Source organism: Actinia tenebrosa, unplaced genomic scaffold (genome assembly GCF_029948245.1).
Source record: "Actinia tenebrosa isolate PJP-AT-01 unplaced genomic scaffold, QUT_ActTen_1.0 PGA_scaffold2__45_contigs__length_23673736, whole genome shotgun sequence".
In the NCBI taxonomy this organism is placed as follows: Eukaryota; Metazoa; Cnidaria; class Anthozoa; order Actiniaria; family Actiniidae; genus Actinia; species Actinia tenebrosa.
In genome coordinates this window covers 19,623,613-19,682,122 of record NW_028292579.1, presented here as the reverse complement: position 1 = coordinate 19,682,122, position 58,510 = coordinate 19,623,613, and the positions used below count along the sequence as shown (strand labels likewise).

The window sequence follows — 58,510 nt, the reverse complement described above, 5'->3', positions numbered from 1 at the left end:
AATGGAAAAACATCCTATAGCTATATCTTCGGGTATTTCCCTGCTACTTATTACAGTAGCTCCGAATGATCATATCGCATACTGACATGACACGTGACATTAACTGTCCAATCATGACACTTCATTAAAGGTCAACAAACCTAGTTTTACTTTACTTATGATATAATTTTTCAATAGTCAAATAAGGCTAGCTCTTGGTTCTGTACTGATCGACTTTGTGTTTTCTCGATTGGACATGAATGTTTGAGGAAGAAACATGGAGTCAGAGCTTTAGCTTTACAGCAGCAGAGGAGTTAGTGCATACCGGAGCACGCTTCAAACGTCTAAGCCGTGTTACGTTTGCAAATTATAATATTTCGCTTTATTTCCGGGCGATATTAAAATGGCGAGTCAAAAGAAAGATTTGCAAACTGGGCTTAGTGAGGAAACCCTCTGATAGAGAAACCGTTGCTAAGGCAGTTAGAAAGCTCGTCTAGTGATGAAGAGGACAAATCATCCGGGATTTCAAGCCTGGGATGGAGAACAAGAAATCTTTGGCAGCGTCAAAAAAAGACCAAATCAGTGCAAAACAGGTAACACTTTTAGTACGTCGCAATTTAATACTTCGTAATTTTCTCCTCTTTTGAGCTCTTTTCACTTAAAAGAAAGCTTATTTCTCGATCATCGTAAGGAAGTATTTTTGAACAAGTGTAAGCACATTCCTAAACAGCGTTGATCACCAGGAAGTAATCTAAAAAGCAAGTTAATTACATAAAAACATTGGCAATTAATCGGTCAATTTATATACTTTAATTATCTAATTTTTAAACAAACACCTTCTTTAGTTTTTAAAAGTAGAAAAAAGATTTGAAAGAAAGTTTTTCAAAGTCTTAATTCTAAGATTTATATTAGGTAATAAATTGATAATGCCCTGCATGCGCTCGAAGGTTTTATATCTAAGTTATTACTAGACAAGAATATGTTCGTATATATGGTTACGGTTTTGTATAGCTTTGTATATTGTAAATTGTCACGTCTTTGTGTTAATAAAGTATTTATTGGAAAAAAGTAATAAGATAAATAAAATATATGAAAAATTAAAATATATGGTTAAGGTTAAGTTGTCAAGGTCAAACAACTTCCTTTGACATTTTCGATTATATTTTATCACTAAATGTCTTCATAAAATACTTAAATTAAAAACAAGCAATATATTTGAGTTAAATTTATGTGAACAAACTCTTACATAATATTTTTGTTTAGCTTTTACCTTCTAATAATGATAATCTTAATGATGACGCGTTGTGACGGTTTAATTAACTCTCAGTTTTGTGCATAAAGTGCATACGACACGAAAACAATTTAATGTTGAAAATGTTTAGTTTATTGGCATTAATAAAAATATCACGGTTAAATTTGTTTCAACAACGTATTTCTCTAGAAATTCAAGGAAATTTAGCACAAGTTGTGACTTAACTCAAGATTTCGTTTAAAACATCCACTGATACAGTACATATAGCGCGACTTTGCAGAAGGAAACAAGCTAAAGCGTGTTTATTCGAGATAGTTACCACTACTGTAATGACGTACATTCTAAAATTAGTTCATAATAAAAAGTGTTTTTTATCGGTGAATTCAAATTTGTTCTTTACTAAAACCAATGTTTTTTTTTGGCTATTTAATATTTGCAGCTAGTTTTGGTAAGTCTTCCTAAATTATCGAATTGTTTTTCTATCGTAATATCAGAAACTTTGAAACGTCAAGAACAGGTCCAATCCAGACACTAACAGCAGTAGTATAGGGAATGGGGGTTCTAACGCAGTGACCACACGAGGATTTCCCGTTTAAAGTCACTAACCCGTGTTTGCGTAGCCCTCATTCCCTATGAGACCCCCAGGATTACCCGTGGGGGTAACAGCGCACTCGAAATATGTTAGTTTACGCCAGGATTACCCGTGAGGGCAACAGCGCACCTTAGTATAGGGAATGGGGGTTCCAGCGCGATCTCAACACGGGGTAAGACCCGCGTCAAAAATCCACCTACGGACGACCCCCACTCCAAGTGTGGTTGAGGGCAACAGCGCACTTAAATATATTAGTCTATATATGGAGTGCGAAGAATGTAAGAGAACTTTTAAGAAAGAAGCGGATTTGAAAAAGCATTTGAAAATGAAGACGAAGTGTATGAGCAGTTATGATTGTGGATGTGGTAAGAAGTTTGAGACTAAGGTTAAATTGTTTTGGCATTGTCAGGACTGTGAGTACGACTACGACGACCTAAAAAGTGCTTGGTATTAGGTATAAAATATTTCCTATTATATAGATGGAATCCCAAAGCAACTTCAGCACGGTGTCAATACCCGGTAACGGTGAGATTGACGTTAGACAGTTTTGGCGTCAGTCAGAAAGGAAGGTTAAAAGGACTCTCCGAAAAGGTATAGAAGAATTAGGAGCCCTGAAAGCGAGCATAATGGTAGAAGTAAGTTTGTCAAAAGACGAGGTAATGACGACAGCAATGTTGCGATCAAAGTCGTTAGTGATATTAGAATCCACGAATCTGGATAGGTCACTCAGTGAAGCCTTAGAAGCAATAATGGAGTCGCTGTCTAACTACACGAAAGAAGGATCGGGTTGGACAGTAGAGGAGGTTGAAGGAATAGAGATAAGTATGGCCAGGTACGTACCCATACGAGGGGGGAGTTACGTACCGCTACCAACGTGGGTAGAAAGGAAGAAGGCTATTGTAAACGTGAAGAATGAAGACAATCGATGCTTTATGTGGGCAATCAGGTCTGCACTGTATCCAGCAGAGAAGGATCCCTGTAGGACAAGTAAGTATCCCACAGATGATTTAGAGTGGGATGGTGTGGAATTTCCCATGCAGTTGATAGACATCCCCATATTTGAGGAAATAAACGATCTAGCAATTAACGTTTACGGAGTCAGAGAGCAGACGATAGTACCGTTAGTTCTGTCAAAAAGTAAAGGAGAGCGCGTACATTTATTCTACCACGGCGGACACTACTCATGGGTTAAACACATTAGCAGACTATTCTACAGACATACTAAGCACAAAGGCAAAAAGTACTTCTGCGACTGCTGCTTGCTGTCATTTACATCCTTAAATACCCTAAAGAAACACGATGAGATCTGCCGCGGAGTCGAAGAAGTGGCGCAACGGATCCAGATACCCACCAACAAAGAGCTTTCATACGCAGACCATCAAAAGCAGATGCAGGTGCCTTACGTGATATATGCAGACTTTGAAGCGTTGATAACTAAGGAAGAGCAGAAAAGTGGTGCCACGAATAAGGTGGGATTACACGAGATCTGCTCCTTTGGTTACATAGTAGTCAGATCAGATGGTAAGGCCAACCCTCCTGTGATTTACCGAGGTAAGAACGCAGCTAATGAGTTTCTAGAAGCATTGCGAGAAGAGGAGGAAGAGATAAGAGAACAATTAAGACGCCCAAAGAAGATGGAATTTACCAAAGAGAACCAGGAGGCTTTTAACAAGGCAAAAAAATGCCACATTTGTCAACCTACGCTTCTTCAGTTTGGAAGACGAGCCAAGAAAGCGTGGGATGAAGATGGAAAGTATCTAGGAGAAGCTCATTTTAAATGCGGGAAGTATGCTAAGAAAGGTGAGAAGCCGGGAAAGCCCTCCACGCACTGCATTCACTGCCACAAAGCATTTGTTGAGGATTTCTATGTGGATAAGGTTAGGGATCACTGCCACATCACTGGTAAATACAGAGGAGCGGCTCATTGGAAATGCAATATAAACTTCAAAGTAAATCCAGACATGGAGATTCCGGTGTTCTTTCACAACCTCCGCGGTTACGACTCCCATTTGCTACTACAAGGAACAGACGGCTCCGACGTCAAATGCATACCCAACAACAAAGAGCGCTACATGTCCGTAACTGTGGGTAAGCTAAAGTTCTTAGATTCGCAGCAGTTTATGGCGGACTCCTTAGCAAACCTCGTAAAGTATAACACCAACTTTCCCATTTCCAGTCAATATGGCGCGGAAAGGAAAGGAGTCTACCCATACGAATACATGGATTCCTGGGATCGATTCAAAGAGTCCCTACCACCCAAAGATCGCTTCTACAGCACCCTAAACGAGTCCGGTATAAAGGATGAGGAGTACCAGCATGCGTTAGACGTGTGGGAAAAGTACTCCTGTGAGAACATGGGGGACTACCACGACATCTACCTAAGGTCTGACGTAGTGCTGCTTGCAGATGTTTTCCAAAGCTTCAGAAAGATGGCTATGGAATATTACGGATTGGATCCCGCTAATTTCTACACGGCTCCTGGGCTCAGCTGGAGTGCTTTGTTAAAGAAGACAAATGCGCAGTTGGATCTCCTAACGGAGTACGACATGTATCGGTTTATGGAAGACGGTATTCGTGGCGGCGTATGCGGACCCAGCCGACGTTACGCCCGCGCAAACAACCCCTTAGTAGAGCACGACCCAGAGAAACCAACCACATACATTTACTACCTGGATGCGAATAACCTTTATGGTTGGGCAATGTCACAGTACCTACCTGTGAGAGACTTCGAATGGGATCCAGTGAAGCCGATAGACTTCTACATGCAGGTAGGAAAGGAGGAAGACAAGGGTTACGTCTTAGAAGTGGATCTGGAGTACCCAGAGCGCCTGCACGACGAACACAATGAGTTCCCCTTAGCACCAGAAGCGATAGAGATACCATTTAAGCAGCTAAGTCCACTGCAAAAGCAAATGTGCCCTGGTTACAAACCGTACAGGAAACTAACTATGAACCTGATGGATAAGAAGAAGTATGTGGTACATTACCGCAACCTGCAGTTCTACGTGCGACACGGAATGCGCGTAGAGAAGATCCACAGAGTCCTAAAATTCACGCAGGAACCCTGGATGCGCCCCTACATTGACTTTAACACGCAAAAGCGTACCGCAGCGAAAAATGACTTCGAGAAAAACCTCTTCAAACTGATGAACAACAGCGTGTTCGGAAAGACAATGGAGAACATCCGCAAGCGCGTAAGCGTAAAAATAGTCAGCACCAAAGAGGAAGCAGAAGCATACGTGTCACAGCCAGGCTTCGTTAGATACGTAGAAATGCTGAACTTCTACGTGATTCACATGAAAAGGGCAAACCTCTTACTAAACAAGCCCGTTTACACAGGCTTTACGGTGCTGGATCTATCGAAGCTGCTTATGTACGAGTTCTACTACGATAAGCTTAAGCCAAAGTACGGAGACCGCTGTCGCCTCCTGTACACAGACACCGACTCCCTAATTCTAGAAGTGCAAACGGAAGACGTTTACAAAGACTGCCTCCCCGACATAGACGAGTACGACACCAGCGGTTACCCGAAGGAGCACTTCCTTTACTCTGCGAAGAATAAGAAGGTAATTGGGAAGATGAAAGACGAAATGTTAGGAAAACCCATAGTAGAGTACGTGGGTCTGAAACCAAAGATGTACAGCGTGCTAAAGTTAGACGGCGTAGAAAAGAAAGCTAAAGGCGTAAAAAAGTACGTGGTTAAGAAGGACATTACGCACGAGTCCTACCTCAACGTATTACAAACACGCAAGGAACAGCGGCATAAGATGAACAGCCTGCGCAGCTATGGTCATCAGATACATAACGTCACGCAGGAGAAGGTGTCACTGTCTGCATTTGACGGTAAGCGATGGATGTGTGATGACGGAGTGCATACGATAGCATTCGGACATCACACGATAAGCAGTTCTTCCATGACGAACCCACGTGTGGGGCCATCGTGAAGATAATACAAGATGGGCTGACCCTTCTTAGCTATTACGCTTCGGATCTGGTAAGTTTCCAAAGACCAATTAGGATCCGTAGCTCTTTTGGATCCTCCTTCTAATTCACCCGGTCCGTAGAGATATCGGACCGTGACATTACCTAATTTTTTTTCATGGGGGAAGACCGCCCTTGAACTTCTGACGTAGGACTTGTGTTCCACGTGTTTCTTTTTTATAGCATCCTTGGGTTTCATTCCCGTAGCCCTGGCCGCCTCGTTGTTCAAAGCCGCGACGACCTGGGGGAGCCGCTGTGTACATTCCCTGTTGCGCTTCGAGGGATCTTCCAGCTCTTTCCAATACTGGTACCCAAAGAGACGCTCGGCCAGGGTCTTATTGAATCTTTCGACGATGCTCTGACCCCTGTGATACTCTGCCTCGGCTCTCCTAATTTTAGTGCTGTGGTCTTTCAGGGTCTTAGTAACCACGCCCATAAACTCTGTCCCCGCATCCACTTGCAGCAGCTTGGGCCATTTCAAGACGCGCTTATAAATCCTACCTAGGGCTTCTGCGACTTCCCCAGAATCCTTGCTGGTTATGGGTTCGGCGTCCTTGTATCTGCTTGCGATATCAATTACGGTCAAAGCGTACCTATAGGTCTTTCTTCTCACCTTCTCGTGCGGCAAGAAAAGCAAATCCGCCTGATGAACTTCATTGGGGGTATTTACGGTAAAGCTGGGCCTGGGAATGTACTTGGGCACGGGAAGATAAACCTGCCAGAGGGTTTGTTCTTTTAACCAGTTCTTAGCCGTTTCTTCTGATACCCTGGCCGCGGTCGCGAGTTTCTTGATGGCTGACGCTCCTTTCCAATAGCCCTCAGGTCCATAGTAAATCCTTTTAAGTTTGTCCTCTACGCGGCCCATTATATAAATTTGATTCAAGCGAAGGATAGGACAAGATTGATCTTTCGCCCGTTGAAATCCACCGTCTTTCCGTCCACTTTAATGGTGATGTTTATGCTTTCTACCAAATTAGACAAGTCATAGCTCAAAGAAATGGGGGTGTATTCTACTGGGTCAAATGGATTACCTTTGGGCAGAAACTTGGACATAAGAGAAGACTTTTCTCCATTGTTGTAACTATGGACCAAGTCGCAATAGACTTCGTAAGAGGATGCGACTTTCCATTTCACAGGTATGGCTGTGTTGGTAATTTCCTTGCCTGAGACACCTAGTAAAGATCCTAATGCATCAGTTTTTCCTAGGGTTACTGAGAAATTGTTAGGAAGATTATGTTTGAAGGTCATTTCGTGCGGCAATCCCGTGGTGAGAGTATAACCGCGCTTGGCGAGCTCCTTAGCAAGGGTGATTGGTGTGTAATGTCCATCGGGCAGCATTACGCCTTGGTAATTGTTAGACCCCTTATGCACGGTGACCATACCATTGACTAGATTATACCAAGAATTGTACAAAGAACAACTAACCAGCCGAACCTTATGGGCTTTGATGGGGGGATTCAGATAAGTGGTAAAGTTATTTTTATCGCTTTCCAAAAAGACGATCATATATTACAGGGGACAAGTCCCCTTCGTTAGAGCAGATACGCCAAAGCTACGCCTCCCGCCAGCCCTGCGACTCCTACGAAGACCAACTCATTGTCTTTTTGTTTCTTAGAAGGCTGATAGTAATTCTTAAACTGAGGCCTTTTTAACCCCGTTAATGCCGCGGGGTGTGCTTGCGCATAGAGCTTAAAGGCGTAGTCCGTGTTTTCGAAGTTCTTATCCGCCTGCATCTTGTCTTGGTAGTTCTTATCCAACCAATCCCTGTAAGCTTGTCTTTTTTCATTCCAAGCTGCCACGTCTCGCTGATATTTCTCCAGCGCTAAGTCGTGTCTCTTCCTTTCGGCGGCTAAATCTCCGCTTTTGTCGCCTCTGACTAATCTATCCAAATACTGACCACCATAATTAGCTCCAGTGAATGCTAAAGCTGCAATAACTCCACCTGCGACCACGCTAGCCATTTATACATTAGGAATGTACTTTTCCTTCTGTAGGTAATTCTTTGCCATGATAGCCCCGCCTACGGCAACGGTCATTTTGGCAAAATTAGCGAAGCTCTTGCTTGGGTCTTCAGTAAAGTCTTCTTTGAGCACTTTCTTACCTACCCAACCAATACCCGCAACCATGGAAGTAATGATAGCTGCTTCTTCAACAGTTTTCAATAACGCGGTTGACATTATATTACAGAGCGAGAAGGTTATTACTCCATTTCAGGGATCTTACTTTTTCTAACAGCCGGCTCCACAGGTGCGTGATATGTTGGTGGTTCTACCTTTTTCGTAGCCCGCCATTGTAAGTAAAGGCTGCCTGCTGCTATAGCAACTCCTAACGCGCCAATGACGTACCCAGGATTAATGAAGGATTCCTCTTCTTTTTCCTCCACCTTTTCTTCTTTTTTGGCTTTGTTCTTTTTATTCATCTCCGCGAGCTTCTTCCCCGCGGCAACTCTGCCTGGAGATTTAGCCTTGGTAATCTTTTGCTCCTCTTGGGGCTGCTCTACCTTCGACTCTGGTTCACTCATTTATATCTAAGGACTTGAAGGACTTGATAAGTACTTGAGAATGACTTAAGTAAGTACTTAAGGACGACTTGACTAAGTACTTGAGGCGACTTGATCAGGTACCTCAGCAAGTGCTGCCTGGAAGACCTTTTCGACTTCTCTGTCCTTTTTGAAGTCCTTCCAAGACATCGTAAGTTCCTTCAAGTCAACGTGCTGAGCTACGTGAAGTGCCGCAGAGGCGACTGCCATTAACTTACCGCACTTCAAAGACAACCACCCGCAGGTTATCTTAAGTTCTTGGGCGATGACATAGTCATCACTAATGTCCTTCCGTAGTTGCTCCACGTCGTCTATGGGCAGCGCAAGTCCGAGAAGCTTGGTGGCCAGCTTAATGGCTGAGTCTGCTACGGCGTCCGTGGTCTTACTTGCAAGGGCGGCCTCGTACCTCTTATGGAACTTCTTAACCTCCTCTTCTGACAACTTATTAACCTGCTCATGGGTAAGTTCCTTGCCTATCATTTCTTTGCACTTCCCAGATGACACAAGGATGTTAAGTTGTTCCTTGAGGTTGCTTTCATCTAGCTGCGTGGGGACTTCATCTAAGAGCTGCTCAATGTCCATATATGTTAATGGAATACGGAAACCTCAAAGAGAAGATCATTTTGGAATGTTGGTGCGTTTTTAAATGCCGCATGTATTCGTGTAACTGTTCCTTGGATATCTCACCGCCGTAGTCGCTTAAGATGGTTTCCAGGTCAGACTTACTTGGAGTATAAAATACTACGAGAGAGCCTATGTTTACCCTGAAGGGCTTAGAGACACTGGTAAGCTGCTGGGAAAGCAACCAAACGCTGATATTGTCATGCCTACCACTGAAGGCGAGTTTAACGAGCTCGGAAGTGCGTCTTTTTACGTCGTCCCCGCAGGCGATGTCATCCAGTATAAGGAGGGTTTGCGTATCTTTAGGGAATTGCTTATGCCAGAACTTCAAATGGCTGGATAACTCGTTAGGGTCTAAGATATCTACGAAGAAGTCGTCATCTTTCACTCCTATGCCCGTCCAGGTGCGGTTATTCACGTAGGTGGGGCATAATAGCACGATATAGTCGAAGCGGTATCTAAAGGGTCCCAATAGCTGCTCCACGACGAACTGCGTTTTGCCGCAGCCGGTGGGTCCTACTATCAGGGCATTGCAGGGAATATGGTTCGGATCCATTATATATACGATGGACCCAGTGGACGCAGTAAGAAGGATTGCCACCGACGCAAAAGATAAAAGAGACACCATAGAAATGCAAAGGGAGGAGATCGATCGGTTAAAGGAGCGCGTGCAGGAATTGTACGATGAAATGTGCGGTCTGAAGCGTGCAGAACGGTTTGGCGCGCTGATAACGATGGCAACGTGGGCTAAAGAAAGCGTTAAGGACTTTATGCGATATCCCCTGTAGAATGTCGACGTTTAGGTTAAATCTTTGTTAAGTATATGCTATTTAAAAAGTGTCTTAGAATGTTGACAATAAGGTTAAATCTTTGTTAAGGATGCCTGGAAACTATTTAAAAAGTGTCTTAGAATGTTTACAATAAGGTTAAATCTTTGTTAAGTCGCCCATAAGCTATTCCAAAAAATGCCTCAGAATGTTGACAATAAGGTTAAATCTTTGTTAAGTATGCGTGGAAACTATTTCAAAGAGTGTCTGAGAATGTTGACGTTTAGGTTAAATCTTTGTTAAGGATGTTAAATGGAGGTTAAGATATTGTTAAGTATATATGGACTGCTTGTTGTGTAAGAAGGTGTTCAGCACCAAACAAAGACTTCAATACCACGTTCGTCGCGGCGTTTGTACAAAGAAACCCCTTAGCCGCGCTTGTAAGGATTGCGGTAAGGAATTCAGCACCGTTCAAAAGATGCAACAACATCAGGATAAACGCATTTGTGGGCTTTGTAAGGACTGTAATAAGGAATTCCACAACCCCTTCGAAATGCAGCAGCATCTGAAAAGGGGCGTCTGTAATCGAACCAGACAGTGTAGTTTCTGTAATAAGATACTTAGTAGTCGTCAACGTTTACAGACGCACCGGAGAACGCATGATTATAGGTTTCTCTCCCGCGCTTACGACTTGGAAGGCGTGGATTGCTACCAATGTGCGGATTTGATGTGTCGCTGCCCGCATAAAGAGGATTACTTAAGGAATCGCATAGATTACCATAAGAAGATAGTCCGTACTTTCCCCTCTTTTGAACGCGCCGAAGGCGTTCCGTGGACTAAAAGGGAGTATTGGAGGCAGGAGTGCGATCGTTGTGGTTGTGTTAGAGAAGAGGAACATATCTTCAACTGTCTTAACAAAGATTTAACCTAAACGTCAACATTCTGAGACACTCTTTGAAATAGTTTCCGGGGTGTCTTAACAAAGATTTAACCTTATTGTTAACATTCTGAGACACTCTTTGAAATAGTTTCCACACATACTTAACAAAGATTTAACCTTATTGTTAACATTCTGAGACACTTTTGAAATAGCATTTCTTGGGGCCTTTAATAGTAAGGTAGGGTTTGCGCAAAGAGTCTCAAATCCCATCCTTATTTTTATTCATTATTATTAAGGATAATGAATAATAATAAATAAAAATAAGGACCCCTTTTAAAGGTATATGCTAGCCTACGCAGCTGCCTTTCTGGGAGGCATTCTAATTACCCTTTCAATATATGGACTGTATTACTTGCGAACTACCTGCCGACTGCATTACCCCTCGTAAGCCGCGTAAAAAATACACCTGCCTTCATTGTGACAGGGTATTCTCCGAAGGATCCTTTGTGGGGCATTGGTGCTCCGCGGATCCTAAAGCGCAGCGGACTTTAGCAGACGCGCTTAACTACAAAGAGGAGATGGAGTGACTCTTCTTTCAATGTCAAACTTCCATCGGCCATTTACCTTACCATAGCTGCGTAAGTGGGTGAATTCCTCGCCCTGAATTACGTACCGCACGCAATCCGGCGCCCAAAGGGAATATTCCTTGCCTTCTAAGTCTTTGAGGACTAACCGTAAACGGTCGATGTCTTCGAAGACGACGTAATTTTTTATTTCGTATGCTTTATCGCAAATCAGGTCACGCCAGTGTATTTGGTTGACGATCATTATATCTATGAAATATTCTAAGGTGCGTCTTTAGCGTCTCGGGGCTCTTAAAGCGTTTTATACACCATTTACAAGGAATGCGGATGCCGTCCACGTAGTTATCTATGGCACGACAGACAACGTCGTAATCGTCGGACACCATGGTTCGGAAATTATTCATGTCGTACTGCGAAATTAAGTTAGACTGGTCTGCGGACAGGACGCCGTTTCCCTTGGGGGTCTTTAATTCTATGCAAAAGCCATTAAACTCCTTATGGGCGTTGGAGATTAGTAGATCTGGCTGACCGCGTTTGTAACCTTTTTTCCAACATGTTATGCGCTTGCTGGCGGAGTCCTGTAGTTCGCCTAAGCCGGGGGTTAGGATGACGAGGGGGTGAAACCGGCGTATGTAATCGACGACTTTGAAATGCAGGTCAGATTCATTCTCTATTTTGAAGACTTTCTTATTCGGGGTGTCAAACCGCCTTTCTATTTCATACTTACCTGTCTTTCTCAACGCAGGCAGGACATCTTCCAAGACCCAATCCTGGAATGTCTCTGCCGTTGGCATCTTAGAGCTAAATATCAACTGATACAACCCAGATTCGGTTACGTACAGGGAATTAGGCTGTGAATACGAGGGGAGGCGATTCACCTCCACTCTAAGTTCGCTAAGCTTTACCTTATACTTTTCACGAACATGCACCTTAATTGCATCTTTTGGGCGTTCGTAACCCAACGCCAGCGCCACTTCCTTTGCTTTGAAGTATAGTTTATCGCCTTGCACTATGCATTGCAGTTTGGTTTCGTTGTTTTCGAATACGCGAAGCATATTATACGTAAGGAATATTTTATTTTTAGAATGGCTGAGGCAACGAAGTCCTTAATAGGCAACGCTCTTTAGCTGATTCATTTCTACGCTCAGTTGCGCGTCAGACACGACGAAGACGTAGCAGTTTATCTTATCGCCGTCGCCCGCACTGGCGTTCTTGGTGCGTCTGATCTCCAATGTTATGCCATCCTGCGTATTTACTAAACGTAAACCCTGACCATGTAGGTCTTCGTCGTTAATGGTGCGCATATCAATCCACAGCGCGTACTTATCCTTAAAGAATTCCTCGGGGCTAATTTGGTCGCCAAACTTGCGCATGGCCTCTCTGTACACGTCTGCGGGCTTTATCCCCTGGGAGTAAACCTTGTTTGGGACTCCGTTGATATTCACGCCCACGTTAGTAATGTTAGGGTTGTGAAAGGCTTCGGAGTCGCGCTTACCGGCCTCGTAGGGCTTAGCAAACACCAACATTAACCCCATGAGACTTTTTCGGGGGAGGTTAATGCTTTGGTTGATAACCTCATCCGTCTTATCCAAGAAGCTAAACGTCTTATACATTACTACGTGGTCGTATAAGAATGCCTTCCCGGAGCTGTATTCCATGCCAGCGCTACGGGCCAGCTCTTCGCTGTATACCGTTTCGTACTGTAGCTCTAAGTTGGTAACGGAATAGGGGGTTGTCGTGGTAAGCGCAGTGCTTAGCCCACCAATGATGTTATTAGCATCTGCTAAAGTTACTTCAAACTGTAGCTCGGATAACTGTCTTGGGTAATACACACCGTGATTCGTGATTACTTCAAAGTCCAGTGGTATGACATACTTGCTACCATAGGCGGTCTTTATTCGCTTTGCGTCTGCCACTGCGGTTTCTCCGCTGCCGTCAGTAGGTTGCGTTTTCGTAGGTGTGCGGACCTTACGTAGAATGACACTACCAATTCCTTGTTCTATCCTTTGCGCGCGGTCAAATGCTGTTAACCATAAGTCTTTGTACGTGGTATACAGATCGTACCTATTTAAGTCCAGCAAGGATTCCCCGGCGAACTTTACGCGCATCTTAGAAACAATGTTGCGGCCCACGTTGTTAACGATAATCCTTTCATCTGTGGGGCTTGACTGCACCGCTAAGTCGAACCTTAAAGCCAGGGTGCCGGGTACTAAGACTAGGTTATCTGTTAGGCGGGGTACGCCTACGTACAGGGTTTCCCCCGGCTTTGCGCTAGAAGGTGTGAATGTAACCCGGTGAAAGGTGCGTTCTGCCTTTAGTCCACCAACCTGCTTAGGTAATACGTTGGGGTTTAACTTTGAGCTTATCATATATAATGGCAGTAGAAGGAACGGATTTTGACCCCACCACCGAAGAAGGTCAAGTCGACATTAACGATGAAGAATACGATACGTTAATCCCAAATGACGACGTGTCCCGCGAGTATATTTGGGATAGGCTTCGAAATAGGTTCGGAAGTAGGGCCCGCGAGGCCTGGCGTTCCTTAAAGGACAAGTGGCAATCGAGGAACCCAGGGAGATCTATTCCAGAATATTTAGAATTGCAAAACTTGGATTCCACGGACCTAAGAACCGAAATGCTAAGGGGGCTTTTAGACGACGTAAGGGAGAAATTTCCAAATGTGGACTTGGCCCGCCTTAATTTCCAAACCGGGGATAAGGGGCAAATTCAAATCCAGCATCAAGGAAGGGATACGTGGTATAATCTCTACCAAAGGACAGACTCCAACAAGCTCGCCAGTAATCTCCCAAAAGAAATCCAAGACGCATTAGGGAAACCTAATTTGATGGAAAGACTAAGAGAAAACGATGAAAACACCAGCGAAGCCTTTGAAAAGTTCAAGACCCTAATGCAGCGGCAACAAAAAGGCATCGAAGCGATAAGGGAAGTTGAAGAACTAAAGGAGACAATGGAGGAAAGGGAGGCAGATTACATGAGACAAAACCGACTACTCCTCGATGCTCAAAAAAGAGAACTTGACGACAAAAACCAAAGAATGATAGAAATGAGAGAACAAACAGACAAAGCCCTGCGCGATAGGAACCAAGCCCAAAAAGCCTTCGAGCTCGCCCTGCAAGACCTGGACATAAGCAAGGAAGAAGCTAAGAACTTACGTACCACCATAGCTGGCTCTTTAGAGGAACGGCGGCAGTTGGTTGCCGAAATTAACACTAAGGAAGAACAAATCCGGCAAAGAGATCAGGCTATTGAAGACCTGGAGGGACAAATAGAGCGGCAGCAGGAAATAATCAATGACCAGACTCGCCCCGAAGAGGAAAGGGAGGCTGCCCAAAAGGAAGTAGAAACCCTTCAGGAGAGAGTTGCAGAATTGCGGGCTCAAAAGGAAAACCTGGAAAAAGAGCTGGGGCTTACCACCAAGGAAAAGGTAAAAAGAGATCTGGTGAAGTATGGTATTCCGCTGGCATTTGCGGTCGCTATTAGCACCATAGTAGGAGTTATCCTATCCACGCTTAAGGCTACGGGCGCGGGCGTAAAGAAATTAGGTAATGGGCTGACGGACTTGGGAAAAAAGATGGCAGCTGGTCTTCCTGGGCTGCTGGGTTCGGTTGTTTCCTTGGCACTTAGGGCCGGCGGTGAACTGTTGAAGTTCGTGGGGAATAACATTTGGATCTTGGTCGTCGCTATTGGAGTGGTACTCCTGAAGAAGATGAAGGGTTAATCTTATCCTTGTGTATTACTGGTGGCTTATCGTCGTCGGGCGCCCGAGGCGTCCTCGACTGGGGATAAGTAAAGATAGTATTCGCGCCGCCTTGATAATGCGGAACTAGCGGTATGGCGGTCATAGTGCTAATGGTCTTATGATTCCAGGCCGCATCAGTCGGGGGGTTCGCCTTTACTGTGGCGGCATTTATCCGAAGGTAGGCAACGCGGTTGGGGAGAACTTGTAACTTCGCATATTGGCAATTGACTATCATGTGAAAACTTACTGGTGTTAAGTCTTCTACAGTCGGTGGTGGGGGTTCCGACGAGAAATGAACTGGGTTCCTATTATTATCTTTTTTTCTGTAGGGTAGTAATGGATGGTCATTCTCATCGACAATCCTAAACCCGGCTTTACACGAATACGCCGTCGAAATACTAATAGTACACATGATTAATCCCAGACCCCCAACCTTCACCCACAGCCCGGTGTCATACCATTGCTGTTCTAAGTAGTCCTTCTCCTCCAGGTAATGAAGGAACCAATCCTCCTTCGCGTGTGGGTTCATATATTTAAAGACTAATCACCGTAAGAGTGCTAATGGTCTTATGATTATAAATAGTATCCCTTTGATTTTCTATGCTATTTACCGTAACCTTTCCCGTATCGTCTACTCTTATCTGCAGCTTTACCTTCCCATGGCAATCGGCGACCATGTGGAAAGTCCAAACGGAAAGATTCTCGGCGCTGGTTGTGGTGGGCTCTACGGAGAAATGCACAGGCTCCCTGTTGTTTGTCTTATTTCTCATAGGCTGCAGTACGCCATTCTCATCCAGGAACCTAAAGCCGACGTTGGCATGGCTGCTCGTACCAATGCAAATACTACAAAGGATTAACTTCTTTCCTGAGTAGTTCAAGTCTACAGACATGCCCGTGACATCAACCCAAGGTGCCTGGGTGTATTTTTTCTCGCCTGTGTAAGTCGTATAAACACAATCTACTCCAGCTACGTAGGGGTTGTTCATCGCCATATATAATAGCTCAGACCAATGCTTGCAGCTGCTAAGCCGGCTTTTAGTAAGTCATGGTCATATTCCTCGGTAACCTTCTTTACTGGTTTCTTTGGTTCGGGTTTTCCTACATGCGCCTTCTTCGATGGTTTTTCTACCTCTTTTTTTGGTTTCTCTACGAAGTGAGTAATGCCCTTGGTCATGTCAGAGTTCACGTCATTCACCCCAAACTTCATATCCTTAGTAGCTCGCTGCAGCTTGTTGTTATAACCCACAACGGAATTGGTGTTAATAACCAAATTACTTGGCATTAACCAACAACCAGGCGACAAAGCGTAATCCAGTCGCACTTTAGACTGCTGCACCGCTAATTGATATCTCTGCACCGATTTAGATATGTCATTTTCTATTATTGCAGACTCAAATAAAGTTAGGAATTCTTGTTGCGTTTCCTGTGAAGCGCCTTGGGATCCAACAATGGGGTTGCGGGTATTTACCTGCGCTCCCAGGATGCAGTACACGAATGCTTCAATGCTACGGTTAATCCTGGCTAGGTTCCTTAAACCTTTTCCTTTCATTAACACAAATGGATCCCAAGTGCCGGGGTAGTTCGTTTGAATCCTGGTAATTAATGAATTATTACCCTTATCACCGCCCATATCACCGAACTCTAACTCATTACTTGGGTATTCCTGATGCCCGTAGTCAGCCGGCTTCTCACCATTGGCACCCCAAACGTAAACTATACCCAGCCCATGCGTCTTACCCTCCTTATAACGAAAGTCTTTTTGCTGTGGTTTGAACTCATTAATTAACCTTTCCAGGGCTGCGGCGTCATATCGGTTATTCATTGGATTAAATGCTCCATCTCCTGGTAGGGGTGCGTTAAGCTCCTTCAACAACCTCCTCACCGTAAAGGCAACGTGAAACCGCATAAATGAAATGTGAAACATGTCCGCGGCAACACCACAACCTTTAGTGGCAGCCCAAATAGCAAAGTCTAACTGTAAATGCCGACACGGACGAATAATACGACGACTTTATCGCACGTGAACGGGCTTACGAGTAATTGAGGAGATTTCGGGAATAATTTTACGGACAGCACTTGACGACGAATTGAAGTTTATTACAATCCAAGAACTTGTCTTAAAATAACAGTCCCGCTTGCCGAGGTTAAGATATAGGTTATTGCTCCAACAAAGATAACTAAAAAACTACTCTAAACTCTTTGATCACGAATAGATGTGTTCTCGTCGACTTCATACACTAATACTAACGCTAAGTGGAATTGAGACGTGTTGTAACTAAGTGAAACGTTAAGGATATGACGTAACTAATAATAGATACAAAAATAAAGTGTTCGTGGGCGGGGCTGATAAGCCTTCCTTTACATGGCTCCCCTGAAATGTTTACATTTCACAATAGGGACATGCAATGTTCATTGTTCATAACGTTCTGACTAAACTATCTACGGGTACTTATCATATGGCTCCTCGACGGGGAATTACCCGGTCTCAGCGTTCTAGTTACAGTCTTGTTTAAGGAGAACTACCAGTTTCTGGACAGGACGTTCCAAGCATCGAGGTTGGCTGATCCGCTTTCCTTTGCTGTCACGATCCCTTTCAGCGAGGGACACCTTTGCTGAGCGTACTCGTCCGTCATGACTCCGGTTAACGCACATAACACGACCTAGTAACCATGAACTGCGGGGCAGGTTTTCGTCTTTGATGATGACGATGTCGTTAACTTGCATTTCGCGACGGGGCCTTGTCCATTTTTGACGTGTTTGGAGTGAGAGGAGAAATTCTTTTCTCCACCTACTCCAGAACTCGTTGGCCAGGTGCTGGACACGCCTCCACCACTTTCTTGAATACTGATCTGCAGGCTGATACACACCAGGTGGGGCCATGAGTACTTTGGTCTTCATGGTCAGTAGTTGGCTTGGCGATAAGGGCTCGAGGGAGTCTGGATCATTCAAATTGTCCACTGTTAATGGTCGACAATTAACAATCGCTTCTACCTCGCACATGAAAGTCCGAAGTGACTCGTCATTCAGTTGCTCACTGTTGGCTTGTAGGATGGCTGATAACACGTTGCGAACCGTCCGTATCTGCCGCTCCCATACACCGCCCATGTGGCTTGCTGCAGGGATGTTCATCTTGAAGGTGAACCAGTCGCAGTTGTTCTTCATGAGCTGCTCTTTGACCTTTGACTGGTCCATTTCTGCTAGGGCTGCTGCGAGTTCGCGTCGTGCTCCCATGAAGTTAGTTCCTTGGTCGCATCTCAGCATTCTGACTGGACCTCTACGGCTTACGAATCGTCGGAAAGCATTGATAAAGGAATCGGTTTCCAGGGTGTTAGCTACTTCAAGGTGGACTGCTCTGGATGCAAGACACGTGAATAGAACGCCGTATCTTTTCATTTCTTTGCGCTTTTCCTTGATGATAAAGGGACCGAAATAGTCCACAGCACAGTTGGTGAATGGTGGTGCTGGCTCTAGACGATCTTCGGGAAGATCGGCCATCTTTTGCTCTTGTACTTTAGCTCGGAGTCTGTTGCACATTACGCAGTTTTCGATTGCGGTAGCAACAACTCTTGAGCCACCAACTACCCAGTATCCATTTGCACGGATCTCGCTCAGAGTAAGGTTGCGACCCTGATGCTTGACTTGGTTATGGAAATGACGTACGATTAGTGTGGTCACGTGGCTTCGACCAGGAAGAATGACTGGAAATTTAACCTTGTCTGTTAGACTTGAATGTCGGAGGCGTCCTCCGACACGCAGCAATCCATGAGAGTCGATAAACGGGTCTAGCTTGCGAAGTGGGCCTTGCGAGTTTGATTGTTTTGAATCTTGAGCATCTTTACTTTATTTCAGTTGTGTTATTTCATCGTTGAAATGGTTTGCTTGAACTGCCTTTATAATCTGGATTTCTGTCACCTCTAGGTCACTGACATTCACCTCAGTAGGCTTTATGTCCGATTGTCTCCCTTTCACTGCGTTGCGGAGCCTTTGAATAAACTTTATGCACAGGGCCATTACTCGCTTAACACGAAACCAGCTGGAATGGCGTTGAGCATCATCTTCGAGAGTAGTTACTGACTTTGCTGGTTCTGTTGACGTGGTTGCTACGCTTGCTGATTTCTTGATCTCTGGATCATTTTCTTGTAGATCATATGGTTGTGAGGTTGGTGCTTCTTGCTCTTCATCAGTTTTCCACAGAAAGGCTGGTCCTGACAACCATTTCGAATCTTTGAGCTGATCTGCACGTAGGCCTCTAGACCTTCATCTGCTGGGTTATTCTTGGTGTCGACGTACATCCATTGGTCCACCGAGGACTTGTCTTGGATTTCTTGCACACGGTTAGCTACGAATATATGAAACCGTCTGACTGCATTTGCAATGTAACCGAGAACAACTTTACTATCGGTCCAGAAAACTTCCTTTGTTATTTCGATGTCTAGCTCGCGCCTTAACTGTTCACTCACACGAACCGATACGACAGCTGCGGTCAGCTCTAGACGAGGGACCGTTAACTTCTTTAAGGGGGTGACTCGTGCCTTTCCCGCCAAGAAAGAACAATGGACTCTACCAGAGTTGTTGACTAGTCTGAGGTAGCTGCACTGACTGTAGCCTTTGAAGCTTGCATCGGAGAAGTGGTGCAGTTCTGCCTTGATTACTTCACCGAAGTCTTCTGGTTTGTAGCAGCGTGGTATTGTAAAACTTTCCAGATGTGGAAGTTGAGATCTCCATTTACGCCATCTATCGACCATGTCGTCAGGAATTGGATCATCCCAACCGATGTCGAGACGGCATAGGTCTTGTAGTAGCGACTTGCCTTCTAACACAACTGGGGCGAGAAAGCCTAGAGGATCGTAAATGGAACTCACTGTAGAGAGGATGCCGCGCCTTGTGGATGGACGATCTTTCAAGGAGATTACGAACTTGAATGCGTCTGATTTTGTACACCACTGCACCCCAAGTGCACGTTCCATCGTTTTTTGATTCAGCTCTAAGTCCTTCACATCTTTTGCTCTGTCAGACTCAGGGATTTTTTCAAGCAAGGCTTTGCTATTCGATGTGAACTTGTGAAGGTTGAATCCACCGCGTTTGCACATCTCCTTTACGTCGCTCACGAGTTCAAACGCTTTGTCTACTGATGGTACCGATTTCAAGCCGTCATCAACGTAGAAGTTACGGCGCACGAACTCTGCTGCTTCTGTTCCGAGGCTGCCTTCGTTGTCATCAGCTGTGGTCTTGAGGGCAAAGTTCGCACAACCTGGTGACGAGGTCGCGCCGAACAGGTGCACTGTCATCCGATACTCCTTAGGCTCACGAGAAGTATCGCCATTCTCCCACCACAAGAACCGCAGCAGATCTCTGCAACTCTCTGGGACCTTTACTTGATAGAACATTGCTTCGATGTCGCACATTATTGCAACGGTTTCTTGTCGAAATCTGTATAGGACACCCGTCAAGCTGTTCGTCAGATCAGGCCCTTGCAGCAGGTGGTTGTTCAGTGACTCTCCTTCATAGCAAGCCGAGCAATCGAAAACTACCCTGAGTTTGTCAGGCTTCTTTGGGTGGTATACTCCATGGTGGGGAATATACCACACTTTCTGCGAGTTGCTTTCGTTGGTTTCAGGTGCTAACTCAGCGTAGCCCTTATCTAGCATGGAATTCATGAATTCTATGTAGCGTGAGCGGTATAACTCATCAGCTGCGAATCGTTTCTTGAGGGACTTCAAGCGAACGTAGGCCATCGAACGGTTATTTGGCAGTACGAACTTATCATCCTTGGTAGGTAACGGCATTTCATAGTGACCATCGGGAAGGTAGTTAATGCCGTTTTCGACGATATTAAGGAACTTCCTATCTTCCTGAGAGAGTGAGACGCTCGTTTGCTCTCTCTCGCAAAAGTCGAGTTCAAACATTGCTCTAATGTCACATGCGTTGAGTATTTCTTTAGTTTGCGGTTTCGTAGCAAATTTGACGCTTCGACGTGAGGATGCATTAGCTGTAGTGACGACGTGATGACAGGTGAATGTATCGTCCTTCAAGGTATGTTGAAGCTCCGGGGTTGCTGGTCCTAGTACTCCCCATCCCAACAGAGTCTTGATTGCGTAAGGATCATCCTCCCCTCCTAAAATGACATCTCGTGGTTTCAGAGCCTTAGGACAATTACATCCGATCAATACTCCTACTTCCATGTTTCTTTGTAGGGGGAGAAGATGATGTTTTATTGCCTTTAGGTGCGGCCAATTGTCCGCTGACTCTGGGGTAGCTATTTGGTTGGTGGACGATGGTATGGACTCTCTCGTATATGCCTTGGGCAACTCTATTGCACTTCCATTGTTGTCAAAGGGTTTTGCTATCAGACCTTCGATTTTCTTGACTGGTATGTCTTGCTTACCGTGCATTGTATTCAGTCGTAGAGTAATCTCAGGACCGTCGACTTCTAACTGCTTCAAGATAGATGTCTTTACAAATGTGGAATCACTACCATCGTCGAGGAGAGCGTAGACCTTAACTTCAACTCCTGGATTACTACTATGACTAAGCACAATAGGCACGATGAGGGAGGTTGTCGTTCCTTCACTAACTGGCGTAGGATCACAGACGTTTGCGTTTGTGTTCGCCTCTTCTCCAGCTGGTTCGGATGAATCATTTTCAGTGGTCGTTGCCGCGATGTTGTTCACCTTGCGTCTGGGTCTAGGCTTTGGTTTTGGCTTGACACCATGTAGTGGGGTCGGGTGTGGCTTTCCGCACTCGTCACATTGCAGTCTGTTCTTGCAAGAAGACGACAAATGTCCAGGCTTTAGACATCCAAAGCAAAGTGCCTTCGATATGATGACGTTCCTTTTTTCAACTTCGGACATACCTTTGAACGACTCGCATCTTTCCAGGGAGTGGCCTTTGTCGCACGCTGGGCATGAGGATGTACTCCTTTGTTGACTTGATGATGTGGTTGTTGCGAAACTGCTTGAGAGAGGGCGAGAGGGTAGTTCCCTTCTTTGCTTGGGCCTAGATTCTCTATCTGCATTCCTTTTTCGTTCTCGTCTTAAGGCGTCGGGTGAAAAGATCGGATCGTTCGCCAATTCAGCTTCTGCCTTAACATATCGTACAAAGTCAGTGAATGATACTCTTTGTAATTTTGACTGAATGTCATATGCGTGACGACACCATTTAGTACCACAGTACGACGGAAGCTTTGCACTTAATCTTATAAGAGTTTGCGTACTATCTAGCTCGGCAAGAGATCCTACTATGCGCACTGCTTCTGTACAGCGAGTAAGGAAGTCTGCGAATTCCTGGAGTGCGTTGCTGTTGCCGTCTGGGATGTTTGGCCAGTTGCGCATGCGTGATTTATAGGCTTCAGCAACGTGGATCGGATTACCGAAACGTTCATCTAAAAGCTTGCGTGCTTCTTTATATGAGTTCTCACTTGTTAGCGAAAGGAACCCTTTTATTACGTCATTGGCCTTGCCTTTAGTGTACTTCTCCAGGTAGTAAAGTCGGTCCATGTCAGATGTAACTTTAGTGGAAATAATTGTGTCAAATGCCGTGACAAAGCCTGGATAATCGAAAGGATTGCCGTCGAAAGTTGGAGGCTCCTTTGTCGGTAGGTGACTTATTGTTTGCTGGTTTATTAACAAAGCGCTCAGTTCCGTTTGTTTTGTCTGCAATGAAACTATTTGTTTTAATGTTTCGCTGCCGATGCTATTATAATTCCTTTCTTGTTCCGTGGGATCAGGTATTTCCCTTTTGATCCGTGGAGTAGGGATTGGCTTGTGTGCTTGCCTGTTATTTGTGCGGTGTTCATAATCTCGTTCTGTTTTCTCTTCCGGAAGTTGAAAGCCGTCTTTCACGAATTGCGTGACGTCATCACAAAGAGCGTTTTGATCATCGATTACCATTTTCATTGCCAAATTCTCGGCTTTAACGATTGAAATTTCTCTTTCTAGCTCCAAAGCCCTTGCTTGCTTTTCCCTTTCCAAGTTTTCGATTTCGGCCTTAATTCTAGCTTCCTTTGCCGCGGCCTGCATTAACAAACAGCGTGCTGAGCCTGACGATCTAGACGTGTTGTCACTTCGTTTTGAGGATCGACTATAACTAGATCGATTGTCTAATATGTGTCTCTCTTCTAGAGATCTTATTTTCTCTGCTAATTTAATGCGACATTGATTATATTCTAGGTCGCGAACATCGAACCACGAGTAAGCGGCTCGTTTTTGTTCATCTTCTTCAATTTTGGAATGAAGACAGAAATGAGCTTGATCTAGCTCTTCCTTCAGTAGATCTAGCCTGTCTCTCTGCGCCTCGAGTGCTCTAAGGTCAACAGTCACGTCGCTAATTGAGTGATAGGTAGCCTTGATCTCTTTTGATAGATTGCGGGCGGCATTTTGTCGTTTTTGGTTGAGAGTATCGATAAGGTATACTTTTCCTTTCTCAGTCAATTTCCTGTCACGTGGTTTTGGTGGTGAAGGTGCGGTTTTACAGGTTGTACGCCCATCCGAATTCCGAGATTCTGAAGTCAATTCCTTCTCTACAAGTGAAATCTCAACATCACCAAGATCAATGAGTTTCGAAACAGTTTCTTTTTGTGACTCACTGTCGCTCATTTTGGAGATAACTAACCTCTTTTCGATTCTGTAATCTCAGCAATATTTGACGATGTTATTTTACTGTAAATGCCGACACGGACGAATAACACGACGACTTTATCGCACGTGAACGGGCTTACGAGTAATTGAGGAGATTTCGGGAATAATTTTACGGACAGCACTTGACGACGAATTGAAGTTTATTACAATCCAAGAACTTGTCTTAAAATAACAGTCCCGCTTGCCGAGGTTAAGATATAGGTTATTGCTCCAACAAAGATAACTAAAAAACTACTCTAAACTCTTTGATCACGAATAGATGTGTTCTCGTCGACTTCATACACTAATACTAACGCTAAGTGGAATTGAGACGTGTTGTAACTAAGTGAAACGTTAAGGATATGACGTAACTAATAATAGATACAAAAATAAAGTGTTCGTGGGCGGGGCTGATAAGCCTTCCTTTACACTAACTGCTGCGGCCAATACCGCATATTGGGCCCTGCTAACCATTCCCTGGCCTCTTTACCCGACGTATGCTTCAACATCGTCTCTTTAAAGATATCCCTTACTACTACGTCAAATGATTGCTGACCCACTGGAATCTTCAAATGCGTTATCAACTTATCGAAGTCGTTCATACCACCTTCAGCATCATACAATGGGTAATCTTCCGTGGTTAACAATAAGTTTCTAGGAAAATTGGGTGCTTTATGCACGGGTGCCTCCTTCGTTATTGACAAATGCTGTGCCTTTTTCCTCTCCTCATGCGGCTCCAAGTCTGTATTGCTGTACATTCTGGAGCCTTTATAGTAAATCCCATCGGGTCTCCTTTCGAACTTACTAGGGTCTGCATGCGGAAACATCTTCCTAAATGCTCTCCAGTTGGCATAATCCCGGTTGTCGTGATGTGGCTGCTCCTCAATATCATTCCCAAAAGCGTCGTACATTAGTATATATAATGGATGTTATACCATCAGCACCTCAGTTGTACCCAGATGTTCCCAATTATCACGCTACCACTAAGGATACAGGTCCTAACGAATTAAACGCGGAGAATTTCAGGCTTAATAAAGCGAACTTAATCCTGGCTTACTTGGAAGGGCAGACAAAACACTATGAAAAAGTTAGGAAGAAATACGTTAGAGCCCGGAGTACGCTACATAAGATTTCGATAACTTCAGGATCCATATCTGTTGTGTTAACGGGCTCCGGCGTTGCTACTTCGCTTACTGGACCGGGAATAATTGTTGGAGTTCCTTTGGCCGGCGTTGGGGCAGCCTGTGGTATTATATCGGCTGTTGCTACGGGCATTATGAAACAGTTGTCAAGCAAAATATCCAAGCATGACACGACAATAGCTCTGTCAAGGGCTAAAGTAAATACGATCACTGACCTTGTCTCAAAGGCTTTGCGTGGCCGTAAAATAGATGATGTAGAATTCTCGCTTATTCTGGCCGAAGAAGACAAATACGAGAAATTAAAGTCGGACATAAGGAATAAAAAAACAGTCGTAAGAGATCTTTCCGAGGAATCTCGCAAAAAGATCTACCAGGAGGCGAAAGAAGAGCTTCAAAGAAAGCTTGCTCAGTAAATATCGTGACAGGATTCTATTTACATATTGAACGTCAGTCTGGAAATTACGCGTAATCTTATGCCATAAGATTTATGCTAATTACTCATCTTATAGCATAAGATTTATGCTATTCGCTCATCTTATGCCATAAGATTTATGCTATTCGCTCATCTTATGCCATAAGATTCACTATCTTCTCGGAATCCATCCTAACAGGGGGTGGTTGGGGTCAATTTCGTAAAATATTTCGTAAATTACGTCAGGATAATAAGGAATATCCTTATCCAGCCGACAAAACATCCACTCGGCTTTTGTCATATCAGAAACCTCGGGAATAGACTTACCGGTAATTTCAGACAAAAGATAGGGAATAGCTTTGTAATATTTCCCTAGTTTTAATTTTTTCAGCGTTTTCCGTAGACTTTGCGGGGTTGGCTCTTCTAAATGGTTTATGATTTTCTTCTTTACTTCATTGTCTAAATATACCGGTCGATAACCTTGGATATGACTCATCCAGTCCCTAAAGTATTTTATTCTCTTATAAGGTGTTTTCTTACGACCTCCATTGGCGTAATATTGCTCTCTGGTAGCATTTGGTACGGCATTACGAATGTTCTTACCACACTCGTAACACTGTGCTGACGTGTCGTCTTCTATTTGCATTTTCTTACCACAACAAATATACTTATTTGGCTTAGTAGGTACAAACTTGGGTTTCAAGCACTTTACACAGAAATCATAAGCAAACTCTTTACAATCTTCGCACTCCATATATAGACTAATATATTTAAGTGCGCTGTTGCCCTCAACCACACTTGGAGTGGGGGTCGTCCGTAGGTGGATTTTTGACGCGGGTCTTACCCCGTGTTGAGATCGCGCTGGAACCCCCATTCCCTATACTAAGGTGCGCTGTTGCCCTCACGGGTAATCCTGGCGTAAACTAACATATTTCGAGTGCGCTGTTACCCCCACGGGTAATCCTGGGGGTCTCATAGGGAATGAGGGCTACGCAAACACGGGTTAGTGACTTTAAACGGGAAATCCTCGTGTGGTCACTGCGCTAGAACCCCCATTCCCTATACTACTAACAGCCGACTGACAAAGGGGAAAATCCCCTCGAATTACCTTGAGGATCAATTTTTTCCCTTTTTCGCGATGCCACTTTCTTTCAATTGTGAATCTCGATACAGTAATGTTTTGAGACTACCCTAAACTGTCCCAATGAAATATTAATGCGAATTTTCACATTAAAATCAACGCAGTGTCTAAATGCCCGGCAACCGGTCGCGGTCTAAAATGGACTAAATGCCCGGCAGTCCAAACTTTCATCAAAAAAACGAGAACTGGCTACAGTTAATGGAATTAAACTAGTCTAACTTTATTATGGTATATTAAGCGCTTCCTGTAGTCTGGACTGATTCGATAAAAGATTGTCTGTATTCGCTCGGCATAGAACACCGAGCAGTTGGTTCATGTCACTTTGAATATTTTCTCCAACACTGCCGGTCGCAATTTTCGCAAAAAATACCATAATTTGCCTACGTTAATGAAGCCAAACAAGTCTAAATTTATCGAGGAATATTAAGCGCCTCTTGTATTCTACAGAGCTTCTAATAAGGATTGTTTCGTATTACTTCGCAAAAAAATAAACGACGATGGGACAAGTAGGAAAGGGTAGGTAAAAAAGCTAGTTGTGGTAAGAAGAGCGAAAAGGTGCTAAAGGCACATGCAATAACACAATGCAATTTTATTTAACCATTAAGTCCTATATTGCTACATAGTATCATTTTAATAATCAATCATTTTATCGGAAAGTTTGGACTGCCGGGCATTTAGTGTATTTGAAACCGCGACCGGCTGCCGGGCATTTAGTGTATTTGAGACCGCGACCGGCTGCCGGGCATTTAGTGTATTATTTTGAGACCGCGACCGGCTGCCGGGCATTTAGTGTATTTGAGACCGCGACCGGCTGCCGGGCATTTAGTGTATTTGAGACCGCGACCGGCTGCCGGGCATTTAGACACCGCGTAAAATCAATTCATCTCTTTGCTGCGTTATAAGATTGATGAACTAAATTAATGCCTCACTTTTCAGTTCTTCATACTCCAGTTTAAAGTGTTATCTTTTGCTCAGTGTTAACGTAAAATTGTTAATTTATTCCAGTAAATATCTTTTTCCTCCCTAAGGTTTGAAATTCCGCGGTTTTTCTCGCTTTTTTTTCTTCTTCTTTTTTTCGTTTTATTTTGTTTTGTTTTGTTGTTGTTGTTGTTGTTGTTATTGAAAAAGGCAATAAAGACAGGGAAGAGAGACTGAAATAAAGATGACAATCAATATCTTCCGATAGGGTAGCTTTCCAGTAAACGTCCTTAAAATTCCAAAAAGGGCCATATCAAGCTTTACTCTATATGTTAGTGTCGAAATTGGAATACAGAAAGCTCGCCTTATATATAGTATGATCAATTCCATATTTGGATTGTGCGGAAAAGCGGCAAACAAAAAGGCCGTCGTTTTAAAACGAGTTCCACATGAACATTTTTGAAGAAGAAGAGAAAAGAAAAAATAAAGACAAGTAAAAAGGTGAAGGATAAGGGGACGATGGTTACTCGTGGGTCTGGCTCGCAGACAACAGACATAGGGGCACTCAATGTTTGATATATTAGCCATATTATTGAACTTTGTGCATTCTTTAGTTTTAATAATACCTTGAGCGGTATGTAGTTGTGAAGCTAGAAATATCCTCAGTAAATGCATCTGTAATTAAGGAATCTAAAGCGATAATTAACGCCAGAATTCGCAAGAAAGATATCTAAAAGTTCTATTTCCATAATATTTACTCTTCCAGGTGAGAACACACGGTTGTCGTCTGGCCTGGTAAATGAAAGTCTGACGGAGGATGATGCCACAGAAATATGTAAACTTTTTGGCCGTGACTGGCAGTCCTTAGGTAGAGAATTGAAGTTTCCCAAAACTACCCTGGATGATATTTCAGATGACAAAAGCAACCATACTAACGAAGACAAAGCCTATGCTTTGCTTATCAAGTTCATGCAACAACATGGAAGTGATGCAACCAAAGGCTGGCTGGCTAAAGCATTGTTTAAAATAAGAAGGCGAGACATTGCTGAAAACCTCATAGGTAAGATGATAGATGATATTCTGTTCGTTCTTTCGTTCTTCCATTGGTTTTTTTTTTTTTTTTTTTTGTTTTTTTTTTTCTTTTTCTATTTTTTTTTACTTTTATTTTTTATTGTTCTTTCATATGGTTCAGAGTTTATTCGTTTGTGCGTTCGTTCACTCGCTCATTGTTTGCTTGTAGTTCCTTGCTTGCTTTTGCATTCCTCCCTCCCTTCCCTCCATTCCTTCCCATCTTTGTCGTTTTGTTGTTTTAATTTGATTTGATTTGATTCATCGCTCTTCCCCTCCATCTTTGTTAACTTAGTTTGTTTGATATTTGATGTCTGCCTGTTTCTTGAAAATGTTTTGTTTATTTGTTTGTTCCCTCGTTTGCCATTGATGTATTCATACGCACTAATTCTTTGATTTTTTCCTTGCTTGCAATTTATCTCTTCATTAACGAATCATTAATGTCTAATATCAAGGCAGTGAGCATTTTACAAGTAAAACATCGCACGAACAGATGTTCTTATTAAAAGAGGAAGGAAGCCTTAAATTCACTGATGAAAATGGCCAGGTAAGTTAAGTATAAAGTAACCATCATCATCACTATGCACAACCACCACCACCACCACCATCACCACCACAACCACCACCACCACAACCACCACCACCACCACTACCACCACCACTATTACCACCACAACCACAACCATCGACCCACCGCCCAACCACACGCACCACCACTACCTACCACCACCACCACAACTCATTACGCACCCCCACACCACCACCAGACCTCACCACCACATCAAACCACCACCAACTAACACCACCATCAACCACAACCACTAACCACCACCACAACAACACATCAACCAACCAAAACCACAACCACAACAGCTACCACAACCACAACCACAACCACAACCACAACCACAACCACAAACCCATCGAACCGACAACCACAACCACAACCAACAACCACAACCACCACCACCACCTACCACCACCGAACCACCACAACACACAACCTACAACCACAACCACACCACAAACCACAACCACAACCACAACCACAACCACAACACAACCACAACCCAACTCACGAACCACAACCAACCACAAACCACAACCATACCACACCACAACCACAACCACAACACACCACAAAGCCACAACCACACTCACAACCACAACCACAACCACAACCACAACCACAACCACAACCACCACCACAACCCACAACCACAACCACACCACAACCACAACCACAACCACAACCACAACCACAACCACAACCACAACCACAACACTAGGTATGTCACTGTCACCACCACCACCTTCATCATCATCCCTATGCGCCCCTTCCTGTTCAGCAGCTCATGTTGTTAATGTCAAGGAAAATATATGATTGGTATAATTGTCGGCTTAAGGCGATTACAATTGACCCAAACCTGATTGATGATCCCCTTGCATGCAGGTTGTAAAATTCTTCACATGTCGGAACATCCAGGATGACGAGTTGTACCTTGTAAGAAAGCTGGTTGGGACGAAATACGAAGAATCCTGCAAAGCATTGAAGCAACAGGACTCTATTGCCGATTCCATCCTAAGTTCCCTTGATGTCCACGGTATCGTGGAGGAAGAAAGACAGAAAAAGGAAAACCAAAAGTTTAAAGAGGCCCAAGACAAGATAATGGAGCTCCTAAAAAAATTTCAAGAGCTAACCAAGCGCATTCAAAACCAGGAGAGAAATGAGAAAGGAGTCTTGCCACAGTTACACGAAGAAAAGACATCACTTACAGAAATGCAGAGGCTAAATACAGGCTTGCTCCAGTTAACTAGCATTGTCTCACACTTGAAGGATTCATTTCCTCTTCAGGCGCAGATGTACAGCTTTTCTCTCGGGCTGTGTGCGATACTCAAAGACTTGGAGGAAAGAGTGAAGGTTCTGAGAGGAATGGCCCCAAGGTAAATAAATAGGGGATAAATATTCAGTACTAGAGACCTCTCACTCATCACCAACGGATAAAACATTTCAATAAAAGCTGCACTTTTCTGCTTTGTTATACGTCATCCAAAAAACGTTTACTGCAATTCGCATTTTATGATAGTAATAATAAAAAAATTGCTTGCTGTGCTGTGTGCAGTTATAAGAAAGCTCTTGGGGCTTGACTCGATAAAACTCGATAACACTTTATACATGGGTCTTTAAACTTTACTAAACTGTAAAAAAACAAAAAAACAAAAAAAATCAAGATCAATGTTGAAAAGCAATCTGCTACGCATCGTGCTTCTTCTAACAATTTTCTCGTATTCTGCCAATCCGCGTGCTTCATAACAGTACACAGCTCGCATGGGTTTTCGACTTCTTATTTTCTTCAATAAATCACTGGCTTTTTTCTTTAGCGGCGAAACTGAAGGAATTGAGAAAGTGCTAAACCAATGTCAAAACCTGAGTAAGGCAATGCAAATGAAAGAAAACAGTTTTTTAAAACTCTTCAAAGCGGATAATCTTGAAGGCCAACAGGTAAGATGAAGGAATGGTGCATCTTTGTAAGGTAGAGGGGTTAGATAGAGATTTAGTCCAGCTAATAATGCAAACAACAATAATGTACTGGTCGTTTGAAATTCCCCTTTAACTAACATTATATAATTGGCCTGTGCATTCAGAGTGTATGCAGTTGGGAGGCTGGTTAGCGCGCAGGAAGCTTCCCTTTGCTTCAGTGTAGCAGCGTTCCGCGTGTATAACTGATATTGATTCTCTTTAGCGTCTTCGAGATGAGTGCTCGCCCTCTGCTCCGCAACCAAGAACGAGTGGGTATCCTGTGGATGTTCCTGAAGTTAGGGTGAGTGCTCTTATTAAACCCGTAGGTATAAACCAGTATCTACTATAATATCCTCAGGGGAGGAGGGTGTATATATAACCAGTAGCTACTTTAATATCCTCAGGGGAGGAGGGTGAGTGACATTTATTAAACCCGTAGATATAAACCAGTATCTACTATAATATCCTCAGGGGAGGAGGGTGTATATATAACCAGTAGCTACTTTAATATCCTCAGGGGAGGAGGGTGAGTGACATTTATTAAACCTGTGTATATAAACCAGTAGCTACTATAATATCCTCAGGGGAGAAGGGTGAGTGACATTTATTAAACCTGTATATTAAACCAGTAGCTACTATAATATCCTCAGGGGAGAAGGGTGAGTGACATTTATTAAACCTGTGTATATAAACCAGTAGCTACTATAATATCCTCAGGGGAGAAGGGTGAGTGACATTTATTAAACCTGTGTATATAAACCAGTAGCTACTATAATATTCTCAGGGGAGAAGGGTGAGTGACATTTGTTAAACCTGTATATATAAACCAGTAGCTACTATAATATCCTCAGGGGAGAAGGGTGAGTGACATTTATTAAACCTGTATATGTAAACCAGTAGCTATTATAATATCCTCAGGGGAGGAGGGTGAGTGACATTTATTAAACCTGTATATATAAACCAGTAGCTACTATAATATCCTCAGGGGAGGAGGATGAGTGACACATTACATTGTTTTTTCTTGACCCGAGAAACAAAGAAACTGTACGCATATGCTTTATAACACAACATCGTTCGGGGTTGGTGGACGAAATCTGCCCCACCCCCTTTCCTTGGTGGCCATTGCCTTCATGTTAATATTCCTCGCTGTTACCTTATATTACAACAGTCGCGGATCTCATTCCATAGTTTAATTACTCTAACTTGTCATTAGAAATATTCAATAAGGATATATTTCTAATGATGCCTTTTAACTATAAACTAATAGAGAGCAAGCACCCAGCCAGTCTCTGAAAGCGAATTAAGAGCATTGAGAGAGCAGGTTGCTCCCCCACCAGACCCTTTGGAGGTAAGACTCTACTAGAATGATCTATTGTCATCAGCTGAAACAAAAACCTGTCATTATTTGTTCCAAATGGTTGTCAAACACTGACCATCATGTAATTTCAACCAGAAAGAATTAATTCATTCAAAATGTTTATAGTCCCCTTAACAGTTCTCTGCGCCATCTTGAAAAGTAGCCATGCCTTTGCATCGAAGCCAGACGAACGGTGAGCTTGCAATGACAGAGACATGTGAATAATTGTCCTCCAAGGTGTTGAACAAGGTTTCTATCATTGCAAGCTCACCGTTCGTGTCGCTCAGAGGCGAAGGTAAGGCTACCTTTCAAGATGGCGCAGGGGACTGTGAAAGAGATATTTCGAAAGCTACAGGAGATAACATTAATGAGAGAATAAAGTTTTAAAAATTGATCACGAAGTTTGATGGGGTTTATGCCGGGTTGTATGGTTGTTGGTCCTAATGCAAATAGCGTGCTACTATGGCACAAGGCCGGGCGAGGTACATGAAAACTTGTCATCTAGGTCTAAATACAAAGCAACCATATGCACATAGCATTTATGCGAAGTATACACGTGTGTGGTCCCTCTTTTCTTCTTACATTCAATGACACAAAATTTGCATGTGCGGCATAACTTCAAGTACACATTGGAGAGATTGTAGATGTGCCCTGCACGGATGCCTCGTTTTCATCTCTCCCATGCCTCTCTACCTCGTCCGCCATGTTGGATTTTAACAAATTTGTCTTCCGCCCCAACCAACCATTCGACGAAGAAAACGAAATTCTATTTTGTATTAATGAAGGACAAAAGGTGTAATACATTCTATTCGTTTTTTTTTTTTTTTTTGTTCTATCTTAAAGCATGAAGAGGAGCCTTCAATTCAGTTCGTTAACAGCGAAAACGAGGATAATGCTAAGTGAAGTTGATTTATATATAAATATATATATAGTCTTCCGCGCTAACCAACCATCCGACGATGAAGGACGAAAGGAGTAATACATTAATTCTATATTCGTTTTTCGTTCTATTTTAAAGAATGAAGAGGAGTCTTCAATTCCGTACGTTAACAACGAAAACGAAGATTATGAAGTTGGTTTATATATTAATCACATCCTTTTTGTAATCACTACCAAATCCTGCAGTCTGATTGGTTCAAAGGAGTGCGATTAATTCCCAAATCGCATCCTTAGGAGTTCTTAATCGCATTCTAAAAAAATATATATTTTTTAACAATAAAATAAAACAAAAAAATTAAAACAAAAGTTTTTTTAGATGTTTTTTTTTTGTTCGCATTTAGTTCTTCTACTACATTAAACTGATTATTCTGCACTCTTTATTGTGCCTTTTTCTTATGTGTGATTACAAAAAGGATATGATTAAGTGGTAATTGAACTTCGTGTCGTGCAATTTTGGTCTGAAATCAAACTTGCAATTACAAATCACACTCCCGCTACGCGGTCGTGTGATTTTGTAATCGCGCGTTTGATTTCAGACCAAATTGCACTCCACTCAGTTGAATTACCATTATAAATCGTATATTTTTTAAATAAATTTTTATAATTTTTTAAATAACAATTTTATAAATAGTCCCCTTTAAATTCCTTGGGCCATCTTGAAATCGATGCAGAGGCACGGCACGGCTACTTTTCAAGATGGCGCAGGAAACTGTGAAGGCGACAGTTGTACTTAATTTCGATTAATTGCTTCTTTAGAAATTTTCACAATTCGAAATGCTTTTAAATTCATCAACAAATTTATAAAACGATTTCAAAAACGCGCTCGATGAGTTAATATATATTTGATATTTGCACATTATACAAAAAGCATGTGAGACATGGTTTAGTCTCAGGTTTGTTCGTCCGTGCTTCCTGTGGTGAGCTGAAAGTGTATGACTTCAATCATAAGAGAAAACAACTTCGGCAGTTCAGAGCACGTGTCAATTTCTTTGAGAATAAGATTCTTTGAGTCGGATCCATATTCAGTTATCTTGTCGGCATGCCCAACAATTAAACATAGAAATAATACTCTAGGGAATGATACGTGGTCTGAAATGCTCAAGGTATTAGTTTATTATATCTACCCTTCATCAAAAGAAGTCTATTAACGAAGGATAGAGATAGAGTACTTTTCATATGTCGCTGAAAAATCACTGCGCGAGGAACGGTCAGGGTACGTCATTTCTCATCCAATCAAAATGCTCGGAAATCGCAGAGTCGTCGTATGAAATTTGCTCTATCAAGAAGTACAATAGTCCGCTTCACAGTTCCCAGCGCCATCTGGAAAGACAGACGTGCCTTTGCATCGAAGCGAGACGATAGGTGATCTTGCAATGATAGAGACATGTGAATAATTGTCCAAGGTGTTAAAAAAGGTCTCTATCATTTCAAGCTCACAGTTCGTCTCGCTTCGATGCTAAGGCACGGCTACCTTTCAAGATAGCGCAGGGAGCTATGAAGGGGACTATTCGTTAAGAGCACATATTTGGTTTGTAAATATCAATAAATTAAAGTATGATTTATTGCAAAGGAAACGAAAGGTTTTACAGAGCGACTAATAAATATAACGGGGGCCACTTAGACGGCGAGAACCAATCAAATTGTGTAATAAAAACAATGCATTCTAACTAAGGTAGAGGAGTCAATCAGAACGCATTAGTTTTGTGGCCCGTCATGTTGGATGCGCTCGCAACCTCCAGAAAACTTTGTTGGACATGATGTTTACCCATTTAAGACCACGTGTCATTCCCTTGAGAACAACATCCTTTTTGAGCTCTATCCATGTATATATGTCTTTTCGTGAACAACCGTTAAACAAAGAAATGATACTCTAGGGAATGACACGTGGTCTGAAATGGAACACGTTATTCCTAAGCTAAAATGGGTCTATCTATTGACGACTTTTAAACTCCAGTTATGCGAGCATAGCCTCACTTCCGAGATTGGAAAACAAAAGCAGAAATTAGAATAACAAAACAAGCAAAGCCTGGAGTTTTAAGAGTCGTCAGTTCGGGACTGGTGTCCTATCTTGGCCTGCTTGTGTCTCTACGAGCTGGCCTCGGCAAGGATGAATGTTAATTTATTCAGAGAGTTAGCTGTGCGAACACACTAACCGGGACCATTTGAAGAAAGTTAGCCAAATACAAAATATAGTAAAAACTAAGGGATCAAACTTGATTCAAATTTGAACCAATCAGAAGCAAGAAAGGAAGCCTAGATATCTGAGAAAAAAACTTTTATGTAATCAGCAACCGTGGGAAAAATGATTGTGATTGGCTGAGATCAATATGATACAGATTTTGCTATCTCGTGATTGGCTAACGTTTTCATGTCTTAATTTTTGTTTTAAGTGGTCCCGGTTAATGTGTCTGCACTGTAATATATATGGAATCTATGGAAACTATTTGAGGGAAGGACGGGAAAAAATTATAAACTGGACTAGGAAAACAGGGAATGAATATCAGAAAATTAAAATGGTTCACCTTTACTGAATTTAGAATTGTAGAATTGTAAGTAAGACAATAATAAAATATCCGAACTTAAGTTATTGAGCACGATTCTGTATTATTAAACGAAACACTGGTTATAACCAGGTTTGTGAAATGTATAATTTCGTTTGAAATTTTATGCAAAATATGTTGTTATAAACATTTTATACTTCAAAAGTCAGTTTCGTTTGACTGAGTTAATTGTCAATAAATTCCCCTCCGTAGAGGATGTTAAATAGCCTCAACCTACTCAGGGTCAGGTATGTGTTGTGCGTGTTGTGGTTGCCGGAGGTGAAAGGAGGGGGTGGGGGAGGGGGGGGCGGAGGGTGGAGAGAATAAAGGCTGCAAAAGAGGCACAATGAAGAGGCTGGTATGGAGTTTGCACCTATAAACAATCATATGTCCTTTTTCAAATAGGTTCTTGAAGCCAAAGGCGATAGGAAATAGGCGATAGGGGCTACAATGTTACAATGTCATATAAAATAAAATGTAACACCTAGTATTATGATCCCCCATGTAGCAATGTTTTCTCGCATAGACCAGCATTGCTAGGGGGAAAATGGTACATTTTTGCAGAGATCGCAGTTCATTCCAAGATCCAAGAATAGCTGGAATGACTGCAGATTGTTTCTCATTAGTTTCCTCTTCAAGAACGCGGCTCCAACTACCAAAAGGTGCATACTTTATTGAGCCCTTCGTAAAATTCTTGAATGCGAGGAAATTTGGAAATTTAAAAGAAATGCCACAGATTCCATCTAGAAAAAGTCTGATTTCTTTTGTATTTTCCTCTTAGCCTCGCATCTAAGATAATATTGAAAAAGTTCAATACGAAAAGTAAAAGTGTATTTTTGTCTCACAGTTTTACTCACATTATGCAGTGCGACATGGGTATGCAAAGCCTTCTACGCAGCCGCTATTAGTGTCGTCACGCAATACGCTACTACTCCCATATCACGTGCGGCATGGGTATGCAAAGCCTTCTACGCAGCCGCTATTAGTGTCGTCACGCAACGCTACTACTCCCATATTACGTGTTACATGGGTATGATACGCCTTCTACGTAGCCGCTATTAGTGTCGTCACGCAACGCTACTAGGGCATACTGAAGGAGAAGCACAATGTTCACCTTCTTACCCGGCAGGTCCCTGGCTTGAACCCCTGTGTTTGTTGTTTTGTTTTCCATCCAGCACCCGCCAGCATTCCATTGGTATACTAGCTGTGGTTATGATGAGTGTTTCTGTGGTTATTAATGTGGGTAATGTGAGAAGGTCTTTTTTACTAGCAACCTTTTTGGAACACTTCTCCAGGCCGACCTCATGGCTGGCACTGAGGGTGGTCACTGCCAGGGTTTGTTGCGTCCTCAGTGGTTCTCTTACGTCCCCAACTTGGAGACGGGATCGCCATTTAACGTGATCCCTTCCCCCTTAAAACGAGTCAAAATGAACTCCAGAAATGAGAAGAGCACCTTAAATTTAGAGAGAGGGAGAAGTTTCAGCTCGAAATGTTGACAATAGAAGAAATGGCATTAAAAATAAAATCAAACATTTCACAAGGATTTGTACGGGAAAAGTGTTGGCTGAAATTCAATTTTATATCTAATTTTATTTCACTTGTTTCGCTTATTATGAGCTGAAACTCCGCCTCCCTTCTAATGCCGAGATGCTCTTTTCATTTCTGTTTTTAATTTGAAAAAACTGCTCGTTTTAAGGGAGGTAGGGTCCCGTGGCCTGTTGGTGCAAGTCGTCTATTGGAAACCTATTCAACCAAACACGCGGCTATGACGAAAAGAGCGCAAACAAAGAATAGTGGTAGTGTGTGATAAAAGAGTCCCAAATTTCAAAACCAATTATCAGCTTTAATACAAGTCAATAACAATCATCTTTTCTACATTCTAATGTTAAACATAACCGAAGTGTTATCGATTCCCCTGATCAAAGGTTCCAATCAATATATAATCGGCTCATTTGTTCATTACCCTTACTAGAAGGGATACCAAGGTACCAGCCCTTTGTAAAACGAACTTAACATCAATGTTGAGAAGAGCCTATCAAGACTTGTAGTTTAACTATTTTAAAAAAACAATCAATTTATAAAAATAAGCCAAAGGAACCCAGCCTTTTTTGGCTCGGGTTTCCTGTGCGTTCCACGTCGCAACACAGGAACCCCAAAGGCGGATTTAACTATAAAAAGTACCTATGGTTTCGAAAATCCCCAAACTCATATCCTTAAAGGTTGATAAAATTTGTACTCTATAACTGATCTATTAAAATAATGCTCAAGTTTTGTTTTATCATCTATAGAACATTTTCGATGTTTGTACTAAAGTGCTTTTCCCTAAAACCTTCGACCAATTTTTGTGTTACGTTAGATGCAAAGTTTTCAAGCGGCCATGTTTGTTTTCTTGGACAATATGCGCATGCGCATGTGTATTTTGGTCAGGTTATAAATGCTTTTACAATCAATCAATAATAATATTAAAACTGTTAAGAAATAAAGAAATCCAAAAGTAATGAAAAATATGAAAATAAAAAAAGGGATTCTTTTTGAATAATAAGTTTAACCGTAGATTATTCAACGCTATTAATAGCCATTCTGCGAAGACGAGGAAGAAATACTGGGCCGATTTACCATTGCAGTGCATAGTGGGATTGTTTTAGAAAATAGATTTCCAAGATGGATTCTATTTTGTCCCCCAAGACAGTCCCACAATGCACTGGGAAGGTAACTCGTCCCAGTCTTTACCTCAACCATGCGGAATGTATTTTTTGCTGGTAAAGGACTTCGACCTGCCGTCTTTGGCAATTTTTATCCGTAACAATTAATTTTGCATTTTTAAAATATAAACCATTTGCGTGCCATCTAGGATGTCATTGTTAAAAACTATAAAAATGTACTAATAATTCAATTTCTCTTGGAAATTTAAATCACGATGATATTCTTCTAGGAATTCAGCAATTTTGTTATTCCCTATTCCCAAAACCCTACTAAATTATTTTTCTAAAAAGGCGTTCACATAAGGTGGGGTGCCTTACGACGGACTCCTCCGTTTTTAGAAGGAAAACAAAATGACTTAACACTTAGTGTCAGTAGGATTACTCTACAGTAGTGTAAAGAGCCATCAATATCTACAATACTAATATGCTTAAATAATAAATACATTATATCCTACTTAGTTTAGAGTGCTACTCTAACGAAAATCGCTCAAACTTGGATTCAGCTGAAACTTCCTAAAAGGTCCAATCCTCTTTAAAGGTCCAATAATCACTGTATGAAGTGTTTTCTCGATATTCAGGACGAAAGTATGATATTTTTACGATTATTAATTGGAGTCTGTGACGTCATACACTCAACATCAAACATTGCTACATATATTTCTTTGTATATAAATCCTTAATTTATTTTATTCCTATGAAGCCCAAAGGGTGGCTAATGTGCTTATTTCACAATACTTGTGACTATAATTTATATTTTGGGGTGTTTTGGTATTTCTTTCTGCCTTTACTACTGATACTTTGATCATAAACTACAAAGAAATGTATTGAGCGATGTTCGATGTTGAGTGTATGACGTCACAGACTCCAAAAAATAAACGTAAAAATATTATACTTTCGTCCTGAATATCGAGAAAACACTTCGTACAGTGATTATTGGACCTTTAAAGAGTATTCTTAGGAAGTTTCAGCTGAATCCAAGTTTGAGCGATTTCCGTCAGAGTAGCACTTTAACATTCGTCAATAGTTTAACTTAACTTCTAATTCTACAAATTAAATATTATAAAACACACTGTTAAAACAGAAGATTTAACTTAGCATAATAAAATATTATATTAGAGCTTGCTTACATGTGATGGTGACATATTTACACCTTGAATGCAATCACGATTCAGGGTTCTCTTCTTTTGTTAAACGAAGATAATGTCTTCGGTGTCAACGTCTGAAGATTAGAAGTAAAGCACAGTTAGCATTTAGGGCCTGGTTGTACGCGGAGGGTGCATAGCAATATCCGACGATTTCAGACCATGTGTCATTCCCTAGAGTAGCATTTCTTTGTTTAACGGTTTCCAACGAAAAGACACATGAATAGGTAGATACAATTCAAACAGAGAATCTTATTCTCAAGACCATGCGTTATTCCCTAGAGTATCATTTCTTTGCTTAACGGTTGCGCATGAGAAGACATATGAATATGGATACAACTCAAACCAAGAATCTTATTCAAGGGAAAGACACGTGGTCTGAATTGCGAAGCATATGGAAGTTGGTCATTTCTTTTCTTTGCATTGCCTTTTCCTTTCGTCTCAGTGTCGTGTTCTTTTCTAACCCCTAAACTCTATTAGCATTCGTCATGAAATTCATTAATAGGGATTTATTCTTTAATTTTATTCAAACTTGCCTCTCAGCCATTTAACATTCTCGCAGCTTGTCGTATCTTCTTGATTATTATTTTTGTCCGATACGATTCTTGAACTAATCACACTCATGCTGGACTGTGATTGGCTATTCTGTTGGTCGCGTTTCTTGTTCGGCTTGACACTTGGAGAATCTTCTAAGGAATGTGATTGGCTCACGTCCGAGGATTTGTCACACTTCTCTCTAGGCTTTTCACTGGAACAAACCCCAAAGACATCTGATTGGTTCTTGGGGGTGACCTTGTCACGCTTCTCACTAGGCTTGTCGCGTGAGGAATCTCCCAAGGCAGCTAATTGGCTTTTGGGTAAGGACTCGTCACGCTTCTTGCTTAGATTGTCACTTGAAGAATCTTGTGGTTGGCTCTTGTCAAAACATTTGTCACGCTTTTTAATTGGTTTCCTCATTCTTTGAACGCGACTCTGCTTTTTGTTTCTTGTCTGAACATCACTTTGACTTCTTTCTCTCTCAAAGTATTCCTGCTTTAAAATATCAAGTACTGCTTCTCCGTGACAGTCACGCTCTTGACTCATCTTGCGTGGCTCTGTACTATTTATATCCCGAATGTATGGATCACTGTTACATTTGTGTATTTTCTTATGAGATGATTTTATAGTGCTGGAACTATTAAGAAGTGTGGTACCACGCGACTTCGCTTGCGAGTCAGTATTTTTGGCGCGAAAAAATTGACTGTGCGCCTCACTGGGATCATCGAGATCTAGATCTTCGGGGCCTAGGAAGTCAGTCTTATTTCCATTCCTACGTACTAAGGCAGCAGGAGAAGTACTGGTTGACTGATGGAATGGCTGGAAATCAGGATTTTCTGTGAAACCTTTCTTTCTCCTGATTAGTTTGGAGTCCTTGCTTCTGAAGGATCTTTTGATTTTCTGGAAATAATATGAATAAGATCCCTTCAGCTTTACTTTTTCAGTCGTATATAACGTCAGTTCTGATGATGATGATGATGATTTATATAGCGCCCTTTCCTATGTGGATATAATCAAAGGCGCTTAACATGGAGTTGTGAATGACAGATTGCTTTTTTAAGCAATTTACAAACATGAGAGATGGTTAGTATGAAGTGTAGGCACTGAGGGTGGTCACTGCCAGGGTTTCTTTTTACGTCCTCAGTGGTTCTTTTATGTCCCACATTTACTGTAGGTTAGGAAGGGTTGGGAGACAGTGCCTATGGTTTTATGCCTGCCTGCCTGCCTGCCTGCCTTGACGATCATAATCAATACCTTCGAGTCTGTCCTAGTAAGCCCGGATGGCGTGGCTTGTGCTGTGCTATCTTTCTTGTATTTGAATGAGTCACGAACTGACACATAGAAACGTGAGCGAGACTTGGACTTGTCTGATTTATTCCGCTGTTTGAGACCAAAATAAAAGAGAAGCAGAATTAAAACAGTTTTTGGTAATACCCATCACTTTTTTCGTCCCTTCCCTTCCCTTTCTGTATTCTTCATTTTGTCCTTTTTTTTTTTTCCTTTTTTTTCTTCTTTTTTTTCAATTTTGACTTGCTTCTTTTGCTTCTATTTGCTTTGCCTTCTCTTTTCTTTCATTCCTTTCCTTTCCTTTCTTCCGCTTTCTTTCTTCACCACCCCCCCCCCCCCTCCCCCATCCCCCCCCCCATTCCCCCGCCCCATTGTACAACATACCTGGACTGCCTTGGATTCTTTACGCCGTTTGGGGGTAAGAGACTGGACCACTTTTCTTCTTCGGGCAAAATGTTGAAGAATATTCAAAGTGCACTAATGAAAAGAAACTTTATTTAGAATTTCAATTTCAATGCACGCCGGCAGACCGTGTTTCAAAGAGAGAGACAGCGCCACGTTACAGAATTGAATACATTTATTGAAGTAACCACAGCGCGAGAAAATCCCTGCTTAGCCCGTAAAAATGCTCGTACAAAATAGTACCAAGATCAGGGTATTGCACGTCCGTGGACCTTGGGGAAGTCCGGCGTACTTATGAAAGGTCATCTTCTTCATCAGTGTCAAACTAGAATCCTTATCATTCAAATAATATTTTCTATGCTTTTGATTGGTCGAAATAACTGCGAATAACAGCCTACAAATTATAATATTCTGCTCATGCGCATTAAGGTTCAAAGCCGTTTTGCTGCAAATAATAGTCTGCTCATGCGCAGTAATGTTGCATTTGTCAACGTAGCCATAACTACGCGTTGTGAATGGATGCATTATTTACTGGAAGACAATGGTAAACCATTTCAATGTTACGGCATGTGGTACTGTGTAGGTGCTGGTTTAGTTCACCGCTGGACTGAAATCGGCGTTGTTTGACAAAGAGCGCTTTGAAATTTTCCATTCTCTAAACTCACCTCTAAGGTATCGTCAATCTCCAAGTTATCCACTTCTTCTTCACCTTTATCTGGTGGTTCTTGTATTTCATGTTTTACATCAAGGAACTCCTGACTACACCGTCTTTTAATCTTTCTTATCTCCGAGTGCATTTCCTTGTGGTCTTCACAGATCCCATACGCCCTTTCTGCCAGATTGTAAATTTTATCAGTTGGGATCCCTGTGATCGATAGTTTCCTGTTATCACTCAACATCTTATCCAGCGTGTGATGCAATAGAGATGATTCTTTCTCTAGAAGCTCCAGCTTTGTTTTGGTTTTCTCACAGTTGGTGCAATCCACGTTTTCTTTACAGAAGCTAAAGTAGTCTTTTTTCAGCTTGGACTGCAGTTGTTCTACGATTTTTTTCAAACGGTTGACTGTGTCTTCTCTGATCTTAGTCTCTTTCAGGAAATCGCACGTGTTTCGGAGCTGTCTTTTCTTTGCAACAAGTTGTTTCTCTGGAATTGCCTACAAAATTTACAAAAAGTTACAAAATAGACCATGATTAATTTAAGGAGAAAAAATACTTGTATGAAATAATTTTGGCAAAAACGAAAACAACAACAAAATTTTTATCAATAATAATAACTATTGCTTTAATTTTAGACTTGAATATAGAGTTTCGCGCGCTGTGATTGGTCGAGCGACCAGTGATCCTAAGGTTTTCCAAAGTTTGCCTGAAACGTTTTTTAAATCCTGAATTTCGTCTTTTCTCTGATATTAAGTTTAAAATTAAACTTATTAAATAACCAATAATAACTAAGTAATGACTAATACCAAGAGAGCATAATTAAGAGAGGGAAACTTTAATAACGCGCGCGCCAAGTGAATAGTCCAGTTTCGAGTTCCAAATAACCGCTGTGTTCCTTGATTACAGACTCATTTGCACAGGGTTAGCCTCGTATCAGTGTTTAAATATTCACAAACACCAACAGAAAAGTAAAGAATGCACAACTTCAACAATACAAACACTTTGAAACTCGACGGACCCTGACTGGAACACGTGAATATTCTGCACAAACTCGAGGCTAACCTTGTGCAAATGATTCTGTAATCAAGAAACACAGCGGTAATTTGGAACTCGAAACGGGTCTATTCCTGGTTAGGCTATTTTTAGTAACCGTATGCAGTTTAAATTTTGCCTTACCCTACTCCGGTGCGTCATCAACTTGCGCGCGCGCGCTCTTTCCGTTTTGTTTTTAGTGATCAACAAAAACAAAAAAAACTAACTGCATACGGTTACTAAAAATAGCCCAAGTAGGAATTTATATGGCGTGCGCGTTATTAAGAAGGTTTCCTCTCTTATTTATGCTCTCTTGCTAACACAAAAGAGAAGTTAATAAAATTCTGTTGCTCAAGTATCTTGTTTATCAATGTTCTCTCTTTACAGTGCTCAACCGTGGTTAGCCTATCAAATTAGTGACAGACATATTGTTTTTGTTCTAAGGTAACAATGTTTCGATTTTGTTTTGAACCTCACGGCATGAAGAATGTGATTCGGCCCAATCTATTGGGGAGGACCTGGGAGGATCTGCGGAGCCAACATTAATGATCAACCTTGATCAACAATGAGACCCTTGGGTTTCTGATTATTATCAACCAAGTGAGCATAAATAAGTCATTACCAGTCTTGCAGCAAGGATGCAGTTGTCTGGCCCTTCCTGGACTTCCTTGAGGAGATATTTCTTGCCGGAACTTTTACTGACACACAGATGGATCTAGAGTAGAGATAATCAACATTTGGGATTATTTGACTGAAGGTCTGTCTGACTGACTGTGATTGAATTTGATCCACATACATATTTATCAAGAAATCCATCCATCCATCCATCCATGCGTGCATCCAACCATCCATCCATCCATGCATCCATCCATGCATCCATCCATGCGTGCATCCATGCATCCATCCATGCGTGCATCCATGCATCCATCCATGCATGCATCCATGCATCCATCCATGCGTGCATCCATCCATCCATCCATGCGTGCATCCATCCATCCATCCATGCATCCATCCATCCATGCGTGCATCCATCCATCCATCCATGCGTGCATCCATCCATCCATCCATCCATCCATCCATCCATGCGTGCATTCATCCATCCATCCATCCATCCATCCATGCGTGCATCCATCCATCCATCCATTTTCCCATGCATTCATTCATCCATGCATCCATACATTAGTTAATTCATCCTATCCATTCATTCGTTTATCCATAAATCCAAACATCTCTCTCCTTCCCTCCCTCCCCCTCTCTCCCTCCCTCCCTCCCTCCCCCCCTCCCTCCCTCTCTCTATCCAACCATACTCATTGTTTTAACTAAATATTCATATTGCCATTCATTCATATATAATCATCCACTGACATTAATTTACTGACTCAGTCACTTGTTTATTTGGTTCAGCGTTTTTCCTGATCAAAGTTGATGGTATAAAGAATCCATTTCATTTCACTCAATTCCATTTCCCATGCAACAATTACCACTACAACTTACTTCCTCTTCATCAGCAACCCTCAGTTGTTTTTCAACCGACATATCCTGAATTGTTTCCTTGATGTTATGGATTGCAGTAGTCATTGAAGGACACCTAATTTTCTTTGGGGATGACAGGAGAATCATCCGACATGCATTTTGTATGCGTTTTGGCAGATAATCTATCACCTTCTCTGCTACATCTTCTCGTCCAATGTGATTAAAACACTTGAAGAGATCAAGAACAGAAGAATAGGCTCCGTTTTCTTTTTTCCATTTTAGCAGAACTTGGTAGGCCTTTTCGCTGACTTTGCTATAATCAGCATTAATGTTTTCAACAGAGCACTCTTTTTTCAAGAGGTATCTTCCTGACTCTTTCCAGCATCCTCCGAGTTCTTCAGCAAAGTCATTAAAAAGAATTTCTAATTTCTTCCGGTTAAAGTTGTCTGTAATATTTTAAGGACAAAATAAGGAAATGAGTTATTGCATGTTGTTTGTGCTTCTAGCACTAACCATGGTGTGGTGTGCTGTGGTGTGGTGTGGTGGTGTGGTGTGGTGTGGTGTGGTGTGGTACTGTGGTGTGGTACTGTGGTGTGGTGTGGTGTGGCGTGGCATGGCGAGGAGTGGAGTGGAGTGGAGTGGTGTGGTGTGGTGTGGTGTGCTGTAGTATTGCGTGATGTTATTAGTGTAGTAATTCAAATATCATCATTTCATACCTAGTTCATGTTGATCAGGGAAACCAAACTCAGCCTCCGAAGTAGCCTTTTGTCCTTCATTAATCTGATAAAGTGAAGAAGTACTTGAAGCAGGTGAATCCGAAAAGAAGCCGGATTCATAACTTGTACCAGTCAATGATCTTGATAATCCATATTTCCTGATCGTATTATCCAGAATGCCTTGCAGTTCTGAGGGCAAATCATTATGGGATAATGGTTTGCGTGAACGAGCAACTGTAAGGAACTCTAAATCCTGAGAATGAATAGCGGCAGGAAGACTGCCAGAAGATCCAGTCTGTAGGGCACTGGCTGGTACTGAATTATGTGAAACTGTGAGTGAACAAAGAAAGGAAACATGTATTAATAAAAAACCTTGGTTTCAGGTATATATTTTAATTGATATTGTGTAGTTCCACAAATCGTCCATACCCTCCCCACAGAGGAATTTGGAATTCCCGAAGAGTAGGGGGGTCAGAGAAAGAACAAAAATTACAGAGTTTGTAAGGAAAAAAATTGGAATTTCTGGGGGGTAGGGGGGTGTCATAAAAAAATTCCTCCGCGAGGGGGTATGGATAATTTTTGGAACTACACATTTAAAATTAGCCAATAACACCTGAAGCACTTACTTATTACTAAGCAATATAAAATGCAAGTTCATTTCTCTGTACTGTGATATAAACACGGCAAGTGTTTCTCATGTATTTCGAGTGCTATATTGCTTCCAGAATGTTTATATCACAATACAGAGACTTAAGCAGGTATTTCATATTGCTTGATTTACAAAATATTTTTGAGCAATTTTGTGAAAGTGTAAATATAATTCACGAGTACAGTGGCCAACCAATCAGCATGCATGACACAATAACTCAAATATTTTATACTGCCAATCAAAGCACTCATAGCTCATAACTCATAACATATTGAAGGTTTCACCCTATTTCTTTGGTAAATATCATCTTTTATCTCAGGCACAGAATGCATTCATTTCCCAATAATTATTAGTTGCTGAATGGCAATCTGTGAAAATTCTGTAAATAAAATTTGTGAATTTCTTAAATTTCAGATTTCCAAAAAAAATCATGTTTAAATTAATCTGTTTAAATTAATTTCTATAGCTGATGAATAATTGTAATTTTGTATGCTTTCTTCCTAAAGTCATCCTATATAGAAAACAACCACAGTATACAAAAATATGATAACTAAATACTCAAGCCAAACACTTTGAAAACGATGAAACAAGGCACCTTTAGGTTGTCAATTGATGGGTTGCAAGCATTCCCAAGAGAGTCAAAAGACAAAAACATGGCAGCCATTGTGGTGCCGTTAACAATGGATGCTAATGAGAAATCTTTTGTTAAATGGCACCAACATGGCCGCAATGAGGTAACGTGCAATCGAAGAATGTTCAACTTTGTATTTGGCCTTAAGAAAACAAAATGTTTTTATTTAGAGGATTATCTATACCCCCTCGATATGCTGTGTGCACAGTTGCAATGTATTTGTAAGATAAGCATTTTTAACATGCTGCCTTTAAGGGATATATATGGGCATATGTGCAATAGTGTATGTCTGTGTATAGCTATATGTACAGGAAATACATTCCAGATGAAAATATCAATTGTTTTAGGACAATACACAATAACGACCACTTAGGAACTTAAGTAATTTTTAATCACTGAACTGTAACTTTATGGTCAAAATGAATATTAATAATTATTATCTCAAATGGAAAAAAATATTACAGCTCAGCTCAGCTTAGAGCTAAATTTAATCCCAAATAATTACAAACACAAATTAAAAAAAAAGAAAAATGGAATTCAATTCATCTATCTATCAATAAATTAATTAACACTTAATGTAAGAAAATAAGTTGACAATTCAGATCTGCAACTCAGCATTTTATCATTGTTATGTTAAATCTTTCAATCTCAAAAACGAGAATTTTGTAGCTAGAATATTACGGAAATTTATTTCGATTCTGTAGTTATAGACAGGGGTATTTGAGGTTAAGAAGATAGCTATTAGTTATTTAGCAAAACAATGATCAAAAACATAAATTAATATAAGCTTAGAAATATAATATTAAGCTGTAGTAAGACTAGCATGAAACGTCTGTAGTTATAAATACGAACACTTCTCGAATCAAACAATGCTAGAATCAAAACTATTAAATCCTAAGTACTTTAAAAAGAACATAAATATCTTACCAAACACGCTCTTCTTCTTCCATAAGATATGCCATTTATAGTTCGATTATTACAGTCAAGCAACTGGCCGCGACGCTGTATTTGGCGACCGAATTATAAATTTGAATTAGACGTTCAATAAACTTGAACCTTCTTTGTCTCATTTGATTTGCTAAGTCCTCGTAAAAGGCTTCTACGTGTACATTTGTTGCACAACTAACTAGGTTTCTTCCCTATACCAATTATCAAAATTTTCCGGTTTGAAATTTAAAACTGAAGATACAGTGATATTGATGTCGTGCATATGTCATGCTAGTCGCGTCAGGGGATCCCCCATTGGATTACGTCACCTTCCTGATAATTTGCAAGTTCTTTGAATCTAATTAGAATATATATACAGTACTTATATAATAAGATATTTTAAAAAACAAAAAAAAATTTTGAAGATTTTTGCAGAAAGGTAAAAAGATAAAAAAATTTGAGAATTATCCCATTAAGTTTTAAACCGTTTGTACTTAGACTCTTCCACAGTCTCTCGCTCGTCCGTTCCGTCTCCACGCTTAGAGACTGTAACGGTACAATGACCGAAAGGACTTATGGGTCCCGAAAACTTGGACTCAGCGTGCTTTGGGTGTACCGTGGTAGTCTTGTCCTATCAAGGGCGCTAGGGCAAAAATTGGTGTTTTTTTAGCCGTTAGACTCCGTTATATTGGTGTTTTTTAGCCGTTAGAAACTGTTTAAACTGTTACTTATCTGTTCTGTTATGTGCTGGCTTGATTTATTCAGTTTTCCCGTCTATATACGCCAAAAATACTGCTGTGACCAACGGTCCAATCGTATGTAACGAACTACTGTATCCTATACCTGCCTCGTGACCGCTTACGTTAGCGTACGCGTCGGTTAATAAGTTAATAAGTTAATCCAAATCCCCTAGAATAACCAAAAATGAACAGGGGTAGGAAAAGAAAGGCCAATCTATTGTTCTCTCGTCTGCTCGTGTAATAGGATTAAAGTGAAAGGTACGGTGGCAATTTGTTTACTCAGTGATGACAGATGTGTAACCAACGAAACCTAACGAACCAACTTCGAATCCAGCCGAACTGGCTTCGGCCAAACTCGAACCCCGACTCGTGACCCAAACAATCTTTTCCAATGACAGCCTCCGGCCGTGACCTTTAGCAACGTTCACGTGTCGTGTTAGATGGTACCTCTCTAATCCGCTTAATGCTTTCCCAGGACGTCTTTGATAATTTTGAACGATTACCAATAATACAATGAACCTTACAAATGCATTTGGAAAGTTATTTCTAAGACATTCCTTGTATCGAAAAGATTCCAGACATATGGTACTAACTTTGAAATAGGATCCACTGTTTGGAAATCCCAACCGCAGTTGTCTGACGACTGTTAGAATCCATTCGCTCAAGATGCAAAATTGTATTCCGCAGCAATCGCTTTTACTAGCAATTACTTATACAGCGGACAGCCATAATACTAAGAGAAGGTACAGTTATTATTAATGATTCGTGGAGTCAGTTCTAATGGAACTGGTTTTTTTAAAACTGTTTGTAATTTACAGCCATAGCGAAACCTATCCTGAATTTAAATGCAAACGGTAAGTTGACAAGTAAGTCGGGGTTTGAGTTTGGCCGAAGCCAGTTCGGCTGGATTCGAAGTTGGTTCGTTAGGTTTCGTTGGTTACACATCTGTCATCACTGAGTAAACAAATTGCCACCGTACCTTTCACTTTAATCCTATTACACGAGCAGACGAGAGAACAATAGATTGGCCTTTCTTTTCCTACCCCTGTTCATTTTTGGTTATTCTAGGGGATTTGGATTTAACTTATTAACTTATTAACCGACGCGTACGCTAACGTAAGCGGTCACGAGGCAGGTATAGGATACAGTAGTTCGTTACATACGATTGGACCGTTGGTCACAGCAGTATTTTTGGCGTATATAGACGGGAAAACTGAATAAATCAAGCCAGCACATAACAGAACAGATAAGTAACAGTTTAAACAGTTTCTAACGGCTAAAAAACACCAATATAACGGAGTATAACGGCTGAAAAACCACCAATTTTTGCCCTAGCGCCCTTGATCGAACCGATATCATATTTTATAGGCACTGACTGTTTGGGAACTCAAAGTTACTTCACTGCGCTGTCGAATTCGCCCGCCATTTTGGATTCCTGTTGGATCAGATTTGATTTATGTTATGTTCGAAAGTTAAACCATTCTTATGTACTGTAAATAAAAATGATATTTACAGTCAAAATGGATCACATGCACAGAATCCATTCATGAATTCATCTTCAAATATCCAGACTCCAAACTTTAATATAGATTATCTGCCTGCTGGGTTTTGATTGAATTCTTAACAATTGCATGCTGTGGTAGAAAAACCCCTCACAAAGACCTAGCACCATCACACAGAATTTTAGCAGTTTATTGTAAAAAGTGAATCATCAACTGAAAATTTAAATGATAATATCACTAATTAACTCTTGGGGATGCCATTGAGCCATTTCGATTGAAAAGTAATGATAATGATTATTATTCATTAAATCTTGTGTTGGTAGACTGCTTCTTTTTCATGAAATATTAATATTGTTTTGCTTATTCTTCATTTATAGAATGATCTAAAAAAAGTATATTTTTTGGATTTTTTACTGAAGCTAGATGCATGGGAGGGTACACCGAGGATCTTGCCACCTGCTGCAATCAAGTTGCATGTGCAAGCAATGACAACTACCTTGATTTATTCATATTCAGTTATTTATTTTCAGAACTGATTTTCACTCATCCTATACAATGATACCAGCCATCTTACTTTTGAAACATTAGAAAGAGAATTTCTGTTTCGTGATTAAGGAGTTTGTTATCAGATAAAAGGAAATTGAGATTTAAAGCAGTAATATTTCTCCATGCTTACCTTTCATAAGCAAAAAAGTTAACCTCAAATTAATTTTTGCAATTGCATTGGCATCGTACACATTTCAAAAGAATAAATTAAACATCAAGTGCAGAAAACAAAACTATTTTATTAAAAGGATCTATGGCACCTGGTATGACATAACAAAAAAATTAATGAATTTTTGTTGAATTGTCCAATTTTTAAGGCTTTCCTTTTACAGAGGTGTCTATTAATATTCCAAAAAAATTATTCACCCAAAAAGATTGTGGTTGTAGTAATACTTAAATTATGGCGACGATGAGAGAGCATAAAGATACTGGCGCTACTCTATGTTTGAACAAAAGCATTGTGATGATATGTCAAGGGTTTTCATTTGTTTTATCATCCAATCGGTGTCTGGTTGGCACATAAATAACAGAAGCTTATGTCACTCTGAGTATATACTACATTCTTGCTAATAAGTATCCATGGCAAGAAGTATATTTGATAAGAAGTATATTTTATACATGGCACTATCATCAATAAATATATACCACTGTCAAAATAATATGTTCTCCCCTAAAGAAATCATAATTACTAAACACCCCCTATTTCTACTAAGAGCTGTACATGCCAACATTGAGGTGTTTGCCTCAAAACGTTTGATCATAGTTAATAGAGGGGAATGGTTAGGAAACCTATTGTTATAGGTCTTTTTTCACTTTTGATATTGAACCGTTCTTGACCGTGCACAACGTTTGATTTATGCTCATCCGAAATTGCAAAATTATTAAACATAAAATTTGTCTAAGTGATAATTGTAAGGAATATTCAAATATCTCTTATAAATCTTTGAGTATTTTGAACTAGCAGCCAAAAGAAAGATTTTGGTCTATTCACTCAGCCATCGCCAAGAAGAGTAAAACAATGATGAAACAAAAGATTGTGCAAGGTCACGCTTGAAAAAACTGAACAAAGACTTATAACAATAGGTTTCCTAACCATTCCCCTCTATTAACTATGGTTTGAAAACTAATATAAAGTTCAAAATGAATGTCTTTAGATACATTTACTATAATGTTACTTTCTTTGTGCTATACTTGCCATTTGTGTAAGACATTTGTATAATTATGTAATTACAGACTCTGGTCCTGGAAATGCACTGGGATCAATCTTGCCAGTTTTTATCCTTACACTACGTTCATTATGTACGGTTGGGGTGAGGGTGAGGGTCAGGTAAAATTCTTCATATTAAGAAGATCCACCAATCACCAACAATTTAAGGAAAATTTAAGGAAAGATCAAATAAGAATTTAGTAGTTGATTTAAGATTCTCAGATTCTTTCTCAGAATAATAATATTCATTCACCAAAATGGATTCCCCAAAATAATTTGTAATTGCCCCTTACCCACCCCTCTTTTAACATGCTTCATTACCAATGGTTTTATTTCACGAGTGACTGGAAAATATATTGGATCTTTAGCTAAAGAAAATATGGGAGGTGAGCTGAGATAAAAATGAGATGAAATTATATGCATTGGGTGAAATGAGAAGAAGTAAGAGAAGAAGTGGTGAGGTGAGAGGAGACAAGTTGAGATGGGATAAGATGAGAAGATGAGATGAAATTATATGCATTGAGTGAGAAGAGATGAAGTGAGAGGAGATAAGATGAGGTGAGATGAGATGAGATAGGATGAGATGAGATAAGATGAGGTGAGATGAGGAGATCATTTGAGATAAGATAAGATTTGGTGAGATGATATGACATGAGACAAGGTTGGAGGAGATGAGGTGAGATGAAATAGGATGAGATAAGATTAGCTGAGATGAGATGAAGAGATCAGTTGAGATGAGATTAGGGGAGATGAGATGAGATGAGATAAGATTAGGTGAGATGAGATGAGGAGATGAGTTGAGATGAGGTGAGTTGAAATGAGTAGATCATTTGAGATAAGATAAGATTTGGTGAGATGAGACAAGGTTGGAGGAGATGAGGTGAGGTGAGATGGTAAGGTGAAATGAGATGGGTGAATGAATGAATGAGCTTTATTTAGTCACGAAATTTCATCAGTTGTGAAAACTGGTTTACATAAAAGTCGTGTATTAAAATCTAGCTATGTACATCATAAATAATAACAAGATAGTATATAAAATAATAATATATTAAGATTTACATTATTGTAGTGTAGCTATGTAGTTGAATCAAAAGTGAGGTAAAAAGATCACTCAGAACCACAAGCAAGAACTGAAAAGTTTTTAATCTTGTTCCTAAATGTTGGGAAAGACTTTAAATTCTTAATATCTGTCGAAAGGGAGTTCCACAGTTTTGGTCCTTGGTAGAGGAATGATCTCTTTAGATAATCTGTTCTTGGTAATGGTAAGTTGAAATTTGCCTCATTATCTCTTAGATTATAGGATTTAGTACTGTTTACTGTGGAGGATTTATCATTTAGATAATTAGGAGCAGTTTTAGTTTTGATTTTGTACATAATCGCAACCTTATGCTTAGCTCTCCTTTCAGCTTAAGTTATCCCACTGTAGCTGCTTTCGAATATCTGCTGATCTAATTTCGTATCCAGAGCTTGTGATAACTCTTCCAGCTCTGTTTTGCAATCTTTGAAGCTTAGTGGTTAAACCCTTTGTCAAATTGTCCCATGCCACATCGCAATAATCAAAATGTGGCTGAATTAAGGAACGATAAATCAACAAAAGGGTTTCTTTTTCAACATAAGGTTTGATGTTTCTTAAGCCTGCTATTGCTGAGGAAACTTTCCTGGAAATATGATCAACATGAGCTGACCAAGAAAGCCTCCAGAAAGCCATGAGGTGAGATGAGATGAGACAAATAAGGTGATCGTTTGAGATAAGATTAGATGAAATGAGGTGATTTGAGATGAGATGAGATGAGGTGATTTGAGGTGAGATAAGATTAGGTGAAGTGAGGTAAGATGAAATGAGATGAAATAGGATGAGGTGAGATGAGATAAGATGAAATGAGATGAAATGAAATGAGATAAGATTAGGTGAAGTGAGGTAAGATGAAATGAGATGAAATAGGATGAGATGAGATGATCGAGATGAGACGAGATGTAATGTGATGAGATGAGATATGATGGGATGGGATGATGAGATGAAATAGGATGAGATGAGACAAGGTTGGAGGAGATAAGATGAGATGAGATGGGATTAGTTGAGATGATGAGATGAGACAAGGTTGGAGGAGATGAGATGAGGAAAGGTGCAGAGATAAGGTGAGATGAGATAAGGAGATGAGATGAGGTGAGGTCAGACGGTAAGGTGAGATGAGATGGGTGAGAGCCGTGAGATGAGATGAGACAAATAAGGTGATCGTTTGAGATAAGATTAGATGAAATGAGGTGATTTGAGATAAGATGAGGTGAGATGAGATGAGATAAATTAGGATGAGATGAATTAGGATGAGATAAGGTGAGATGAGATGAGACGAGTTGATATGAAATGAGATGAGGTGAGATGAGATGAAATAGGATGAGATAAAATATGATGAGGTTAAATGAAATGAGGTGAAATAGGATGAGATGATATGAGGTGAGATGAGATGAGATGAAATACAATGAGATAAGATGAAATAGGATGAGATGAGATTAGGTGAGGTGAGTTGAGGCAAGATCAGTGAGATGAGATGAAATAAGGAGATAAAATAGGATGAGATGAGGTGAAATGAGACGGGTTCAGATGAGATGAGATGAGGAGATAAGTTGAGATAAGATGAGGTGAGATGAGATGATCGAGGTGAGATGAGATGAGACGGGATGATGAGACAAGATGTAATGAGATGAGATGAGGAGATCATTTGAGATGAGATAGGATTAGGTGAGATGAGATGATCGAGGTGAGGTGAGATGAGATGAGATGAGATGGGATTAGGTGAGATGAGATAAGATATGATGAGGGTAGATGAAATGAAATGAGGTGAAATAGGATGAGATGAGGTGTGGAGATGAGATGAGGAAAGGTGCAGAGATAAGGTGAGATGAGATAAGGAGATGAGATGAGCTGGGTTGATGAGACGAGATGTAATGTGATGAGATGAGATGAGGAGATCATTTGAGATAGGATTAGGTGAGATGAGATGAGATGAAATGAGGTGAGATGAAATAGGATTAGGTGAGATGAGATGAGGAGATCATTTCAGATGAGAAAGATAAGATTAGGTGAGATGAGATAAGGAGATGAGGTGAGGTGAGATGAGGTAAGGTGAGATGAGATGAGATGAGATGAGATGAGGTGAAATGAGATGAGGTGAGATGAAATGAGATGAAATAGGATGGGATGAGATGAGATAAGATGAGGTGAGATGAGATGAAATGAGATGAGATCAGATGAGATGAGATGAGGTGAGATGAGGTAAGACTAGTGAGATGAGATGAAATAAGGAGATAAAATAGGATGAGATGAGACGAGATGAGATGGGATAAGGTGAGATGAGATGACGAGATCATTTGAGATGAGATAAGATTAGGTGAGACGAGATGAGTTGATTTGAGGTCAGGGAAGTCGTGTTGAGCTGAGGTGAGGTGAAATGATTAAAAAAGAAAACGCCTGTGTCTCTTTGTGTGTAGGCAAATAGTAGATTTCTGCAGTGGGGATGAGATAAGGAGATGAGGTGCATGGATGAAGCAAGGTGAGATGAGATGTAATGTGATGAGATGAGATGAGGAGATCATTTGAGATGAGATAAGATTAGGTGAGATGAGATGAGATGGGATTAGTTGAGATGATGAGATGAGACAAGGTTGGAGGAGATGAGATGAGGAAAGGTGCAGAGATAAGGTGAAATGAGATAAGGAGATGAGGTGAGGTGAGGTCAGATGGTAAGGTGAGATGGTGAGGTGAGATGAGATGGGTGAGAGCCATGAGGTGAGATGAGATGAGACAAATAAGGTGATCGTTTGAGATAAGATGAGGTGAGATGAGATGAAATGAGATGAGATGAGATAAGATGAGATGAAATGAGATGAAATAGGATGAGATGAGATGAAATGAGATGAAATAGGATGAGATCAGACGAGATGAGATGAGATGAATAATGAAATAGGATGAGATGAGTTGATTTGAGGTCAGGGGAGTCGTGTTGAGCTGAGGTGTTCTGAGGTGAGTCTCTTTGCGCGTAGGCAAATAGTAGATTTCTGCAGTGTGGATCCTCCCCCTCTCCCAAATTGTCGCTATGTAGCATGTTTTTAAATGGGAGTGTAAGAAAATTTAAAAAAACGAATAGAGAAACAGAGGATATAAGGGTATAAGTCAATCTGTTCATTCATTCTAAAACCAACGTTGTTGCGTTGCAAGTCGTAGTACTTATACCTTTTGCAACACGTTTTTGCAAACAAAGATATGTTGTGCGTTCCAATATTAAATTGCGAGGTGAGAGGAAATAGAGCAAACGCTCTACCACTTGCAACGCAACAATGTTGCACGACCAGTTGGATTATTATGTTGTTTCCCGTAATTCGTCATCTTAACTAGCATTTGTCTTTTCCTTTATCACAAGATGCTGAATTTAAAACAACTTCGATTTTATTTTCCCCTTCTTCCACTGCAGTTTTAGAGTCGTTTTGCAGTGTTTTTATATATTTTAATCACTGTCTACCCAAATCCCAGGACTCTATTGCGGGTTTTTATCATGCTGTTCCAGAGAGTGCGATGTTTGTAATAATTTTGCCACTGAATGATTGAATCATCCAGCTAGGTTTCCTAGTGCTGCCGCTGACAGATCCTACATCCAATATCAAGCAACAAATTTAGTTCTTGTACTTCCAATAATGTCATCTATTTTTAAGTAAAATTACATAAAGTTCGCTTTCACAATCACATGTCATCTATGAAAACCAATAGAAAGATTTGAAGCTGCCATTCATTCTAATGCTAGTCATCATCAGGCGCGTACACTGGAAAAATCAATTAATTTCCATACTATGGAAATACTATGGAAATAATCTGTAAATACACTGTAAATCATCATTTACATACTAAATGTACTTTTACATACTATTTTTTAACTGTAAATTGTTTGTAAATTACTGTGATATTGTTTGTAATTTCTTTCATATTGTTTGTAAATTGTTTGTAAATTACTGTGATATTGTTTGTAATTTCTTTCATATTGTTTGTAAATTGTTTGTAAATTACTGTGATATTGTTTGTAAATTTTCTTTCATATTGTTTGTAAATTGTTTGTAAATTTCTGTCATATTGTTTGTAAATTGTTTGTAAATTTCTGTCATATTGTTTGTAAATTGTTTGTAAATTTCTTTCACATTGTTTGTAAATTTCTTTCACATTGTTTGTAAATTTCTTTCATATTGTTTGCAAATTTCTTTCATATTGTTTGTAAATTGTTTGTAAATTACTGTGATATTGTTTGTAAATTTCTGTCACATTGTTTGTAAATTTCTGTCATATTGTTTGTAAATTGTTTGTAAATTACTGTGATATTGTTTGTAAATTTCTTTCATATTGTTCGTAAATTGTTTGTAAATCTAAGTCATATTGTTTGTAAATTGTTTGTAAATTTCTTTCATATTGTTTATAAATTGTTTGTAAATAGAGTGCACGCAGTTCATACAGGCAGTTCATACAGAATCCTTTGTTTCCTATTGTTTGATTATCACTATTTAGTACTAAAAATTGTTAAGTACTTGTTTCACGGGTTTAGTGCGAGCACTCTAACTGTGACATTTTTTGTAAATATAATTTTTGTGATATTATTCGTGAATTTATGTGATGTTCTTTGAAATCTAAAGTTACAAGTAACAGAACAGTGCTTGGTTGCTAGTAAAAAAATGTACTTTATTGCAATTAAATTAACATTTATTAATGCATACAAGAATATATTGCTAAATACATTGACTGCATACACATATATAAATACAATATTGCTGTCCAGAGATAAAAAACATTTTAACATGAGCAATTTGAAAAAGTATCTTAAATAATTTTATGATGTTTCCATTCGACAGTATTATTATTGGTGATGTTCAAAATGGTCTAGATCATAGCTGTACAAGTGACATGTACATATAGCTGATGTTCAAATATCTTTTCCATTAATATTCGCAGAAGACTCAGACCTCAGAAGAAAGCATTTAATTTGTGGATTTTTTCATTTGCGCAGATATGGATTTCATGTGCTATTTATGTCAACCTTTTTTCAGAAAATTGTCATCGCACAACAATCATAAAAAAATATGTTTCAGAGCATTCAATTGACCCAAAAATTGCTGTCATTCTACAATCTACCAAGGGATGCACATGGAAAAACTGGTAAAAAAGCAGCAATAAAATAAAATTGTGAATTCAGACTCAGATATCTGTGATCATGGATTTAAGGTTACTATAAGTAAAACCTTCATCGTCATTTTTTCTTCTTATTATTTCTTCTTCGTATAAAAACTCCCCAAGAAGTTCACACAAATGGTTCTTCTTGGAGAGTTTTGTGAAGGGGACATTGTTGTTTAAGCAAGCTTGCTTCAAAACCTTCATTTGCACATCTTGCAATTTTGGTATTCCCAAGAAGAACAGAGCAACAATTGTTGCCTCTGATTTGGTAAGCTGAAATAAACAAAAGGAAACACTAAGTATCTCCAATACATCAGAACAACAATAATATGTTACATGCAATGCATGGGTGCCCATATACAATATTGTTGATAACATTTTTTGTAAGTAATGCGTATGTAGAGATATATATTATATACACATGTCTAATCGTTGTTACCCTTGGGCTTCACCAGAAAGCTAGAAGATCAAATCAAATGTTGAAGTAATAAAAAAATTTTAAATAAATAAATCCACTTTATTTACATCTCAATGTATTTAGCTCTTGAAG

General features: G+C 40.6%; 3 protein-coding genes and 1 long non-coding RNA gene across 6 annotated transcripts in view; 2 read left to right on the top strand and 2 right to left on the bottom strand.

The window, feature by feature from the left end:
* Nucleotides 1–451: 451 nt before the first annotated feature.
* LOC116287662 (uncharacterized) lies at nucleotides 452–35,651 on the top strand. 2 transcript variants are annotated; one of them, XM_089033544.1, is made up of 8 exons: nucleotides 452–572; nucleotides 27,950–28,243; nucleotides 28,707–28,798; nucleotides 29,705–30,195; nucleotides 30,634–30,754; nucleotides 30,996–31,073; nucleotides 32,040–32,120; nucleotides 33,148–35,651. In XM_089033544.1, exons 1-8 carry the CDS (start codon nucleotides 479–481, stop codon nucleotides 33,280–33,282), a joined length of 1,386 nt encoding a protein of 461 aa, XP_088889670.1. In that variant the 5' UTR covers nucleotides 452–478; the 3' UTR covers nucleotides 33,283–35,651. The 2 variants fall into 2 exon arrangements, with proteins under 2 accessions (XP_088889670.1, XP_088889671.1); XM_089033545.1 differs by lacking the exon at nucleotides 33,148–35,651 and adding an exon at nucleotides 32,973–33,139.
* Nucleotides 35,652–37,430: 1,779 nt separating this feature from the next.
* LOC116287707 (uncharacterized) lies at nucleotides 37,431–45,935 on the bottom strand (the record flags this gene model as incomplete). The annotated part of the gene is made up of 8 exons (XM_031694400.2): nucleotides 37,431–39,529; nucleotides 39,989–40,889; nucleotides 41,244–41,369; nucleotides 41,661–41,753; nucleotides 42,344–42,832; nucleotides 43,990–44,082; nucleotides 44,862–45,286; nucleotides 45,557–45,935. Coding segments are annotated over 8 exons (2,538 nt in total), but the record flags the coding sequence as incomplete, so codon positions are not given.
* A 3,017-nt stretch (nucleotides 45,936–48,952) lies between these two features.
* Nucleotides 48,953–51,833, top strand: LOC148909526 (uncharacterized). Its single transcript, XR_016120562.1, has 2 exons — nucleotides 48,953–49,246; nucleotides 49,322–51,833. It is a non-coding gene; the product is annotated as an uncharacterized LOC148909526 (long non-coding RNA).
* A 5,617-nt stretch (nucleotides 51,834–57,450) lies between these two features.
* Nucleotides 57,451–58,510, bottom strand: part of LOC148909525 (uncharacterized) — a 5,844-nt gene continuing 4,784 nt past the window's right edge. For both annotated transcript variants that reach the window (XM_089034415.1, XM_089034416.1), the window contains one exon: nucleotides 57,451–58,233. In XM_089034415.1, the coding sequence (XP_088890541.1) occupies nucleotides 57,985–58,233 (249 nt within the window). In that variant the 3' untranslated portion in view covers nucleotides 57,451–57,984. The remainder of the gene's footprint in view (nucleotides 58,234–58,510) is intronic.

Coding starts and splice junctions, on each gene's coding strand:
- LOC116287662 (XM_089033544.1), top strand. CDS start 479: ATGAAGAGGACAAATCATCCGGGATTTCAAGCCTGGGATGGAGAACAA. Junction 28,244..28,706: donor CATTGCTGAAAACCTCATAG/GTAAGATGATAG, acceptor TCTAATATCAAG/GCAGTGAGCATTTTACAAGT. Junction 28,799..29,704: donor TCACTGATGAAAATGGCCAG/GTAAGTTAAGTA, acceptor CCTTGCATGCAG/GTTGTAAAATTCTTCACATG.